A 72,089-nucleotide genomic window follows, 5' to 3' on the forward strand; every position below is an offset into this window, starting at 1 on the left:
AAGATCAATTGTGATATACGGTACTGTCGGTGTAAAAGGGGCCGGTGTTGGAGAGCAGTGAGCTATTACACAATGAATTCCATAGCCCGTTGAATCCGGGAGCGCGTGTCTTGTCATTTTCCGATTTCTTTGGCTATTTTTTGAAAAATCGTGAAAATGTGTGCAAATCTTTGAATATATATATATTTCTAAAGTGAACATTTGTAACACAAATCTTTGCTTCTGGGGGTCCCTGGAACAAAATATTTTGAGATGGGGGTCCGCGGCCAAATACACATAATTTTGGGGGAAAAAGAACATGACATGAAAAAGAACCACTGCTATAGAAACAAGTATTGTTTTAGAAAACTGTTAGGATTTAGAAGACATTTTGTAGAATCGGTCTGCAGGCCTTAATGGGTTAACAGAATGGCATAACATTACTGGAGTAGATTTAGTGTGGAATCATAATTTGGGGGGGGGGGGGGGGGGGTAATCAACACCTGTTCTATAAACACCCATACCACACATGCAAGACTGATAGATAACACATACAGGTACCTCACTCGACTCCTCACCTTTCCCCCACATAGGGCCTATTTTTACTCTGGAGCAGGTAACTCATAATCAACTAACAGCACAAGGTCAGTGGAGAGTGCACCGCTCAGACTAACGGCACAGAGACGTAATGAGTCCTTTACACAGATTCATCAGGAACACAGAGATGGCGGTGCCACTTCTTTATGAGCGCGACGCCACGCGAGCAGCTGCGCCTGAAGTACATCTGTGGCCCTGAAAGGTCGCCTGCACTTTAAGGAATATCTCCCCGTTGCTCGTAAATTCTGCTGGTAAGTAGGCTTTATAGCGTGCGCCCCTCAAAAGACGGTCGTGGGTGGGCGTGCGTACGGGGCAGGAACCTTTTCTCAAATCTATTATAGACAATGGGGCAGGGAGGAGAACACATTAAGAGTGAGAGCCAGCCAAGCAAAGCAGCAGCTAAAAGTTAAAACATGATTAGGTCTGGGGTGCAGAGAGGGAGGGGGAAGAAAGCGGTCCATGATATATCGTCAGGGGAGGGCGGAATTAGATTTTAATCAGACACGGATGGAGAAGTGAGCTAAGAATGGAGAGCGCGCGAGCGCCATCAGTCATTTCCAGAGGATAACTCTCTCAGTTGAATGAGTCATACGTTTAACAGGCACCGTGCTTGACATGGAGGAGGGTAAACAACTTCTTGAAGTTGTCATGGCTAAGGGTGGACTTTGACAAAGTGCATGCAGTTAGCTTGACTGATGGATGGGCAAACGGCTGCATGCAGTAATAGATTAGGCCCAACGGTTAGCTCGCTATAGCACTACACTAACAGTAAACGCCCCACGTTTTGCTATGCAGACGACGAGGGAATTTACAGGCAGGAGACGTGAGGAAGGCGGCGGCGAGACTGACGGAAACGAATAGAACAGCTGAAGGACAGCCTTCCCTTGAATGGTACGAGAATGCATATAGCAGGTGTTCATGTAGTACACATTATTTAATCCATTAAGACCGGGAAAATAGCAGATCTACAAGCTCATAGCGCGGCACCGAGTGCCGCGCTATGAGCTTGTAGATCTGCTATTTATGAAAAATCGTGAACATTTGTGCAGATCTATATATTTTTTAAAGCGAACATTTTGACTAAAGTCTTTGCTTCTGGTGATTCTACATAATCTTACATAGTCTTCTAAATCGTAACAGTTTAAAAAAAACAAAAACATATATTGCTATAATATCAGTGGTTCTCATACTATGTCAAGGACCCCCAAAAATGATATGTATTTGCCATCTCAAAATATGTTGTTCCAGGGACCCCCCGGAAACAATTTTCTTTGTTAAAAATGTTCGCTTAACTCATTTCCTGCCAGAATTATTTCAGATTTTTGGCTGTAGACTGCCAGAGATTTTCCATTGAAAAAAAAAATTCTCAGGAGCCGAGATACAGATTTTTTAAGTTTTAAGTTAACAATGAAGTGGATAGGAGTTTAAATCTTTGATATATCATATCTCCTTGGTCTTTGGGTCTAAAAATAAGAAAAAAATAGAACGCAGATCTGCGTCTTTGGCAGCCAGGCGAGAAATTAAATAGAACGCAGATATGCGTCTTTGGCAGCCAAAAAAAGATGTGCATACATTTTCACGATTTTTAAAAAATAGCTATTTTTGAATAGCCAAAAGAAATCTAAAAATGACACAGATGCGTTCCCGGTCTTAATGGGTTAAAGAATAACAATGTACTATGCCTTGGTTCCTTGAGAGGAAGTTGTTTATTTCCCATCCTCTTGTTTCCTCAGACTCATTATGGCAGGACGAAACAGCTGTGCCTGACCGGAAAGTGAATGTTCTCAATTGTGCAACTGAAGAGGCAGACAAAAAAAAAAACACATCATTTTTCCCTGACTGAATACCGTTTCTTTATGTTCACGCCTAACAAAATAAACAAGTAACAAAAGAAAGAAAGAAATGCAAACCCGGCTGGGTATTGGAGCCGAGCCTCCTGGATCCAGAGGCTGTATACACACGAGAACTAAAGGAGCACACACAAGGGAATGCAGAGGCGCGGTGATGGTTTCTGATGCTCCGCGGTAGTGGTGAAAAAATTACTCAATTATTTTACTTAAGTAAAAGTATCAATACTGCAATGTAGAAGTACTCCGTTACAAGTAAAAGTTTGGAATTCAAAATGTACTTGAGTAAAAGTACAAAAGTATCGGTATCAAAATGTACTCAAAGTACCAAAAGTGGAAAGTATACCCATTATGCAGGATGTCCCGTTTCACGAGTTTTCAAATGTCTAAAATGTCAAAAAATCTTTTGAAAATAGCTGATCTACAAGCTCACAATGCGTCGCATAGCGAGCTTGTAGATCAGCTATTTTCAAATGGCCGAAATGTATATAGGGCTGAAGTGGTTAATGTATGTTTAGTAATAATAATCAAAATCTACAAATTATCTAGTAACTAAAGTTTTCAAATAATTGTAGTGGAGTACAAATACAATATTTGCCTTTGAAATGTAGTGGAGTAGAAGTAAAAGTACTGAAAATTGGTACAATTGGTAAAAAAGTACAAATACCTCAAAATTGCACTTAAGTGCAGTACTTGAGTAAATGTACTTAGTCACTTTACACCACTGCTCCGCAGGCCTGCAGACAGCTTGGACATTTTGCCAAAAAGCGCTGCACCTTCCATCATCTGTCTCCGAGGCGGGGCTGACCGACACAGATGGCCAGGCCGCTGGTCCATATGTCCCGTCCCGACGACTCCTAGCACCCGGGGGCGCTTATGGATATAGCCGTAGTAATAGGCTTGTTTTTTTGTATTCTGTCGGGGGCACGCAGACACAAACTTGGACCAGACACCGCTACCTTTTCAGCATTATGAGCCGTAAAATCAATTACGTTTTATGCAATGAATCAACTGCACGCCAAGGACACGAGTCCTGTGGTGAAACAAAAAAAAGCTGGTCAGCCTTCCCACACGAGAGTGAAATCGATCAAAGTAACAAGGGAAGAGCGGCGCTCATAAAGTGTCTGTGTGCCGTGGGTGTATGTGTGTGCGTGTGTGTGTGTGTGTGTGTGTGTGGGTGTATGTGTACTGTATGTGTGGGTGAGTGTGTAATGAAACTTTTTTTGATCTAAACGCCCATCCACACTGATTGTCTTGGAATACCAGTGCATATGGCATTTCTCAATGGCCCACCGATGCTTCATCATCGGCCTTGCAAAAGAACTGCGATGTAGTGCTCCAAGTCGTATGTCTGCGTTCAGACCAGCTCATTTAATCTCCATAACACATCTGACATCCGTGAATTATATAACACTTGCGTTTCCGCCATATGTCTGTGCTGAAATACCAGAGCCTGCCAATGTTTGTTAGTAAATGACTGCTGCCTCCTGTTGTCTGAAACATGAGGGGTGACTTGTACCGGATTTCTGTTCTGTCGCACAACATTTGCCAAAAACAGCCGATTTACAGCTATTTTCGGCGTGGTGGGACATTGATCGCCGAACGACGATCGAAATCCGATTATAGTCACGCAATCCTTTCAGTGGTTCTGAATAGAGAAAGAGTCTTCTGGGTATAAAAGGTAGCTTTGTCATGCCCCGGATGATTTTCTTTTCCCAGTTCAGTGTATACTTTAAGCTTAGAAGTGATGCCTTTGACATGAAAATGATTTGACTGACAATGCTCCACAATTCAATTTAATTCAATAGACTTCTTGTTCAAAACTTGAATGGACCGTCCTCTGCCATTAAATTGCATGTGTGCATTTTGGAATTGAGTGCATTCCGGCTTTGGGTAAACGGATGGTTCTAGCCTTCTCCTAAGACCTGAATGAATTATTGCACACTGTTGGAAAAATCTCAGATGTGCACCGATATTATTTTCGCCCCTGTCGCCCCCGTCCTCTGCCCCAAATCTTTCACATTGGCCTGTTATAGTGCCTCCAGGAGGCATATTTTTGCAAAACTAATTTCTTTGATATTACTGCTACAGATGTTGTCCAAACATCACGCAAATCGGTACACATCATCTCTATAGTCATGTGATCAAGACAGATCTGTCCAATTTTTCATATTCCTTCCTGATTGGCAAAGATTGGCCTCCAAAGTTTACAGGAGTGGCCCGTTTTGAACAAAATGCCTCAAATCATGAACGCAGCGCCCGATTGTCGTGAAACTTTGCATGCACATTCCCACTAGGCCAAGGAAGAAATGGCACCTTATATGAACCTTATATCTGTCAGATTTCTCATATTCCATTCCAATTGGCTATGATTGCCTTCCAAACTTTGCAGGAGTCGCTCATTTCGCACAAAATGCCACACATTAAGATCTACCTCATGGTGGTGCGACAACAGCTCACTTAACGTCTTGGCCAATAACTCTTGCACCGTATCTCATACAATAAAAATATTTTTTCTCCAGGATTCCTTGGATTCTCACTCTCCATATAGCCCCCGGGCCCCGGCCACTTGTGCCAGATTATATTTTCTGCCATTTTGCGTTTTCTTCAAATCACACTTTTTGCTATACTACTCCTACAGATTTTGTCCAAAACTCACACAAACCAGTACACATCTCTGGGGTCATGTAATCAAGATGTATGAGATTTTTCAGATCCCATTCTGACTGCCTTCCAGAGTTTGCGGTCCCTCGGTAGGCAACCTGGCCGGGCGGAGAACCTGTGCTCCAAGGCAGTGGCGTAACGGAGGGGCAGCAAGTGATGCGGTGCGGGGGGGCCACCAGCAGGGGGGGCCCCGCCTGCGCTGATACAAATATTTTTACAGCAAAAAAAAAGAAAAAAGTTGATTTATATTGGTCAAATAGAACCGAATTAGACCGAATTACACCCAAATTAGACAAATTTGGGTGAATTTTTTTGTGCATGTGCGTGGGCCTCACGTGAAACTCCCGCGGGGAGGCCCCGCGATTCTGCGTTACGCCACTGCTCCAAGGAGCACACTTTTCTAGTTGTTTATTGTTCGTTACGGATATACAAAAGAACAAAGAGATGAATAGTAATAAAAGATCACAGTTAGTTACAATGCAACGAAAAGGAAAAACTTAATAATATATAAAGGGTAATTTAATGTTATACTAAATGTATTAGTATTACAGTAAGTAATACTAAACATTATTCAAATTCAGTTAATACAGATATTAGCATATATGAAAAGCCTTGTTATGTTTTTCAGCTCATGCTGTCAATGTACAACACTGTCATTGTTAAGATATTTGCACTCTCAGTGACATGCAGACGAGCGGCGCAACAGCGGGCTTAGATTTCATTATCTGTCTCGTGCAAATGGAGTGGTCATGTGGTCATCTCCTGGTAGAAGTGGTACTAAAATATCCATGAGATGAATAGGCATTGGTCAAGACCTGGCCTTTCAACATTAGGCCGGAATGGAGCATCAATAATGGATCATCAGCCATCAACAATGCATTTTAGATGAGGGGATCGGAGTCTGGCCATAGTGTATCAACTTTAACCCTCTCTACTCTCCAGCCGGACCTTGAATGGGAATACATAGGGCCGTGACCCTTTGGGTAGTGGACCACTTTATATATCCTGTTATATAGCCTATATACACAGGTCAGTGTTTTTGTTGAACATTTGCAGTGGTGGAAAGTAACTAAGTACATTTACTTAAGTACTGCACTTGAGTACAATTTTGAGGTATTTGTAGGCTACCTGAGTATTTCCAATTTCCAATACTTTTACTTCTACTCCACCACATCTCGGCAAATATTGTACTTTTACTCCACTACAATTATTTGACAACTTGCTTTTCAGATATAAATGATGATATTATGAAACATATTTTCAAATATTTTAGTACTTTTACTTTTGCAATTTAAGTACATTTTGATGCCAATACTTTTACTCAAGTAAATTCTGGACTTTTACTTAGAGTACAGAGTATTTCTATATTGCAGTATTGGTACTTTTACTTACGTAAAGCATTTGAGTACTTTTTCCACCACTGAACATTTGGTGAAAATAGCAGATCTACAAGCTCACAATGTGTTGTGATGCAATTCATTGTCAGCTTATATATCAGCTATTTTCGGCAAAGAGATTTGGAGAGGGGACAAAGGATGGGGCTAATAGACCCCTGGAGGACGCCTGTCAGTGAAGTATATAGGGTTAATAGGGTGGTTTAAAGCTACAATCCGCAAGTGTTACGCCCTCTCCCGACAGAGAGAGGTATTCACAACTGTAGCCAGGGGAGCTATTGGGCTTGTTAGATTCGGGCAGAGCTATACTTGTCAGCTTCAGGCAGAGCTACTTGTCAACCATTAAGTGTCCTACCTGACACCGGGGTCTCCATTTTTCAAGGGAGTACATGGAGACTACCTTTAAACACTGAAAATGTGCTAGTTCTGTATTGTAACTTACTGTACTCTACCACAAAGATAGGTTAAATTGACGTTTTATTGAGTATATATAAGTTCCAGATTGTCACAAGTCATCAAAAGTCTTTTTCACACCTGAATACAATCTTGGTGACAGTGCGTTGGTGGAGTAGACAGTTACAGACAAGTATAATTTAAGTAATCAAGCACACCCACACTCTGTCTGGACTGGATGTGCTGAATGAAACTTTTCAGTCAAGGACCTTCTTCAGGGATATCATGCCTGATATGATTAGTTTTAAGTCCTTTATTATACAATACAGATGTGCTCAAAACATTGTGAATCCTTTTACGTTAGTGAAGCGCGTGCTGCAGTGAGAGACAGTGATTGAAAAAGTGCTTTGCCAAAAATGATGTTTTGGCATACTGAACATACATACCGCAAATGTATGTGGAACTAGAAAAAGTGCTCCTCGGAGCACAGGTCTCCGCCAGGTCAGGTACGTTATTGTGGCCTCCTGGTGGCGCTATAATAGGCCAATGTGAAAAGGGTGCCATTTGTTCAAGGGCTTTTCACTGCAATCGGACACTGCATTAATGATTTGAGGCATTTTGTTCCAAAAATTTGTTTTGCAAAATTAGACTGCTGGTGGCACTATAACAGGCCAATGTGAAAAGGGTGGCATTTCTTTCTCGGCCTAATAGAAATGTGCGTGTGAAATTTCACGGAAATCGCAAGCTGCGTTCATGATTTGAGGCATTTTGTTCAAAACGGAGCAATCCTGCAAACTTTGGAAGCCAATCTTAGGCAATCAGGATGGAATATGGGAAATTGGATAAATCTGTGTTGATCACATGACTATAGAGATACTGTGTATCAATTTGTGTGATGTTTGGACAAAATCTGTAGGAGTAGTATCAATAAATGTGTTTTGCACATATCGGCCTCCTGGTGGCACTATAACAGGCCAATCTGAATTGGCATCCAGGGAATGTGCGTGCACAGTTTCGCAGCGGCCGGGCCAACGGTGCCAGAGATTAGCTGCTAACGGACGGACAGGACGGACGGACGGACGGACGGACGGACGGACGGACGGACGGACGGACAGAGGGTAAAACATACTCTCTCGCCATGCCTTTCGGCCTGGCGGAGACAAAAAGTCAAAGGGAAATCCCTAGCCTATAGAGCACCGAAGTCTGACGTCACTGCCACTAGAGGGCGCTGTTCCACTGGTTTGTGGCTTTATTTTTTCTGTTGAAATCCTCATTTGGGATCTTAGATCACGTCATATAAGAACTGTGTTCCAAACATAAACATACCACCCTGGCGTTTCTGTCAGGGGGGTGGCTCTGCATCGTTTCATTCATATTTGATACAGCCTGTTTCTGGCGAAAATTGAATTAATTTTGCCTTAAAAGTCTTAAGAACTACTACTTTCGGGGTCTGAAATCACTGTCCCTACAGCAGCCGCGTTCATGGGAAATGTAGTCTTTGGGTTGTTTGACTCGTTTCTAGTGTTTATATTGTGTTACTCTTTGGGTAAATGTGTACATTTACACCTTCAGTCGATGCTTCATATCCATATGAGTAAAATCGCCAGGGTGGTGTGTTTATTTTTGGAACACAGTTCCTATATGAAGCGATCTAAGATTCCCCAATGAGGATATCAACACAAAAAGTAAAGCCACGAACCAGCGGAACAGCGCCCTCTACTGGCAGTGACGTCAGGACTTTGGTGCTCTATTCAAAATAAATAAATACAGCCACAAAAAAAGAAAATCACTTTCATAATTGTGTTGATTTTGTCCAGAATTATTGGTTTGTTTGCCTCAGGAAGTTGACAGCAGCCATTATCATTGGGTAAGGTACCTTTCCCCCCAAATAAATGGGCTACTTGGAGGCAGCCATCGTGCTACAGTGTTGCAAACTACGAGATTGCTGCCTTTGTAGACGCAAATGTGGAAAATGTTGAACCTCATGCAACAGAGGTGTTTTTAAGTGTGACATCTAGTGCTTGAATGTTGTCTGTTGCACATTCAAACTTGACATTCTTTGCTCATCATGACACTATTGAATTCAAAAGGAAACCCAAGTACAGTATTGTAATGTACATATTTTGTTCTGAACAGAGATGTCTATGACCTGACATGAGGATAAGTGTCTTGTTCAGGGACATAGACCGGAGCTGAGAGGCAAACCTGGTGACATTCTAATTAACAGACGGCCTCGCCACCCACTAAGCTAGGGTCGCCCTGAAAGAAAGACGTAGGTAGCGTGGAAACCAGACGAGTCTGCCAGAGCAAGAAAAAAAAGAATAGCTCTAATATCTACTCGATGATATTAGTCTGGCCATGCCAGGCTATGACGTACGATAGAGTAGGAATCAAACTCGCAGCCTATTTGCTCCAGGCTGCAATGTGATAACCACACAAGGGCTGCTACTAAAGGATGCACACGATTCTACAAACGCCTTCTAAATCAGTAGTTCTCCAACTTTTTCGTGCCATGGACCCCCAAACACTTTCAAGATCTTTCAAAAATGTAAAAAAAAAATTATGTATATCTGCTATGTATATATATATATATATATATATATATATATATATATATATATATATAGATATAGATATATAGATATATTGTTTTTTTTTGGGGGGGCTTTTTATGCCTTTATTATTGATAGGACCGTAGGCTGACAGGAAATGGAGAGAGAGATGGGGAGTGACACTCAGCAAAGGCCGTCGGGATCGGAGACTCGAACTCGTGACGCGCTGTCAGGCGACATTGTAGCCTAGGTGCCCGGACGGACCGCTACGCCAGCGGCCCGGGCCTATATGCCAGCGGTCCGGGCCTATATTATATCTGCTATTTTTGAATAGCCAACGCCAAAAACAAAAAACTAAAATGACATGGTTTTAATGTGCTAAAGGACGGACTCATCTGTTCCAGCTTCCCTCCCTTCAAGGCAGTAATACACAATACATTTTGACAGGGTGTTCGTAGGGATAGCAACACACCAGAAACACATATTGCCATTACATCTCTACTTTATTAGCGTTCTTTACAGGGAGCTGGTGCAACTTCGTCTGAAACAAAGACTATGCCGAAAAGCATTTACGCCACGTTAACCCATTGAGACCTTAAGCCGATTCTACATGTCTCCTAAATCCCAACAGTATTCTGAAAAACCTATGTTTCTATATCAGTGGTTCTCAATCTTTTTCATGTCAAGGACCCCCAAAATTATATGTATTTGGCCGCGGACCCCCATCAAAATATCTTGTTCCAGGGACCCCCCAGAAGCAAAGATTTGAGTTAAAAATGTTCGCCTTAAAAATATATATATTCAAAGATTTGCACACATTTTCACGATTTTTCAAAAATAGCAGATCTACAAGCTCGTAGCGCGGCACTCGGTGCCGCGCTATGAGCTTGTAGATCTGCTATTTTTGAATAGCCTAAAGTGTAAAATAATGCTTTTTAGCTCAAATCTAAAAATGACACAGTTCCAGGTCTTAATTGGTTAAATCTCTACTTTATTAGCATTCTTTACTAGGGAGCTGGTGCAACTTCGGCTGAAACAAAGACTATGCCGAAAAGCATTTACGCCACGTTAACCACATTAGACTCACACGTCCCTCTGCTTCCGGGGACTAATATTGTCTTTCTAATGCATGAGGAGACGGGGAGTCATTTTTTGATTAGTTATTCCATTATGTTAATGTCGTATGTAATGTAATGTTGCGTCAAGGCCATGCATGAAATCCGTGAAATCAATGCATGGAATACTGTCTGTAACTAATTGAAAAATGACTGTTTCCTCGTGCATTAGACGGGCGATATCAGTCACCAAGAACCAGGGACGTGTTTTTTTTCTCAAAGAGGCTATCGTGGTTAACATGGAGTTTGAAGTTGAATGGGCTTGTGGGGGGGGGGCGTGTCTGATCAAATGAATATGAAATATCATAATATTGAATCAAGCAACCTTAAAAACTGTCTGGGGTGCACAGAAAAGGCAGAGTAAGATGTGAAAAATGACCCTAGAAATGTTTTAAAGTGAAATTCACTTTTAACGCGTCAAGACCGGGGACGCATCTGTGTCGTTCTAAGATTTCTTTGGCCATTCCAAAATAGCAGATCTACAAGCTCGTAGCGCGGCGCTCGGTGCCGCGCGATGAGCTTGTATATCTGCTATTTTATATTGCAAATCTTTGAATATATATATCTTTAAAACAAACATTTGTCACTCAAATCTTTGCCTATGGGGGGCCCTGGAACAAAATATTTTGAAATATTTATATATATATTTGTTATTATTATTATTTTTAAAGCAATTAGAAAACATTTTCGGCCTCAGGTCTTAATGGGTTAAGCCAAAGACGAATAACTTTGGACGATGATAATGAATGTCAGATTGACAACCCATCAAGGCAGACAGTGACATTTAAAATCAAACATACTTGGGAGTTCGGATCAAAGCTTTGAAATCAGACATCAAAGCGCCAAAGTTGATGTAAGGAGCATTGAAGTAGACCTTGTTTGATCTCATAACCCAGGCACACTTAATAATAATGTTCTTGCTTCAGATTTGTATATCACGAGGATAAAATAAATGCATATTGTTCATGCCGATGAGTCAGAATAACAAAACAGAATAAAATAATGAATTATTGGGTATATGTATATCCATAAAACATGTACCAAAGTCGCATTATATATCACAACTGGCACGTTGCATTGTGTCGCTGGAAAAGCGGATGTGCTACCGCTACATATGCAAACGTGCAGTGCCGACCCTTTGAACAATCATAAGGTAGTCTCTTTGAACTATAATCACATGAACCCTTGGGTCCATATTATGGGGGCGAATATTCTGCCAAAATGCAGATCTACAAGCTCACAGGCATCAACGGATTTTCTTGATGTTGTGTGGGGGGAGAAAGGATGGGGCCTACTACTAGTATGGATCCCTGGGGGACGCCGGTGAACGAAGTACTGTATATAGGGTTCAAGTGGTTAAAATGGGAAGTCAAACTTATTTTAAGAGGTCAGCCACTGCACTGAAAAATGTAGTGTACAGTATATATATATATACACATGTTTTCTCTAGCATCCCATCGCAGTTAAACAAGCAATAGACTAGATTGGGTGCAGAGGGTAGATTTAAGCACCGTGGCTCCTGGCCCTCACTAACACCTTAAACGCACCGCTGTCTTAAAAGCTACAGAGGGGGCCCACAGTGCTCCGGATTGTTCCCATTAAACAGAACCTCAATAAAAACAGGCCCTGCGTTTTAATCTTTATGCCAGCGGGGGGTGTGTCGAGAGGGGGGGCGGGCGAGAGGGCAAAGCGAGGTTTGTGCCCTCTCGGATGCCCTTAACGGGAAACCTGTTTGGCGAATTTCACGGATGGCTGCTTATCCATGTCCCAGTGAGGTGAGTGATGCGATTTCACCGTTGATTACCTCTGCCGATCAGCGCGATTGGTTTAGTGTTTGGATAAATACAGCCAACTGCTGAATGGAATGATAAGTGCTATACGGCTCGAACCCTGCCACCGTAGCAAAGGCAAACAATGCATGGATTATGACGGTGGAGAATAAACTCGGCTGGCTGGACTGAGGCTTATCACCTTTGCGGGTTTGATTTTGATAATCCTGACGAAATGCCAAACAACTTTGACAGTTGTGTGTCTTGCAAGGTCGGCACTACACACACGTTAAGTGAACCCCCCCCCCCCCCCCCCCCCCATATAGATATGCTGGTTCAGTGTAAGAAGTTTTGACCTCTAGCCGGCGAGGTTTTCGGAGCGCGTAATTGGCCAGGATTAATATAGCTAGATAGCGATCCGCTAGCCTTTAATTCCTGGGGAAATGTAAAACCCCAAATTGATCCGCATGCCTAAATGGATGTTGATTTTTTTTCTCCCCTCTATTTTTCCCTTCTACAATTTTTTTTTGTGTTGCAAAAATCTGTGCCGCATCGGATGCATTTCCTCCTCCGCGAGACGATTCATCTGAACGACTCTGTGTCAAAGTGACACACATTTTGCGGCAGCTGCTCGGCATGCAGCGCTCCTCCGGGGGGTCTCTCTGCACTAAAAGGCTCCGGGTTTCAGGGGGCCTCCTGACAGGGAGCAACTCCACTCCTATAGCGAAGCGGGGGCCGGTGCATGCATGGACACCCGGCACACTCCGGCAGCCTGCCTGCAGAACCCCCTGAAACATAAAGCATCAGATTGCACACGAGCACCAATCCAAACAACTTGTCACGGGGAAGATATTTACTCCTCACTTCAGACGTTATTCATTCACAACGATGCCCTTGGCGGAAAAGGAGCCGTCTTAAGCTGAAAGAGGAGTAGCCTCGTTCACCTCGTCTGTCCCGGCGAGAAGGAGAGAGGCCAGGAGGTCCTGAGAGAGAGAGAGAGAGAGAGAGAGAGATATGGTGGAAATATAGCAATGAAGGGAGAGAGAGATAGATAGATAGAAAAGAGGATAATGGAGAGGGAAAGAGGGATGATACGGCAATGAGGGTGTGGGTCGGTTGGGGTGACGGGAGGAGGCTGAGAAAAAAAAAGAAGAGAGGATAATGGAGAGAGACAGGGAGCAGAGTGGATGAAGGGATACAGGGCACCGGGCTGTTATACCCCGAGCAATCAGTGCAGCCAACTATGACGACTTCACGTTACATCAGTCCAAAAAAAACATATTCTCCCTTTTTTGTGTGACCTTGGCGTACTGCTGACTTATGAACTTCAGGGGGAAACCATCATGTTTGCATCATTTATCAAATCAGACTTAATGTGTGTGTGTGTGTGTGTGTGTGTGTGTGCGTGTGTGCGTGTGCGTGTGTGCGTGCGTGCGTGCGTGAGGAGTTCCCGAGGCTCATTGCAATTGAGACCATCATCGTACATTTTACACTTCTCGGGTTTGTGTGCTTTCAAACTCTCAACATGGATCATGTTAGCCTCGTTCTCAGCCTTGTGTCTCATATCCGAGGAGGAGAAAAGCCTGGTAACGAATGGCAGAGCGTGTCTTTTCTGACCAATCGCAACATAAACGGTAGGTTTCATCAAAGATGGGTCATTTAGGAAGATACGCCATCCCAATTGTAGCCACTAGAGGCGACATGGTACACAAATCATCTGGTGCTAGATCCCGCGAGAGTGTGTTGCATGGGACACAGAAAGGTCGATAGCAAAGTAGATTTTCTCCTGATTTGTCTCTCTGAAAAAGCCATTTTAGTATGAAAATATTGGGAATATTGTGTGGCTTGTGACGATCGGGTCCAACATTTAGCACAGTGACCATGGGGCTAGAGAAGGGTTCAGAAGCTGTGTTCAAGTTCACTCTTCTATTGGAAATAATAGACTCCCAACCTGCTTCCGGTCTCCTAAAAAGTCGGCCACATACTTCACACAGATACGGGAAGTAAACCGGAGATGGTGAGTCTTGTTATTTTGGTCTTAGGTTTCATGCACGGGGAATGTAAAGGGTCATTTCTATGGTTTAAGAAAATACTTCTAGAGTTAGGGTTACCATAGGAAAACATTTAGGTTAAGATTAGGCATTGAAAAGTTAGGTTAAGGGCTAGGATGAGAGGTTAAGGATTACTTTAAGGTGAGGCCTTCCGATTCAGAGTTTAGTTGGTTTCGGTTAGGGTTAGTGTTGGGGAGCGTCTGTAGGTTTACGTAAAAATAGCATTTTTTAATGAAAAATAAATGGTTTTGACGTCTAAGTGTGTTATGGGGAGGTTATACGCCGGCTGTGTGTATGTGACAGCGGCTCAGCGGCGCGGCGGATGCTCGCCTCGTGCGTCCCAGTCGACCATCCGTCCTGCTTGGAGTAAATCATCTCTGTCACTCTTGAAACAGCCGTCCCTTATGCAGAGCCTCATTAGTCCAAGCACACGAGGGCTCCCCGATTCCCATCAAGCTCCATCTCTCTCTCCGTGGGAAGAGATGCTGCCGGCGATAATATGCCCTCACGTGGGAAAGATGCACATGCTCTGATAGACAGACAGGCATGGCACGACAAAGACAATTTACTGTACAACGTGCCATGGTACGATGCGGAATACGCAGCCTCACGTTGAGCGAACGAACAGGGGAAAAGAAACACGTGCGCACACACATCGACATAAGAACGCGAGGTCGCTGAGGTGTAGCCGCAAACTCAACTTCGCTTCTGGGTTTTTTTTTCCACTAGCTGGTGACCTGCCGGGAAAAAGAGGCTCTCAAAAGCAAAATCCAATACAGGATGCCCTCAACTAATGTACAAGTAATGGGCCACCATTAAAAGGGCCATAAACACAGGCTGGCACAGAGAGTGAGAGTTTAGTGGTTTAGAGGGTCCTATTGTTCAGTGGGATTTTAAAGGGAGATGCAGCATTTTATAGCCTCTATAGGCAGCCTGACTTCCAGATAATGTTATACTGTGGGAAGTCAAAGTTATGCAGTATTTTCTTTTTTACAGTGCGGTGCCGAAGGGGCCTCCTAGCTGTCTAGAACAGGGGGTTGTCTGCATCTCTGTGTCTACAGATAGAGAAATACAGTACATACTGTACCAGTACATATGTATCTCTGTATCTCTGTCCCCATAAAGGTACAGTAGGCCAATGATAGCTCAGGTCACGCTGTATAGGTGTAGGCTACATGCGTACACCGAATCGCAAGGCCAAGCTCTGTAGGCCAGCGGTTCTCAAAATTAGGTAATAGAGCACCGAAGTCCTGACGTCACTCGTTCATCCCCAGGTTTGCGGAAGTAATTTCTCTATGGAGAATAACATTGGGTCATCTTAGAATCGTCTCATATAAGAATTGTGGTCCAAAAATAAACACTGCGTGTCGGCGTTATTGTCAGGGAGGAGGTTCTGTATCGTTTATGATAGTCAGTCACTTATATTTGATACAGTCTGTTTCTGGCGAAAATGTAACTAATTCGGCGGAAGTAACATTAGCGTTTTCTCACCGTCAGTTGATGCTTCATATCCATAAGAGTCAACACGCCGGGGTCATGTGTTTATTTTTGGAACACAGTTCTTATTTGACGCGATATTAAATACGTCTATGGGATTCAGAACGGGGGTGGAAAACTGCAAACCAGGTAGACAAACAAAGGATGTGTAAATGACGTCAGACTTCGGCGGTCTATATAGCATCAAAATAAGAATCAGAATTAGAATAACCGCTTTAACCATACATTGGCTATTTTCAAAACATCTTGAAAAATGTATGTGAGAAATGTGGAAAATGTTTGAAACAACACATATCTTGTATGGAGGTCCCTGGTACAAAATATTGTCAATTGGGGGTCCACAGCCAAATGCATAGGCGGTCCTTAACATGAAGAAGTTTGAGAACCAACGGTCGTAGGCAACGCTATCAAAGTCGGCACGCAAAGCTCACATTAGCACGTTAGCACATCATTGTTGAATATTATGTATATCAATTTAGCCACATATGAAAGGCTAAAGAAAGCAATTAAGAATTAAGTAAGAATGAAAATAATAATAATAATAATAATAATACAAATAATAATGTTTTTAATTGACATTTTAAAATGTAGGTTATTATATGTAGGGCCAGATAATTGCTTATTAATTTAGCTACTGTAATGTCTGAAAGACTTTTATTTTTTCTCCTTTTTCCTACGTTTTTATCCCACAAACAACAGCGCACCTGTGGGCCACACGTGGTCCCTGGTGGGGCTATTCTGATGTAGCCTGGAAAAAAAAGACGAATCTACAAGTGCGAGGAAAAAAAAGATGGCATAGTATTTCCTTTCTTACGGCAATGAAAGTATTCCATAAGTGTTGCGCCGGGCGGACGCGGTCGCCTCGGAAAACAAGGAAGTGTTGATCAAATAGAATACATGTTTGGCAGTGGTGGAAAAAGTACTCAAATTCTTTACTTAAGTAAAAGTACCAATACTGCAATATAAAAATACTCTGTTACAAGTAAAAGTCCAGAATTAAAAATTTACTTGAGTAAAAGTACAAAAGTATTGGCATCAAAATGTACTTAAAGTACCAAAAGTAAAAGTACTAAATATTTGAAAATAGCCGATCTACAAGCTCACAACGCGTCGCGATGCGACGCGTTGTGAGCTTGTAGATCTGCTATTTTCAAATAGCCTAGGTACAAAATAGGTTTAAAGTGGTTAATGTAGGTTTCATTATATCATAGTTTATATCTGAAAAGTAACTAGTAACTAAAGTTTTCAAGTAAATGTAGTGGAGTAAAAGTACAATGTTTGCCTCTGAGATGTAGTGGAGTAGAAGTAAAAGTATTGGAAATTGGAAATACTCAAGTAAAGTACAAATACCTCAAAATTGTACTTAAGTACAGTACTTGAGTAAATGTACTTAGTTACTTTCCACCACTGATGTTTGGTTACTGCATTGTTTATTTCTCGCTTCAAATGTTTTCAGAAACATTCTTGAGAGCAATGTTTAGTTGTAAATGACATGGTGTGTTTGTTTACATGGCTGTCATGTTGGATACAGCATAAAATCAAGCAGTGCAGGCTGATATGAGCAGGTGCTCTGAGCATTTGATTAGACAGCGGTCTGTTATTGAGCTCATCGTCGTTATCCAGAAATAACACACAGCTGAATTCAGCGATTGACCAATCAGAATCAAGCATTCAAGCCGCCTAATAAACAGGGATATTGTTTGGCCACGCCAGGCAACATCTGATGGCAGTCCCATTAACAATGTCTGTGCCAAGTTTGGTGTGGATCGGAGCAACGGTGCACCCCCCATGTCCGGATGTTACGTTTGTCGACACACCATCTAAGAGAGAGAGAGACCCTGAACTTATTAGCACAGAGATGGCTGCAGCTGCTGTCCATGGTTCTGAAGTAACTGTAGAGCTGTCCATGGTTCTGAAGTAACTTTAGAGCTGTCCATGGTTCTGAAGTAACTGTCACTGTAGCTGCTGTCCAGGCCAGGGGGGCTACGGCCCCTGGGGGCCGCACGTGCCCCCTGGTGTGATTATTGTCATGCAGACCCCTGAACAGTGTCTGTGCCAAGGTTTGTGCGGATCGGAGCAATACTGAAACTCGCGAGTAGAGGTGTTACGTTTGTGGCGTCAGCAGTCGAACCACCCTTTTGTCAATTTTAAAATAGGATTATTACAAAACATGCATTCACCAGTTAAATCCTATTCTCGGTCTATTTGAAAATAGCAGATCTACAAGTTTACAATGTGTGGCACCGCAATTTGTAGTGAGCTTGTTGACTGCTATTTTCGAAAAGAAATTGACAAATTTGGAAGAACTCGAGGACTTTTACTTTGGTACTGTAATGCATATAGTGATGGCAATACTGTTGTACTTTTACTTAAGTATGTTTTTCAATACAGGGTATTTCTATAATATGGTATTGCTTCTTTTACTTTAGTAAACAATCAGTACATTTCTTCCACCACTGCATGGTTATAATGAGGAGCAGCAGTGTAGCCTATGGTAAGAAAATTATTATTCTACTGTATATGACTGTCAGAGCTATTGAATGATGATTCTTTTTTGTGTTATGTGAAGAGAAGAGTTGGTTTCACCCCTAGGAAAATAATTTGGTAGAAAACTGAGACAATAATGTGACAGCAGATCATTTTCAGCGGTTTGAAATGACAAATACATTCATGAAGGTCATTTGTATGTACAGGATAACTCAGACTATTAATCCACCAAGTCATATCAGCTAAAAATAAAATGTGAAATACACACAAGCTGCTGGACTAAAAATAAATTGGAAAACTGACAGCGGAATGTCATTTGTTATTGGACAAATGGGCCTCTGTCACAATTTATCAAGTACTTTTTCCTCAACAAAAAAGAAAACCGGCCCGGATCACGTACAGTATGCTGATGAAATGCAAGTAATATTTAGAGTTTCAGTTCAGCTTTTCTATAATTCACATAAAATAGTTGGAAGGATACATGGCTAATAATACCTACGTTATGTACACTATAAAATACCTTGTAGTGTACAAAGGAGTGAAAATAAATTGGCAGAACACAAAAATTCCATATTCTATGCTCCCAGCCGACTGAGGAGAGATTATGACCCAGGGGGTATTGCCGGGAGACTTTTATAGTCCAGTTGTACAATATAAGTTTGCTATAAATATGAAAAGCCATAGTGTGGCATCATAACTGTGATTTAATGATGACATATGGCGGTCAAAGGAGAATTAACCTAAAGGCATGGTTGTAAAATCATGTTGGCACTTTTGCAGCTTCGTAATACATCGTCGCTGTAGGGTGGAAACCTTGTATGTTATGTATGTTACCGTTTTTTTTCTCTCCAGGAAATGGAAAAAAGCCTGGATCCAATTAACTTATTTAGTCACAAGCTCCTGTTAATGCTGTTAATTGGTTCAATATTTATAAAACTCATAGACAGACTTACCCACTTTCAACTGTCATATTGTTGTAGGCGAAAGTTCACAAAGCAATTTAAACGTCGCGGAAATTGGAGATTTACAAGCTCACGACACCCTGCATCGCAACACGCTGTGAGCTTGTTGATAGGCTGTTTGCGCTACCGTTGCGTGGCTGGCACTGTCGTACGACAAAGTATAACGTAGGCAGGGCATTCATTTATAAAATGAAAACATAAAAAAGATGAAATATTGAGATACAAGGTTTCTGCCTGACAGCGACGAGGGGGTGGGGGGGGGGCCGCGTGGACACGTACAGTATCCCTAGAGATCTGTCTAGCATGCTGTTTATCTCCTGAAGACACGGCCGCTGAAAGACAGCGCTGTAAATAAATCATGCGGGCCGTTCTGAACATACAGTAATACTGTATACAGCACAGTGGAATGCTGGGACAGTTTGGGCAGCAGTGCTGTTGGCAGGCTATCCATAGAGTACAATACAGCCTTGAAGGAAGTGGTGGGGGAAGTATAGTCAGATGTTTTACTTAGGTAGCAATACCACAATGTGTCAATACTCTGTTACGAGTAAAAGGCCTGCATACAGTACATCATTTTACTTGAGGGAAAATTAAATATTGGCATGAAAAAAACCCAAAGATAAAGTACATGAATGTTCCCACATTGGTCAAAACATTTTGAATATAGCCATATCTACAAGTTTGTTGCTTGTACAAGCGAGCTTGTAGATCGTCTATTTTTGAATATCTGAAGTATAAAATGGAGCTTGGTTAATGCATGTTTTGTTCAAACAATCTAAATCTGCGAAGTAACTAGTAACTGAAGATGTCAAATCATTGTAGTGGTGTAAAAAGTACACACTTTGCCTTTTAGATGTAATGGCGTAGAGGTATAAAGGTATGCCCACATAAAGTAAGAGTACCTCGAAATTGTACTAAAGTACTGCACTTGAGTAAATGCAAGTACTTGAGTAAATGTCACTTTCCACCACTGGTTTTGGACACATACAGCGGAAGTGGAACGCTGGGACAGCTTGGGCAGCAGTACTGGCAGGCTATCAATAGAGTACAAGTACAGGGTTTGAAGGATACCTTAGATTCCAAGTTGTACACACTGTACCTACCGGCTCTGTGGCGAGAGGAGAAAAGAGCATCGCCCTGTCACCCCCTTTCTCTCTCTTACACAACGGGAAGTTCCAGCCGAGCAAAAACCCAGCCTGGAAGCAATGTGACACATGATGTTATCTGTGACGACGCTCTCGAGTTTCCACAGCTGTGTGTGTGTGTGTGTGTGTGTGTGTGTGTGTGTGTGTGTGTGTGTGTGTGTGTGTGTGTGTGTGTGTGTGTGTGTGTGTGTGTGTGTGTGTGTGTGTGTGTGTGTGTGTGTGTGTGTGTGTGTGTGTGTGAGCCGCGAGACGACAAGGTGAAACGCCAATTACATTACACAATGTTCCTGCGAGCCTTATGTTCGGACCAGTGTTGGACAAAGTACTCAACCCCAGTACAGTACGTGAGTTGCTCTGACAAATTTGTACTCGAGTTAGCCCATTAAAGGGATAGTTCACCCCCAAAATGACCGTTTTTTTCTATCGATTTCTCACCCCATGGATGGAGACTTGAATTCATGGATATTTTTTTTGTTTTTGTTGCATTCCTATTCCTGTTATTTTTGTTGGTGAATTAGAGTACAGGAGTACTTGCTTATAAAGTATTCAAAATCACAAAGTACGTTTTCTTTTTTTAATATCAATGCATTGCTCTATTAAAAGAACATTATGCGTTTGTACACTCTCTCAGAGTCACTGTCACGTACCAGGGGAGATCAAAACCTTAAACACCATAAGGGTCCTTTTGGAACCCCCTCAAGGAACCCTGAGGGTCCCTGGACCCAGTGGTGGAAAAAGGTACTCAAATGTTTTACTTAAGTAAAAGTATCAATACTGCAATGTAGAAATACTCTGTTACAAGTAAAAGTCCAGAATTCAAAATGTACTTGAGTGAAAGGTACAAAAGTATTGGCATCGAAATGTTCTTAAAATACCAAAAGTAAAAGTACTCATTATGCAGAATGTCCAAGTTTTCAAATGTATAAAACATATTTTGAAAATAGCCGATCTACAAGCTCACAATGCGTCGCATCGCGACGCATTGTGAGCTTGTAGATCGGCTATTTTCAAATGGCCCAAATGTATGAAGTATGATGTACTGAAGTGGTTAATGCATGTTTTGTAATAATAATCTAAATCTACAAAGTAACTAGTAATGTAGTAAAGTTTTCAAATGAGTAAAAGTACAATATTTGCCTCTGAGATGTAGTGGAGTAGAAGTGAAAGTATTGGGAATTGGAAATACTCAAGTAAAGTACAAATACATCAAGATTGTACTTAAGTACAGTACTTGAGTAAATATACTTAGTTACTTTACACCACTGCCTGGACCCAGCTTTACCAACCACTGAGCTGTAGGGAAACCTTGGTGATCACTGGCAAATAAAGAGTGTGGACAGTCCAGCCCTAAAATATCATGTTTGAGAAACAAACCGGAGTTGCCTGCAGTCTGTACACACAGCCTCAAATTTCCCAATCATAGCCTGTAGGCCTAAATGTTTTGATAGCATGAAACAACCGGCACTAATAGTGTGCCGTGCTCATTCACTGCGATGAACTGTTTACGTTATGCAATTCCATTTTGTTTTTCACAGAGCAAGTCATGCACAGCTTCTCGGCCCGGCCTCTCTCTCTCACTAAGCGGGGACTCATTGCTTTGTTTCTAATGGCTGTGTTGCGTTTTGCAGCCCCGCCGCTGCTGTCTGCACGGCATTAGGAGTCTTGGGACGAAGCGCCGATGGACAGCTCTCGCTGGTTTCTCTGTGTGTGTGTGTGTGTGTGTGTGTGTGTGTGTGTGTGTGTGTGTGTGTGTGTGTGTGTGTGTGTGTGTGTGTGTGTGTGTGTGTGTGTGTGTGTGTGTGTGTGTGCATCTTGAATAATTGATGCCTTGATTGCCCGGGTATTCATGGACACAAAAAGGCTTTTCCTATTCGCTGTCTAACACACTGCTGGAATCTTAAATAGTCTCCCCTGGCGGCGTGGATGCGCGCGGAGGAGGGGCCGAGTTTATGTGTCTCTCAGAGCAACACATTCTCATTCCCAACTAGTCACTTATTGAAGGTCTGTCAGTAAAAAGTCCGATTATGACAGTCCTGATTCCCCTAAAAGTCCGATTATGACAGTCCTTGTTATTTCTCCCTAACGCCCTAAAAAGTCCAAACGGGACTATGTTGTTTGCGCATGCGCAAAGGAACTAGACCAAATAATATCGCGTAATACAACAATTATATAAAATCGGGGTTGTCTCAATCCAATTTAAAAATATAACTTCTGTTAAATGTAGGTCACAGTTAAGAAATTATAGGGGATAACAGAGCAAAAAGCTATTATTTATCTGATTCTGACCGAAAAATCGTGATGCATGCTGGGTAATGTTTTTGTTTTTATAATGTTGATAATAATAAAATGTCCTACAGTTGTGTTTCATACAACCCTCATCTCTTGGCTATGTGTAAAAAATAACATGATTTTACACTTTCAAATGGTGTGTAATGCAAGCGCCAAAGTTATATTTTGAGTGGATAAAGTAAGAAAAACTGCAATATTTTATTTCCTATTCTGAGGACTGACGTCACATGAAGTCATGGTTCAATCTTCAACATGGGTGGGTGTGGTGGATTGCTATATTTACAACGCTAACGTCCAGGTCATAAACAATCAGATTTCAAATATGAAGTGCTTAACTAAAGGCCACGGATGTTACATTTGTGTACGTTCCAGCTTGAGAACCCATATCTTCCGTATTGTTCTGCGTTAATGAAAGAATGAAAGAAATACCCTCTGAGTAGAAATCCCTGCCGTATGTCGCATCTCTGACTTAATAACTGCAATTGAAAATTCCGCTTTGATAACCATTAATCCTACTGGATTGTATTTAAGTACTGTATAAATGTTACGTCCCTAATAGGTGGTCTAGGGGATAAGGGACAATAACAAATACCCAATGACAGATTTGAACAGAAACAGATGGATGAGTGAATTCAGTGTTTTACATTGAAGTGCATAGAGCTGACAAATAATGCCAGATAAAGCCAACTTAACAAACACAGGGAAAAAGAACGACCTAAATAAAGTAAAGAGTTAACCTCCTCAAAGATAAACAAAAACCTCCCTACAACAAACAGAAATTACAATGGGTGGCACACCTTTATTTGAGCTAAAGCTACCCTTCCCTGTACCAACAGAAGGCTTAAATGACACAATTTAAAAGGATTAACTTGAACCAAGAGTGCAACAGGTCTGTCTCAGAGACTCAGAGGAGGTACGGCAAGGGAGAAACATGGCTAGAAGTGATTGGTGGAACGGTGACTGGAGGACCAACCGGCGTTGAGAGGCGGAGTTGAATGTTGATTGAATGATGAATGACGAGTGCATGGACTGGACCTGGGAATGAATGATAGACAAGAGGACAAAAACAGGGAGAAGAAAACAGAAAACGGCAGTACACGTAACAATAAACCTGGTGTTAATTTAAAATTAGACATTCCTCCATATCTGGCTAGGAATGTCAAAAGAATTTTGCCGGTGACCTAAGTCGCCACACTGATGTGCCCTTTTGGACATTTCAGCCCCTGCCCCTCTAATTATCTCTGCACGTCCCTGAATCTGAGGGCGGAACACACACACATATTACATTACGTATACACCACTGTATTGTTAGAAGATCCCTAGGTATGTGCAGAAGCCGGTTTATTAATTTGATGGGAGGGTATCTGTGAGCTAGCTGTCACAAGCATCCAGCCAAACACTATATAAATGGTGAACACAATATGAGCCGCGTCGGAAAAGCAGAATTATTCAACTCTAATAATTTAGTAAGTAATTCACTCTTAGACTATCTCTAATAGGACTTCTCAAGACTATTCGCCCTCAAACTTTGACTATAGATCCAGGATGGTCATGGCTCGAACTTGCTGGTTCCAGCCACCAGACAAAAGAGGGGCCTTTTGTCTAATAGTCACGGGAATATTGGCCGCCACGGTTATCCTAATCCACCTGTCTTCGAATTGGAAGAATGAGGACCCGCCTCCGGCTCCGACAGTCCCGTTGGCCCGGCCGTGTCCGAGAGGAGCGATTGCACCGGAATTCGCTACGACAAATCTTCGCTACGACAAACCCAGCGCCCTGACTGGCCGCACCGACGTTGTCGCGATGACGCCCTGGTTAGCTCCCATAGTATGGCAATCCACATTCGAACCCGCGCTGTTGGACGCCATCTACAAACCCTGCAACATCACCGTAGCCGTCACCGTTTTTGCCGTTGGCGAATACATCCAATTCCTCAAGGATTTCCTGGAAACCGCAGAGAGCCACTTCTTCGTGGGATTTAGAGTCCATTATTACGTCTTTACGGATAGGCCAGAGCAAGTCCCCTCCGTTAAGATGGCTGCAGGACGGGAGTTGTTTGTCAGGCCGGCGGCAAACTCAAAACACTGGCAGCTCATCACAGCCGGCAGGTTCAAAATCATTGCCAATTTTATCGAAACGGATCTGCGCGATGGCGCCGACTACATCTACTGTTTTGACGTTGATTCAAAGTTCCATGACCGCTGGGGAACTGAAGCTCTAGGTAAGCTGGTCGCCGTGTTGCACCATATATACTTCGACCAAGAGCGCCGCAGCCAGTTCATCTACGAACGCAGGCCGGAGTCTAAAGCGTTCATGTCCGCCGACGAGGGCGACTTTTACTACCCCGCGGGCGCGTACGGAGGGGAGCCGGAGTCCGTCCGTCACATGCTGTCGACTTGCAGCGAAAACTTTGAGCTGGACGCCCAGCGGGCCATCGAGGCATTGTGGCAGGAAGAGAGTCATCTGAACGTCTACCTTTGGCTCCACAAACCCACCAAGATTCTGTCTCCAGAGTATCAGTGGCATGACTTCCACGCCAAAAAGCCACAGATCAAAATAATCAGGTTCTCTGGAGTCATCAAGGACTACCGTAAGGTACGGCCAGGATGGAGCGGCGGCGCGGATTGGTAGGAAGAGAGTCATCACTGATGAAAAAATCCCCGGCTATTCAACGCCATTTGAACGGCTAGATATAAATATATAGCCTTTCAAATGACGTTGAAACCACGTCTAAGCTTAGCCTAGAGACGTTGAAAAAACTCATTTTTAGACCTGTCATGAACCAGTTTTAGCCTAGACATTCTTTAGACGTCTAATAACCTGAAAAATGCTCAGTGTGTTAAACCCAGTTATAGACTATAGACGTTGTTCAGACGTCATGTAAACGCCTATTTAATTATAAGGATATTAATATACTTAAAATATACTTAAAATACTATAAAATGAAATCCAGATGTTTAAATAACATCTAAACTTGTAGGCATTATATACCTTTAAGATCTATCAAATTATTCACAAGAAACCTATTAATGCATTTAAATGCCTCAAGTTTAATGCAGGTCCAAGTTCTCTACAATAACTACTAAATGGACCAAATTTAACCGGTTATGCTTACCTTGATAAATGTGTTACATTACATTACATTACATTACAGTCATTTAGCAGACGCTTTTATCCAAAGCGACTTACAATAATGTAGTCCCATGATGTTCTGATATTTTATTTACATGATGTTTGTTATCTTTCTGGATCTTTTAAATAGTTTGCAGTGTAACACTAATGTCATGCTACTCTTTATTGTACCACTGGATAAAAAAATGTGTCTTAATCCTTGATCTACTATGAACATAACTATCCTTCAACTGTAATTTCAATCACAAATATAGCTGCAAGCAGCGATAATACGGGGCCAGTGAATGCAGAAAGAACAAAGAAAGAAGCAATGATAAGTAATATGCACAATAAGCCATAGAAACATAGAAGACTGAACTTGAGAGAAAGAAGACCATGCAATTAACAAATGAACATTTTAAACCCTCACTAACCCTAACCTCAGTAAAACAACGCCTAAGCCTATCCTCAAGAAACACTATGTGTAAACCCAAGAATGCCAAATCATGATCACCTCAATACATTGTCAGGGACAGGGATCGTACCAGCGACCCACGGACTCACAGGCTGCCTCTCTTCTCATTGAGCTAGATATATGGCCTCCCTGAGGCCATTATGAACCAAGCCTCTGTGTCCCGAACTACTCTAGATAACTGGTTCACAAACCATTTAGCAATAAAGATTTTTTTGTCTCCTCAGAACGAACTAGTGAAAGTAGCCGATCTACAAGCTGTTGTTTGATTGTAGATCGGCTATTTTCACAATGAAGTATGTCACACATTGTAAAAACATACTCTCAAATGAGCATTTCATGTTATCTTTAAAAATTGCACATGCATTATTTGATGCAGTCATGTTTTGTGCGATGCAATTGAGAAGTGGAATGACCCACCTACAGACAGAGCGATAGAGAGAGACAGATAGACAGACAGAATGAGAGAAACAGACAGCTCAACCTATTGCCATTGACAGGAATCAAACTCTCAACCTTCGGACTCACAGGCTGAGACACTACCTGTAGTGCTATAGCTTCATCCAGGCTAAAGTTGTCTGTTGAAGATCATAAACTTTTGCCTTCTGTCACGAACCAAGTCCCTGTTTCACTAACACTAAGATCACTCGTTCACAAACCATTTACCAATAGAGAAATTGTATGTCTCCCCGAAACCGAAACCAGTGAAAGCAGCCGATCTACAAGCTCACAAAACGTTGCTATCTGAAAAGTTGTGAGATTGTAGATCGGCTATTTTCACAATGAAGTACGTCATACATTGAAAAAACATACTCTCAAATAAGCATTTCATGTTATTTTTACCGTTTACACATGTATTCATTGATACAGTCATGTTTTTTGCAATTCAACTTAAATGAGTCTGCATCAAGTGAGGCTTGAACCAGCAACCTTGCGGTTGTGAAGCACTCACTTAAGGGAGAAGCGATTGGACCAACAGACAAACCCTGTGAAAAAGGAGATCACACAAATGATACAGTTTCACGCGAATAGCTGAAATATCCTGGGTTTAAGTGTTTTTCAAAGTGCTCAAAATTGTGGACAATCTAAGGGCGGAACTTACTGGTCAAAGTGATACATGTGTTCCTCAAGAGTCAAGGCACATGTGTAAGCAGGTTTAATGGCTGTCGGCCAAACGAGGCATGACTTTTGCCTGTTTAAAGTTTGCATTTAAAAAACATTGCTATAGCGCCCCCGTTTGACCAATTGGAGTAAGATTGGTTTCAGTGATATTTGGAATGACCCTCTACATTACTGCAAATTTTCAAACAAATGTGAGTCTGCATGTATGTGTTAGGGGCAGATGAATAATTGTCATAAAACTGCAATATTCATTGGCTCATTAAAGCTTCATTTTTTTCACTTCCGCTCCCTACGATCTGTCGGCATAGGTCCAAAGTTCATGTGTAAAACGTTTCGTGCAGATAACTCAAAAATACCAGGAGTCCATAGGTCAAAATGGTGGGAGATCTAAAGGTCAGAGGTCAAAAGTCAGAGTGTGAAAGTTGTTCAGCATGAGGAGACGCATATGTGTATTGAAGTTTCATGGCTGTAGGTCAAACAGGGCATGAGTTGTACCTGTTCAAAGTTGGCATTTTCAATTGAATGCTATAGCGCCACCTTTTGACGAAAGATTGTGAGATTTATTTCTTGATAGTTTTTCATTCGTAAAAAGCGTATGCACGGTTCGGCCAGAACTGCGAAAAGTGGCAGAAGAAGAAGAAGAATTGGAAGAATAATGCCAATATCAAAACGGAGCCATGCTGCCCCGTAATAAATATTTAAACAAAAATAAATATCAAACCTTGTACAATCGTTTTTTAATTACTGCACCTCTTAATTGCTTTAAGCCATTACAACCCGTCATGTTAGATTTTAAGTGTTGGAAAAGTTACTCAAAACCAGTCATTACTTACTACATATTACTTGTTTAAAAAGTAATATCTTTACATATTACTCCCTGCCAAAAGTAACCAGTTACTTATTACTTTACTTCTTTTTTTCCTCGACCCCAGTAATTGCATCCTTTCTCCCCTGTAAAATCCTCATTGTTGATTTAGCTCTGAAAAGTGTTCTGTACACATGACATGATGGGTCCATTTGAATTAAATTAACACTAAGACTTTTACTGTGTATGAATTCATAACTTACAGACTAAATGAAAACCATTTGACTATGAATTGAATACTAAGGGCCTCAATGGAAACAATGACTTTTTTGGAAGGACCTTTTAGACAAAGTAATTTAAATGTATTTAATGTCTTTTTTGCCTAATAAAATATTCCAATTCAAACACCTGGGGCCCAAACTGATAATGACTCATGATGAGACACAATCTTTGAACAACTTCTGTTGTTTATTAAAGCTCCAAACAGTGCTAGGCCAATAAGGCTACATGTCCCAGTGCATTTCAATGCAATCAAAAAATATAGAAAAACTTAACATTTCTATATGACTGACTGGCCATCAAAACTGAAAGCATTATTTGTAAACAAAATGTATTCTAATAAAATACAAAAATAAAACGGCTCCCATAGCAACACATATCATCGTGGGTTTCTGACAGAATGTAGGAGCAAATGCAAGTTAAAAAAAATCAATCATTCTGTATGATTGCAGAACATTTCAAAGAAAGTCAAAAGTGTGCTAACAGCTTACAGCTAGGCCTATGTACTAGGCCTAGAGTTAAGTGGGCATTGGACAATATGTACACACACACACACACACACACACACACACACACACACACACACACACACACACACACACACACACACACACACACACACACACACAGCCTAATATTTCCACAATTGCTAGTAATTGCTACAAAACCTCATTGTGGGCATAATAAATAAGACCGTTTAATTTAGGTCTGATAATAATGATGTACCAATGTATACTTTTACATTACTTAAGACCATTCTCCATATTCCTTAAAATTGTACATTTAATATAATTTAATTTAATATAATTTTAATAATATAATTTTAATAATATGATTTTAATAATATAATTTTAATATAATTTGCCAATTTCACATTAAATGGGATAGTTCACCCCCAATATGACTTTTTTCCTATCAATTAGTCACCCCATGGAGACTTGAATTTGTGGATATTTTTCACTTTTTGTCGCATTCCTAAACCAATAATTTGATGAGCTGCAGCGGTTCCGGTAGGAGATACAAAGAGTCTCCTTCGTGTCTCCTACCGGAACCGCTGCCTACCGGTCTGTTGGTCATCAAATTATTGGTTTAGGAATGCACCAAAAACAAAAAAAAAATCCATGAACTCAAGTCTCCATGGGGTGACTAATCGATGGAAAAAAAGTATTTTGTTGGGGTGAACTATCCCTTTAAAAGGTGCCCAGCCCACACTGTTTTAAGGTGCCCACTCTTCCAGTATTGTATCTGGTACCACCCAAATTTAGAACAAACGTGGGGAAATTCTCATTCTACGACTCTGCCACCAAAATGTGGAATATGCCCTGACACTATCCATTAAAACACTATCCATTAAAGGATGTGAATCACTGGGCTCTTTCAAAATTGGCTTGAAAAAACATTATACATCACGAGACCACAAGGAGAGGTAAATGTAAATTCCCATCGAAAGGAGGTGTCATTCACTGCGGCCGTTTTCCCTTTTTCTCCTTTGTACATATAGTTTTATGCTATGTTGATGAATTGAATACATAGGACTACAATGGAAACGAAGTACCCAGGACTTTTTTTGTGTTATCCTTTTAGCCTTAGTTGTCTTACTGTACCACATGCTGTTTTACATTTCTGACTAATAAAGTATGAAATCAATCAATCAAAATCCCTTTCTGCTCACAATCACTTTCTGTACACAGACAAACACTGTACCGTTAATACACAGACCTACACAATATGTACACACAACACTGTCTGTACTAGTCAGTATGTATGTACAAATAAACACTTTTTTTTAACACTCTACGGTCTCTATATCTGTATAAAAGCACTGTGTGTGTACTGTGTCCTGTACAATCAGACAGACACACTGCTTATTATTATTTCCACTTACAGACAGTACAGTGTGGTCATCTTATTTCCACTGCTAATGGAATTTATTACAAGTGTCCAGCTGGATGAATGCAGCCCTGAAGGGAGGGACGCATGCTACTGTAATAGTATGGCCACAGTGAACCTGAATAGCTGTGTTTGTGTCAGTTTTTTTTGGATTGATTGATTGATTGATTGAATACTTTATTAGCAGTTTGCAACAAAAACAAAGGACAGGAAAGTACAGTTCAATACAAGGTCTGCTAAGAGGATTTTAAACACAAGAAAGGCTCGTTTCCATTGGGGTCCTTTGTCACAGTTCATTATTCATTATTTTAACTAGTTATGTAGACAAAAACATTGATAAATGACACAGGGGGGCGGTGGTGGTCAGTTCAGTTTGGCCTTTTTTCCCCCCTGTACATTTGTGGATCTACTAATTTATGACGGGGCATAAATCAACCCAACAAATCTACGCCGTTTATTATCATCGACTTTATTTTTGATATAAAATAAACATTCATAGTAATAAAATGTAATAGAAGCATAGTACAATAAAAAAAATGTAAAACGTTGACACATGGTGGATTGGTGGTGATAAGGGAAGACAAGAAGAACATACACTATTAATTAACACATAAATAGGCCTAATTAAAGAAAAGAAAAAAGGAAAGAAATAATAAATGATTATACCACATGTCCTCTTCATAATAATTGGTTGATCGGTTTTCTAATTATTTATCCTACCATTGGAATCTTTTCATATAAAGATGGAACCATCTTTACAAAATATATATGCATGTATTTTGTTACGGTTGCTTGACAACCAACTAGCAAATCATAGCGCGAGCGTCCCACCAGCCTATGGGATCTAGAGAGAGCTTACCAAAGCGCAGCTCCACCCTGGGCCGGTGGTAAACATCTGTCCGTAATTTGCAGTGGTGTAAAGTAACTAAGTACATTTACTCAGTACTGTACTTAAATACAATTTTGAGGTATTTTTTTTACTTTACTAGAGTATTTACAGTTCTGTACTTTCACTTCTACTCCACAACATATCAGAGACAAATATTGTACTTTTACTCCACTATTAAAAACTAGTTACTTTGTGGCTTTTCATTATTATTACAAAACATACATTACCCAATTCAGCCCTGTATACATTTCGGCCATTTGAAAATAGCCGATCTACAATTGCTCACAATGCCTTGCCTCATGATGAACTATAAGGGTTGCCAAGTTTCATTTCCGGTTTTTATTACTTTAATTCGGTTAATTAAGTACAAAAAAATGTAGGCCTACTCCATGAAGTGTAGATGTGTGGATAAAAGGAAACGTCGCAGCAGGGCGACGCAGAGCGCATGGATGCATATTTATAGCAAAGAGCTTCACATTTAACTATAGCCCTACTCATTCAATTCTGAACCGATTCTTAAAATTAAAAAATTCTCTATTATCTGTGAAGGGTCTTCTTTCATGTGTATCAGTCATGATGATTGTTTCACCATCAAACAATATCAAGCAAAAAGGAAACGATGGCGGATCCTTCTTATCTCCAGTCCATCCGAGCCCTGAAACATGACAGTCATGGAACCGAAATATCCAGTTTTTTGATTTTCTTTACATTTTCAACTCTCACATGTACATTAACGTTCAGATTTCAAATATAAAGTGTTAACCCACGAGCCACGGATGTTAAAAGTTTATCCGACCCGTGATAAGTACCCGTATTTCCCGTATTGTTCAATAAAAAGCATAATTTAATCCGATCTCCAGCCATTTTCTATAATTTTTTTGTAATGTATCACAGTGCAATACACCTCCCAACCAATTAGTGTCGCATAGTTGAAAGCATCGGAGAAAATTCGAAGAAAATGGCTGGCGATCGGATTAAAATGCTTTTTATTGAACAATACTGGAGATACGGGTACTTATCACTGGTCGGATCAACTTGTAACATCCGTGGCTTGTGGATAAGCACTTTATATTTGAAATCTGAACGTTTATGTACATGTGAGAATTGTAAGTGTAAAAAAAAATAAAAAACCAGGAACTTTCGGTTCCATGATGCTTGTGACAGACGAGCGTCATGTGAACCATGGCTACAGTCCTAAAACACCCTCGCCCAGGGTTTAATCCGGCGGACCACAGTCCGCGAAAAAGTGTGGCAGTGTGTTTTAGGACGAGTGTTCCGTTTGCCACCCGGTTGCTGTTTTTTTTTTTTTTTTTGCTTGCTCTAAATGTAATAGATAGATAGATAGATAGCTAGATAGATAGATAGCATGTTATTTAGACAGATACTGTACCAGGTCAACAACTGTACCTGGCATGGTTCGTGCTGAGAAGCACTCGCCCCTGCGGGATAAAATGAATGATTCTATTCTATAGCGTAATTTAATAAGCCTGTAATGGTTAAGCCCATGACTCACAGGCTCCGGGATCTGAGCCTGTGATGGAGGAACAAACTTTACCTGTCCTTGACATGAAACGGGAACTCATAATCAAAAGAATCTATTCAGTCAGATGAAATGTTTTTTTGTTTAAATAAAATTAAGGTAGCCTACATGAGAAATGTGACAAGTTGTATAGGCTAGCCTAAGTTTTACTGTGTCTGGTACCAATACAAAAAAATAAACTGGTCTGAACTTGTAGATCTGCTACTTTCGCATTAAAACGGCGATAACAAAGGAACGCAGGCTTGCACCGCATACAATGCTGCCGGAGTTGGTGCATTGCTTCCCGGCCTGCCTACGACCAGCAGACCTCCGCCGCGGAGGCACAAGGGGGCTATTGCATCCTCCCATGCACCAGGGGAAGCTCCACCCCGGGTAGTGGAGCCGGGCGGCCCCTGGTCCATGCCCGGGCGTAGGCGGGAACCACATGTCAAAAGTTATATTCCGAATGAATGCTTTGGGTCATAAACGAGGAATACTTTTATTCAGGTTCCATGTAAACAGGTGAGTGGAACAGATTATGAATCTCTATTCGGAATGAGTTCATTCTGAATGAATACATGATATCCATGTAACCGCAGCCATCGTAGATCAGTGCAAGTGCGTCCCTCACACGATTAAACATTTATAAAGTAAATAGCCAACTCTCACGTGTAATGAAGAGAATAAGAAGTGTGTTTACAGTTTAACCTCACCTCGTTTAACCTCACCTCGTTTAACAATTGGAATGGATATTATATTGTTACGTCCCCGTCTAGGGCCTCCATGAAATGAATCTGAGGGCGGAACACGCTTTGTATGATGAACAATATGTAAAAACGCCAGAGGCTTGACACCACTGTATATTTAGAAGATAAGTGCTGCAGTGCATTCATCCCTAGGTATGTGCAGAAACCGGGTTTATTAATTTCATGGCAGGGCATCAGTGAGCTGTCACAAGCATCCAGCCAAGCACAAGCTTTGACTAGAGATCCAGGATGGTCATGGCTCGAACTAGCTGGTTCCAGCCACCAGACAAAAGAGGGGCCTTTTGTCTAATGGTCACGGGAATATTGGCCGCCACGGTTATCCTAATCCACCTGTCTTCGAATTGGAAGAATGAGTACCCGCCTCCGGCTCCGACAGTCCCGTTGGCCCGGCCGTGTCCGAGAGGAGCGATTGCACCGGAATTCGCTACGACAAATCTTCGCTACGACAAACCCAGCGCCCTGACTGGACGCACCGACGTTGTCGCGATGACGCCCTGGTTAGCTCCCATAGTATGGCAATCCACATTCCAACCCGCGCTGTTGGACGCCATCTACAAACCCTGCAACATCACCGTAGCCGTCACCGTTTTTGCCGTTGGCGAATACATCCAATTCCTCAAGGATTTCCTGGAAACCGCAGAGAGCCACTTCTTCGTGGGATTTAGAGTCCATTATTACGTCTTTACGGATAGGCCAGAGCAAGTCCCCTCCGTTAAGATGGCTGCAGGACGGGAGTTGTTTGTCAGGCCGGCGGCAAACTCAAAACACTGGCAGCTCATCACAGCCGGCAGGTTCAAAATCATTGCCAATTTTATCGAAACGGATCTGCGCGATGGCGCCGACTACATCTACTGTTTTGACGTTGATTCAAAGTTCCATGACCGCTGGGGAACTGAAGCTCTAGGTAAGCTGGTCGCCGTGTTGCACCATAATTACTTCGACCAAGAGCGCCGCAGCCAGTTCATCTACGAACGCAGGCCGGAGTCTAAAGCGTTCATGTCCGCCGACGAGGGCGACTTTTACTACCCCGCGGGCGCGTACGGAGGGGAGCCGGAGTCCGTCCGTCACATGCTGTCGACTTGCAGCGACAACTTTGAGCTGGACGCCCAGCGGGCCATCGAGGCATTGTGGCAGGAAGAGAGTCATTTCAACGTCTACCTTTGGCTCCACAAACCCACCAAGATTCTGTCTCCAGAGTATCAGTGGCATGACTTCCACGCCAAAAAGCCACAGATCAAAATAATCAGGTTCTCTGGAGTCATCAAGGACTACCGTAAGGTACGGCCAGGATGGAGCGGCGGCGCGGATTGGTAGGAAGAGAGTCATCACTGATGAAGAAAAAATAAAAAAATCCCGGCTATTCACAGTCATTTGAACGGCTAGATATAAACATATAGCCTTTCAAATGACGTTGAAACCATGTCTAAGCTTAGCCTAGAGACGTTGAAAAAACTCATTTTTAGACCTGTCATGAACCAGTTTTAGCCTAGACGTTCTTTAGACGTCTAATAACCTGAAAAATGCTCAGTGGGTTAAACCCAGATATAGACTATAGACGTTGTTCAGACGTCATGTAAACGCCTATTTAATTATAAGGATATTAATATACTTAAAATATACTTAAAATACTATAAAATGAAATCCAGATGTTTAAATAACATCTAAACTTGTAGGCATTATATACCTTTAAGATCTATCAAATTATTCACAAGAAACCTATTAATGCATTTAAATGCCTCAAGTTTAATGCAGGTCCAAGTTCTCTACAAAAACCACTAAATGGACCAAATTTAACCGGTTATGCTTACCTTGATAAATGTGTTAATGTAGTCCCATGATGTTCTGATATTTTATTTACATGATGTTTGTTATCTTCTGGATCTTTTAAATAGGTTGCAGTGTAACACTAATGTCATGCTACTCTTTATTGTACCACTGGATAAAAACATTTGTCTTAATCATTGATCTACTATGAACATAACTATCCTTCAACTGTAATTTCAATCACAAATATAGCTGCAAGCAGCGATAATACGGGACCAGTGAATGCAGAAAGAACAAAGAAAGAAGCAATGATAAGTAATATGCACAATAAGCCATAGAAACATAGAAGACTGAACTTGAGAGAAAGAAGACCATGCAATTAACAAATGAGCATTTTAAACCCTCACTAACCCTAACCTCAGTAAAACAACGCCTAAGCCTATCCTCAAGAAACACTATGTGTATACCCAAGAATGCCAAATCATGATCACCTCAATACATTGTCAGGGACAGGGATCATACCAGCGACCCACGGACTCACAGGCTGCCTCTCTTCTCATTGAGCTAGATATGGCCTCCCTGACAGTGTCTGTTGACATGTATAATTATTTTCGTCCATTATGAACCAAGCCTCTGTGTCCCGAACTACTCTAGATAACTGGTTCACAAACCATTTAGAAATAAAGATTGTTTTTGTCTCCTCAGAACAAACTAGTGTAAGTAGCCGATCTACAAGCTGTTGTTTGATTGTAGATCGGCTATTTTCACGATGAAGTATGTCACACATTGTAAAAACATACTCTCAAATAAGCATTTCATGTTATCTTTAAAAAATTGCACATGCATTATTTGATGCAGTCATGTTTTCAGACAGGCAAAAGTGTCACTTTTCAGCTACAGTCTCCTTTTTGAACCCAAATAGGGCAATTGTGTGACACCTGACCCGAAAGAAAACAACATGTTGTCACCTTTTTCACCTCGGGGCTGTTTGCATGCCTGTGTGGAATGACCCACCTACAGACAGAGCGATAGAGAGAGACAGATAGACAGACAGAGTGAGAGAAACAGACAGCTCGACCTATTGCCATTGACAGGAATCAAACTCTCAACCTTCGGACTCACAGGCTGAGACACTACCTGTAGTGCTATAGCTTCATCCAGGCTAAAGTTGTCTGTTGAAGATCATAAACTTTTGCCTTCTGTCACAAACCAAGCCCCTGTTTCACTAACACTAAGATCACTCGTTCACAAACCATTTACCAATAGAGAAATTGTATGTCTCCCCGAAACCGAAACCAGTGAAAGCAGCCGATCTACAAGCTCACAAAACGTTGCTATCTGAAAAGTTGTGAGATTGTAGATCGGCTATTTTCACAATGAAGTACGTCATACATTGAAAAAACATACTCTCAAACTAGAAAAAGTGCTCCTCGGAGCACAGGTCTCCGCCAGGTCAGGTAGGTTATTGTGGCCTCCTGGTGGCGCTATAACAGGGCAATGTGAAAAGGGTGGCATTTCTTCTGCGGCCTAGTGGGAATGTGCGTGGAAATTTGGACGGAAATCGCACGCCGCGTTCATGATTTGAGACATTTTGTTCAAAACGGACCTATCCTGCAAACTTTGGAAGCCAACCTTAGCCAATCAGGATGGAATATGAAATATTGGACAGATGCGTCTTGATCACATGACTATAGAGATACTGTGGACCGATTTGCGTGATGTTTGGATAAAATCTGAAGGATTAATATCCAAAAATGTATTTGACATAAGTCGGCCTCCTGGTGGCGCAGTAAAAAGCAGATGTGAAAAATGCAGTGCAGATGTTTTTCCTTGGCCTCTAGGGAGTGTGCGTGCAAAGTTTCACGCAGATCGGTGCAGTTATAGTTAAAAATGCAAATCGGCCTGTTATAGCGCCACCATGAGGCTGATTTGAAAAGTTTTAAGTGGCATTTCTTCCTCGGCTTGGTGGGAATGTGCGTGTGCAATTTTATGGAAATGGCAAGCTGCGTTCATGATTTGAGGCAGTTTGTTTAAAACTGACCAATCCTGCAAACTTTGGAAGCCAACCTTAGCCAATCAGGATGGAATATGGGAAATTGAACAGATCCGGGTTGATCACATGACTATAGAGATACTGTGTACCGATTTGCATGACGTTTGGATAAAAGCTGTAGGAGTAATGGGAAAAAAAGTGTTTTGCACATATCGGCCTCCTGGTGGCGCTATAACAGGCCCATGTGAAAAATGTGGGGCAGAGGTTCTGAATTGGCATCCAGGGAGTGGGTGTGCACAGTTTCGCAGCGACCGGGCCAACGGTGCCGGAGATTAGATGCTAACACACAGACAGGACGGACGGACACACACACACACACACACACACACACGGACGGACGGACGGACGGACGGACGGACAGGGGGCAAAACATACTCTCTCGCCATTACTTTCGGCCTGGCGGAGAAAATAAGCATTTCATGTTATCTTTACCGTTTGCACATGTATTCATTGATACAGTCATGTTTTTTGCAATTCAACTTAAATGAGTCTGCATCAAGTGAGGCTTCAACCAGCAACCTTGCGGTTGCGAAGCACTCACTTAAGGGAGAAGCCATTGGACCAACAGACAAACCCTGTGAAAAGGAGATTACACTCACACAGATGATACAGTTTCACGCGAATAGCTGAAATATCCTGGGTTTAAGTGTTTTTCAAAGTGCTCAAAATTGTGGACAATCTTAGGGCGGAGCTTACTGGTCAAAGTGATACATGTGTTCCTCATGAGTCAAGGCACATGTGTAAGCAGGTTTAATAGCTGTCGGCCAAACGAGGCATGACTTTTGCCTGTTTAAAGTTAGCATTTTCTAAAAATTGCTATAGCGCCTCCGTTTGACCAATTGGAGTAAGATTGGTTTCAGTGATATTTGGAATGACCCTCTACATTACTGCAAATTTTCAAACAAATGTGAGTCTGCATGTATGTATTAGGGGCAGATAAATAATTGTCATAAAACTGCAATATTTTTTTCACTTAAAACAAATCCGCTCCCTACGTTTTGTTGGCATAGGTCCAAAGTTCATGTGTAAAACGTTTCGTGCAGATAAAAATCCCAGGAGTCCATAGGTTTTAACTGTTTTTCATATAATTCAAAATGGTGGGAGATCTAAAGGTCAGAGGTCAAAAGTCAGTTGTTCAGCATGAGGAGACGCATATGTGTATTGAAGTTTCATGGCTGTAGGTCAAACAGGGCATGAGTTGTACCTGTTCAAAGTTGGCATTTTCAATTGAATGCTATAGCGCCACCTTTTGACGAAAGATTGTGAGATTTATTTCTTGATAGTTTTTCATGACCATCTATCATATGGCCGAGTTTCGTAAAAAGCGTATGCACGGTTCAGCCAGAACTGCGAAAAGTGGCAGAAGAAGAAGAAGAAGAAGAATTGGAAGAATAATGCCAATATCAAAACGGATAATTAAATATTTAAACAAAAAAAAATATCAAACCTTGTACAATCGTTTTTTAATTACTGCACCTCTTAATTGCTTTAAGCCATTACAACCCGTCATGTTAGATTTTAAGTGTTGGAAAAGTTACTCAAAACCAGTCTGTTACGTGTACTGCCATCAGGCATACACTTGTGTCTGTGTTTGCTGTTTTCTTCCCCCTGCCTTTGCCCTCTTGTCTATCATTCATTCCCAGGTCCCATCCTTCAGCATTCAACTCCGCCTCTCACCACTGGTTGGTCATCCACTCATTCGGTCCACCAATCACCTCCAGCCAATCACCCTATATAAATCACCTGTGTGGCAGCCATCTTGACTTTTTCCTCCTGCCATGCTGCCAGTCAATTGTTTGTTCTCCTCGTAACCAGTTCAGTTTTGTAACATGCCAACATTTCAGGGAAGGGTAGTTTAGTTCTGGGGTACCCTGTACATTTCTGCACGTAGGTAACCTTCTGTTATTCACACTAGTGTAGAGGTGAGTGCCACCCATTGTAATTTGTTTGTTGTTAGAGTAGGAAGTAATATCTTTGTCTCTTTGAATAGGTAAGATTTGACATTATTTAGATAGTGAGTTTTATTGCTTTCTTTCCTTTGGCACCATCAGACCTTCCCTGTATTGTTACTTGGCTTATTTCATTTTTGTTAACCTTTTAGTTTGTTAATAAACAACCTTTCAGTTCACCTCAATCTCTGTCCGTCTCAAGTTATGTAATTTGGGTATATGTTATAGTCCCTTAATCCTAGACCACCAACTGGGACGTAACACAGTCATATATTACTTACTACTATTACTTGTTTAAAAAACTTTACTTTAAACATTACTCCCTGCCAAAAGTAACCAGTTACTTATTACTTTTTTTTTCCTCGACCCCAGTAATTGCATCCTTTCTCCCCAAAAGTCTGACTTTGCATTTTCAACATTAGCAGTTGTTTTTTCCTCTTTTCTGCAGCCTACATTGTAAAATCCTCATTGTTGATTTAACTTTGAAAAGTGTTCTGTACACATGACATGATGGGTCCATTTGAATTAAATTAACACTAAGACTTTTACTGTGTATGAATTCATAACTTACAGACTAAATGAAAACCATTTGACTATGAATTGAATACTAAGGGCCTCAATGGAAACAATGACTTTTTGGAAGGACCTTTTAGACAAAGTAATTTAAATGTATTTAATGTATTTTTTGCCTAATAAAATATTCAAATTCAAACACCTGGGCCCAAACTGATAATGACTCATCATGAGACACAATCTTTGAACAACTTATGTTGTTTATTAAAGCTCCAAACAGTGCTAGGCCAATAAGGCTACATATGCCAGTGCATTTCAATGCAATCAAAAAATATAGAAAAAAATAACATTTCTATATGACTGACTGGCCATCAAAACTGAAAGCATTATTTGTAAACAAAATGTATTCTAATAAAATACAAAAATAAAACGGCTCCCATAGCAACACATATCATCGTGGGTTTCTGACAGAATGTAGGAGCAAATGCAAGTAAAACAAAATTAATCATTCTGTATGATTGCTGAAAATTTCAAAGAAAGTAAAACAATTACTTTAAGTTAATTATCACTTTAGTTACTTTCCAACACTGGATTTTAACACATCTTATACTTGTGCTATTCAAAAATAGCAGATCTACAAGCTCATAGTAGACAAATGTAATGTGCCGCGCTACGAGCTTGTCGATCTGCTATATTTTTGTTTGAAAAATCTTGAAAATGTGTGCAAATCTTTGAATGCATGTTTTTTTTTAATTAACATTTTTAACTCAAATCTTTGCTTCTGGGGTATTCTACTAATGTCTAAATCCTAACAGTAAAAAAAAATTTAATATAATAATATTAATATATAATATATATAATATCAGTGGTTCTCAAACTTTGTTCATGTCAAGGACCACCCAAAATGATATGCATTTGTCTCCCCCCCCCCCCCCCCCCATATCTCAAAATATTTAGTTCCAGGGACCCCCAGACACATTTCCATTTTTTTCCTTCCAAAAATAGCAGATCTACAAGCTCTTAGCACGGCACCGAGTTCCGCGCTATGAGCTTGTATATCTGCTATTTGTTGAATAGCCAAAGAAATCTTGAGTGACACAGATGCGTTCCCTGTCTTAATGGGTTAACAATAAAAGACAAGTCTTAACAAAATGTTTTGACCAAATAATAACATTGGATTTGCTTCAAGGCGTTGCTCTCTTCTTCTTGTAACCCCCTCCACCACTTCTACCAGGCGCCCGCTTGAAGTGGTCAGAGATGGCAGCGCCGACCAGGTCCTCCATTGTCTCTAAATGTCTTCTGAACGGCTTCTGCAGTCAAAACAATGACAAATAACTCTCAGACTGACAGTAGACATTACAGAGGTTATCTAGTCAGTCACACATGTACAATGTGAATAAGCAATCAACAAATAACTAGCACTGACAAAGTTATTTTTAACATTGATGACCGATAGAAGGCAGTGCTTTTGATAGCTCTCTCCTGCTGTGCCTAATATTTCTTTTTTTATCCCATGATTTTGTAACCCTTTTTTTCACCAAGTGATCAAGTGATCATGGGCACTAAGGCCTAATATTTCCACAATTGCTAGTAATTGCTACAAAACCTCATTGTGGGCATAATAAATAAGACAGTTTAATTTAGGTCTGATAATAATGATGTACCGCTGTATACTTTTACATTACTTAAGACCATTCTCCAAATTCCTTAAAATTTTACATTTATATAATTTAATTTAATATATTTTTAATATAATTTTAATAATGTAATTTTAATATAATTTTAAAAAATGTCATTATTAACAACTCTTTGACTGCCAGAGTATTTTCATAAAGTACTCCCCCAGTGCCAGCAATTTTCGTGTTTTTTTATTTTTTGAATTTTTCTCATGAAAATAATTTAAGGACACATAATTTAAAGACCCAGCACAAATCCGCCACTAGAGAGCAGCACATGACAGTGTGATCAGGTCGTTGGGTCTCTCTCAACCTTCTTGATAGATTAGACAGGGAAAAACATGAAAACGGATGTGACGTCGTCCCAGATTGTTTTGATCGGCCAAAATTACGATGTGATACACGACGGCGATGACTGATCGTCACCCAGACCATAGATTATAGAAGAGAACCTGTCCGTTTGTCCGTTATACCGTGTGAAAACCCGTTTATTTACCTATTTTGGACGAAAATGACTGGGGAAAAAAATCAAAAACCAGAAACGGAATCCAGGTCATGAAACCGGATAGGCCTACTTTACATGGGTTATACAGTTTTTTGGGGAGAGCCCTCTTGTCTTGTTTTTTTTGGGAGAGCCCTCTTGTCTTGGGCCTTAGTGAGTCAGAGCAGGAAGTAAGTTAAAACGATAACCGCCCTTAGGTCGGCACAAAAACATGACATTTTGTCCTTTTTAAAGCACGCAAAAACTATACGTATCGATTAAAAAGCTTAGAGCTTCTTTCCGAACCAGTCCGTTGTGTTGTTGTCTTGTATGGAAGGTTTTGTAAGAAGAAAAAGTACATAAAACCACACAGAGAGACACAGTGTTGTGTAGGTGCTGCCCTGTCTGAGTCGGTGACAGTGTTTCCAGGTTGTGTGAGAGAAGGAAGTACGAAAGCAGGTCTAGGAAAACAAGTCCAAAAGAAGCCACATCATTGAATACTTTATTAACCGATATGCATTGGCTATTTGAAAATAAATAGCCGATCTACAAGCTCAAACGCGTCGTGATGCAACGCGTTGTGAGCTTGTAGATCTGCTATTTAAAAAATAATTCTGGTAAGGGGTCCCAGCTATTTTCAAAAGAATCTTGAAGAAATTATTTTTTTTACAAATTTTGAATATTTTTTGAAACACTTTAACGCAAATATTGTATGGCACAAAAACATTTTCAGATGTGGGGATCTGTGGACAAATACAAATTAATTTGAGGGTCCTTGACAAGAAAATGTTTGAGAACCACTGGTTTAAACAGCAATAGGAAAGAATCCCAAATAACTAAGCAACTGCACTTTAGAAAGAAGCGCGTCACAACTACTACCAATATTGACAAGCAACTTTACAGAAAAACAAGCCCAAAGTTGCTTATAATAAGCGGACATGGCAATGCTGCTCTCTACTGTGTCGAGCACACGGAGAGAGAAGTCATGGATTTGTGAACTTGTGATTGGCCAAGCCGCTGGCGGTCTCCGTGTCTATTGGTTCTCCTGGACTGTCAATCTGATCCTTGTTAGAAAGAATATGGGAAATGTTAACGTTAAAAAAACGCAACGCCCCTGTCCCATAGCCTGGGGGGGTGGTCAGTTCAGTTTGGCCTTTTTCTTCCCCTGTACATTTGTGGATCTACTAATCTATGACGGGGCATTAATCAACCCAACAAATCTACGCCGTTTATTATCATCGACTTTATTTTTGTTATAAAATAAACATTCATAGTAATAAAATGTAATAGAAGCATAGTACAATAAATAAATAAAAACATTGACACATGGTGGATTGGTGGTGATAAGGGAAGACAAGAAGAACATACACTATTAATTAACACATAAATAGGCCTAATTTAAAGAAAATAAAAAAGGAAAGAAATAACTAAATAATAAATGATTATACCACATGTCCTCTTCATAATAATTGGTTAATTGGTTTTCTAATTATTTATCCTACTATTGGAATCTTTTCATATAAAGATGGAACCATCTTTACAAAATATGCATGTATTTTGTTACGGTTGCTTGACAACCAACTAGCAAATCATAGCGCGAGCGTCCCACCAGCCTATGGGATCTTACGGAGCCCCTGAAGGGACATTACTAGGCAGATTGTTTTAAGGGTAGGTAAAACATTTTAAAGGGTCACTTTATTTTTAAAAGCTGCCGGTTTATGTTTTGTGGTATGGGGGAAAAAATCATATGTTGGCAGAAAAAAAGGAGGAGGCTATAAAAACAAAAAAAAATTAAAGGGGAGGATTTTTTTGGTGGGGTTAACATTTTTTTTTATAGTTGCTTTATTATTAAAGGGTGTATAGAATAATCTTTTTAGAGAATGACATTTTGTGAAGAGAGATGTTTTTTTTTATTTAGGAGAAAACCTTTTTTTTTTTTCAAAGTGTGTTTTTTTTTAAAGTCGTGCACACGACTTTGAAAAGGAGGAAATTACAGAGGTTATCTAGTCAGTCACACATGTACAATGTGAATAAGCAATCAACAAATAACTAGCACTGACAAAGTTATTTTTAACATTGATGACCGATAGAAGGCAGTGCTTTTGATAGCTCTCTCCTGCTGTGCCTAATATTTCTTTTTTTATCCCATGATTTTGTAACCCTTTTTTTCACCAAGTGATCAAGTGATCATGGGCACTAAGGCCTAATATTTCCACAATTGCTAGTAATTGCTACAAAACCTCATTGTGGGCATAATAAATAAGACAGTTTAATTTAGGTCTGATAATAATGATGTACCGCTGTATACTTTTATTATAATAATATAATTTTAATATAATTTTAAAAAATGTCATTATTAACAACTCTTTGACTGCCAGAGTATTTTCATAAAGTACTCCCCCAGTGCCAGCAATTTTCGTGTTTTTTTATTTTTTGAATTTTTCTCATGAAAATAATTTAAGGACACATAATTTAAAGACCCAGCACAAATCCGCCACTAGAGAGCAGCACATGACAGTGTGATCAGGTCGTTGGGTCTCTCTCAACCTTCTTGATAGATTAGACAGGGAAAAACATGAAAACGGATGTGACGTCGTCCCAGATTGTTTTGATCGGCCAAAATTACGATGTGATACACGACGGCGATGACTGATCGTCACCCAGACCATAGATTATAGAAGAGAACCTGTCCGTTTGTCCGTTATACCGTGTGAAAACCCGTTTATTTACCTATTTTGGACGAAAATGACTGGGGAAAAAAAGGATGTTGAAAGTTTATCAGACCCGTGATAAGTACCCGTATAAGTACCCGTATTTCCCGTATTGTTCAATAAAAAGCATAATTTAATCCAATCTCCAGCCATTTTCTATTATTTTTTTGTAATGAATCACAGTGCAATACACCTCCCAACCATTAGTGTCGCATAGTTGAAAGCATCGGAGAAAATTCGAAGAAAATGGCTGGCGATCGGATTAAAATGCTTTTTATTGAACAATACGGGAGATACGGGTACTTATCGCTGGTCGGATCAACTTGTAACATCCGTGACTCGTGGATAAGCACTTTATATTTGAAATCTGAACCTTTTGTACATGTGAGAATTGTAAATGTAAAAAAAAAAAAAAAAAAAGGAACTTTCGGTTCCATGATGCTTGTGACAGACGAGCGTCATGTGAACCATGGCTACAGTCCTAAAACACCCTCGCCCAGGGTCTAATCCAGCGGCCACAGTCCGCGAAAAAGTGTGGCATTGTGTTTTAGGACGAGTGTTCCGTTTGCCACCCGGTTGCTGTTTTTTATTTTTTTTGCTTGCTCTAAATGTAATAGATAGCATGTTATTCAGACAGATACTGTACCAGGTCATTCCTAGGAGAGCGGGGAATATAGGACCTAACCTAAACCTAACCCTAACCATAACCTTAGTGGGGAACATAGAACCCGGGGAACATACAGTAGGTATGACCCCCTGAGAAGCACTCGCCCCTGCGGGATAAAATGAATGATTCTATTCTATAGCGTAATTTAATAAGCCTGTAATGGTTAAGCCCATGACTCACAGGCTCCGGGATCTGAGCCTCTGATGGAGGAACAATCTTTACCTGTCCTTGACATGAAACGGGAACTCATAATCAAAAGAATCTATTCAGTCAGATGAAACGTTTTTTTGTTTAAATAAAATTAAGGTAGCCTACATGAGAAATGTGACAAGTTGTATAGGCTAGCCTAAGTTTTATTGTGTCTGGTACCAATACAAAAAAAGAAACTGGTCTGAACTTGTAGATCTGCTACTTTCGCATTAAAACGGCGATAACAAAGGAACGCAGGCTTGCACCGCATACAATGCTGCCTGGCCAGGAGTCGGTGCATTGCTTCCCGGCCTGCCTACGACCAACAGACCTCCGCCGCGGAGGCACAAGGGGGCTATTGCCCCTGGTCCATGCCCGGGCATAGCCGGGAACCACATGTCAAAAGTTATATTCCGAATGAATGCTTTGGGTCATGTAAACGAGGAATACTTTTATTCAGGTTCCATGTAAACAGGTGAGTAGAACAGATTATGAATCTCTATTCGGAATGAGTTCATTCTGAATGAATACATGATGTCCATGTAACCGCAGCCATTGTAGATCAGCGCAACTGCGTCCCTCACACGATTAAACATTTATAAAGTAAATAGCCAACTCTCACGTGTAATGAAGAGAATAAGAAGTGTGTTTACAGTTTAACCTCACGACCAAAGGCTAATAACACTTGGAATGGATATTATATTGTTACGTCCCCGTCTAGGGCCTCCATGAAATGAATCTGAGGGCGGATCACACACGCTTTGTATGATGAACAATATTTAAAAAGCCAGAGGCTTGACACCACTGTATATTTAGAAGATAAGCGCTGCAGTGCATTCATTTCATGGCAGGGCATCAGTGAGCTGTCACAAGCATCCAGCCAAGCACAAGCTTTGACTAGAGATCCAGGATGGTCATGGCTCGAACTAGCTGGTTCCAGCCACCAGACAAAAGAGGGGCCTTTTGTCTAATAGTCACGGGAATATTGGCCGCCACGGTTATCCTAATCCACCTGTCTTCGAATTGGAAGAATGAGGACCTAATCCACCTGTCTTCGAATTGGAAGAATGAGGACCCGCCTCCGACAGTCCCGTTGGCCCGGCCGTGTCCGAGAGGAGCGATTGCACCGGAATTCGCTACGACAAACCTTCACTACGACAAACCCAGCGCCCTGACTGGACGCACTGACGTTGTCGCGATGACGCCCTGGTTAGCTCCCATAGTATGGCAATCCACATTCGAACCCGCGCTGTTGGACGCCATCTACAAACCCTGCAACATCACCGTAGCAGTCACCGTTTTTGCCGTTGGTGAATACATGCAATTCCTCAAGGATTTCCTGGAAACCGCAGAGAGCCACTTCTTCGTGGGATTTAAAGTCCATTATTACGTCTTTACGGATAGAGCAGAGAAAGTCCCCTCCGTTAAGATGGCTGCAGGACGGGAGTTGTTTGTCAGGCCGGCGGCAAACTCAAAACACTGGCAGATCATCGGAGCCGGCAGGTTCAAAATCATTGCCAATTTTATCGAAACGGATCTGCGCGATGGCGCCGACTACATCTACTGTTTTGACGTCGATTCGAAGTTCCATGACCGCTGGGGAACTGAAACTCTAGGTACGCTGGTCGTCGTCTTGCACTTTAATCACTTCGACCAAGAGCGCCGCAGCCAGTTCATCTACGAACGCAGGCCGGAGTCTAAAGCGTTCATGTCCGCCGACGAGGGCGACTTCTACTACCCTGCGGGCGCGTACGGAGGGGAGCCGGAGTCCGTCCGTCACATGCTGTCGACTTGCAGCGACAACTTTGAGCTGGACGCCCAGCGGGGCATCGAGGCAGCGTGGCAGGAAGAGAGTCATATGAACGTCTACCTTTGGCTCCACAAACCCACCAAGATTCTCTCTCCAGAGTATCAGTGGCATGACTTCTACGCCAAAAAGCCACAGATAAAAATAATCAGATTCTCTGCAATCATTAAGGACTACCGTAAGGTACGGCCAGGATGGAGCGGCGGCGCGAATCACTGATGAAGAAAAAAAAAAAAAAACGCAGGCTATTCAACGTCATTTGAACGGCTAGATATAAATATATAGCCTTTCAAATGACGTTGAAACCACGTCTAAGCTTAGCCTAGAGACGTTTTTAGACCTGTCATGAACCAGTTTTAGCCTAGACGTTCTTTAGACGTCTAATAACCTGAAAAATGCTCAGTGGGTTAAACCCAGTTATAGACTATAGACGTTGTTCAGACGTCATGTAAACGCCTATTTAATTATAAGGATATTAATATACTTAAAATATACTTAAAATACTATAAAATTAAATCCAGATGTTTAAATAACATCTAAACTTGTAGGCATTATATACCTTTAAGATCTATCAAATTATTCACAAGAAACCTATTAATGCATTTAAATGCCTCAAGTTTAATGCAGGTCCAAGTTCTCTACAAAAACTACTAAATGGACCAAATTTAACCGGTTATGCTTACCTTGATAAATGTGTTAATGTAGTCCCAAGATGTTCTGATATTTTATTTACATGATGTTGGTTATCTTTCTGGATCTTTTAAATGGGTTGCAGTGTAACACTAATGTCATGCTACTCTTTATTGTACCACTGGATAAAAAATTGTTTCTTAATCATTGATCTACTATGAACATAACTATCCTTCAACTGTAATTTCAATCACAATACATATTTAAACAAAAAACATACCAAACCTTGTACAATTGTTTTTTAATTACTGTACCTCTTAATTGCTTTAAGCCATTACAACCCGTCATGTTAGATTTTAACAGTGTTGGAAAAGTTACTCAAAAGCAGTCATATATTACTACCAGTTACTTATTACTTTACTTTTTTTTCTCGCCCCCAGTAATTGTATCCTTTCTCCCCAAAAGTCTGACATTGCATTTTCAACATTAGCAGTTGTTTTTTCCTCTTTTCTGCAGCCTACATTGTAAAATCCTCATTGTTGATTTAACTCTGAAAAGTGTTCTGTACACATGTCATGATGGGTCCATTTGTACACTCATTTGAATTAAATGAACACTAAGACTTTTACTGTGTATGAATGCATAACTTACAGACTAAATGAAAACCATTTGACTATGAATTGAATACTAAGGACCAGGGTTTCTGCTAGGCATTTTTTGGGCCGACCACCATGGCCGGCAGGATTACATTTTACCGGCCAAAGAATACATTTACCGGCCATATTATAATTAACGTCACATGCGTGTTTGCACTGCATAGGCTACATGCACCCAACTGATCATTACACCTCGTTACGTTAGAGCTGCGCTTCTTTCCACTTTATCACAGATGCAATCTGTTCCTGTTTTTATAGATAACTAAATTATATGATCTACTATAGTCTATATCATGCAGAGATGTCGCTTGCCAAAAATGAAATGAATAGTGGGCATGAGTAAACTGCTGCGTGACGAATACCAAAACGCCCGCTCGCCCCAAAACACAGTCGCCCCGGAAAAAATCCGCCGGTATTCGCCTGGTATTCCTAAACATATCAGTAAACTATGCCTAAACCTAACCTTATTCCTAATCTTAACCTCAGTGAAACTATACCTAATCCTACACCTATTTCTACCCTTATCCTCAGTAAAACAAATACAAGAACCGCTGGTCCGCCTGAAAAATGGGGACGAGGGTGTTTTGGGGCGAGTCCTAATTACCCTGCGCCACAGCCTTTCCCTGCGCAACACCGTCGCACAGTATAAACAAATTAATATATATTTTGGGCTTTACATCGATTCTCATTCAACCTTGATATGCAAAAGTAGGTTTTGTTTTGTTTTGTTAACGTTAATTGTATATGTCATGATATATGTGGCCTTGCGCGAGGTTGCTTTCACCAACTTTCACCACGTTATCCATTGCAGACAGACAGTCACTGTGCTTGCATAATATCCACGACCCACACGTGTTCGGGACGGGTCCCTTTATCGACAATTGGGTCCGGTTTGGTTCAGATTCTTTCACCTCGGAAAATCCCGGTTCTGTTTATCAACACCCGAGCAAACCACCCTACTCAGCGCTGATTAGGAGGAGACACAGCTGTGTCTCTCAGCTGTGTTGTGGCGTATCAAAAATAGCAGACATACAAGCTCACAACGCGGCGCGTTGCAACGTGCTGTGAGCTCGTAGCTCTGATATTTTCAGCGCGCGACACCATCGTACAACGAATAGGCTATTCTATAACTGCAGCGCAGAGCAGCAGCAGAGCAGGCTGTCGGAAGACTTTAAATGATTATGAGTGTAATGGTTGTAGCCAACTACTTTATGCAAATAATAATATCAATAGTAGGCTTAAATGATAAAATAGCCTAATAACAGCATTATCCGTTATGGTGGCCGGTTGTGTTTATTATTACAAACATTTTACCGGTCAATGGCCGGTAAATACCGGCTAACGGAATCCCTGCTAAGAACCTCAATGGAAACAAGACCGCAAGGACTTTTTTGGAAGGACCTTTTAGACAAAGTATTTCAAATGTATTTAATGTATTTTTTGCCTAATAAAATATTAAAATTCAAACACCTGGGCCCAAACTGATAATGACTCATCATGAGACACAATCTTTGAACAACTTCTGTTGTTTATTAAAGCTCCAAACAGTGCTAGGCCAATAAGGCTACATGTGCCAGTGCATTTCAATGCAATCCAAAAATATAGAAAAACAAACATTGCTATATGACTGACTGGCCATCAAAACTGAAAGCATCAGGAGGACTCAGTCAGGACACAAAACACATTCAAACTGAAAATAATAAAGAAATCAAAAGTGTGTGCATACAGCAGCAACCAGTTAAACAACAAAACCTCTTCATAAACGGGTATATTTATTTGTAAACAAAATGTATTCTAATGAAATACAAAAATAAAAAGGCTCCCATAGCAACACATATCATCATGGGTTTCTGACAGAATGTAGGAGCAAATGCAAGTAATAAAAAATCAATCATTCTGTATGACTGCTGAAAATTTCAAAGAAAGTCAAAAGTGTGCTAACAGCTTACAGCTAGGCATATGTACTAGGCCTACAGTTAAGTGGGCATTGGACAATATGTCCACACACATATATATATATTATATATACACACACACACACACACACACACACACACACACACACACACACACCGATAGCCGACCTACAAGCTTACAGCGCGTCTTCATCGGTTAACAAGTCGCTTATAAGCAGACATGGCAACCAGCCAACCAGTCTACCATTATATCAATGGACCAAAAACAACACAGGATCAAATAAACACACTCAAGCCCAGAGTACCACCAAGGCTCGTGAAAAAAAGTAAAAAATAACTTTTGGAAAAAAATAAAAGTAATATTATTACTCAAAACGTGAAAGTAATTAGTTACTGTACTAGTTACTGGAAAAAAAGTAATAATATTACTTTAACTTTAAATTTGAACACATCTTATACTTGTGCTATTCAAAAATAGCAGATTTTCGGCCTGGCGGAGACAATAACTCTCAGACTGTAAGTAGACATTACAGAGGTTATCTAGTATATGTCAGTCACACATGTACAATGTGAATAAGCAATCAACAAATAACTAGCACTGACAAAGTTATTTTTAACATTGATGACAGATAGAAGGCAGTGCTTTTGATAGCTCTCTCCTGCTGTCCATGCAAGTAGAAAGGACTCATCAGGCCATTGGTGAAAAGTCTGAAACAAAAAGAAAACGTGAAGCTAAATTGCAAAAAAACTGCACACTCTGCCAACCTGCAATGAAGACAATTATGTTGATATGAAACAGAACACATTACTTGTTTTACAAGTTCAACATCAATATCTCTCCCCAATTACATCTTTGCCAGAGTAAGATGGGTCCCAGCTATTTTCAAAAGAATCTTGGGGGAAAAAAAAGTTACAAATATTGAATATTTTTTGAAACATTTTTAACACAAATATTGTATGGCTGATCTCGGGAGAGGACAAGTTGCAAGTTGAGGAGGCGCTCAGCTCCGAACTCTCAAAAATCCGTACTTGGCTTACCGATAACAAACTGTCACTACACCTTGGGAAAACTGAATCCATTCTCTTTGGGACCAAACATTCCCTCAGACAGATGGATGTAAATGATTTCAAGGTCAAAGTCGATGACACAATTATCTCTAGCAAAGAAGAGATTACCTATTTGGGTTGTGTACTTGACAAATACCTGACAGGTGATAGCATGGCTACAAAGGTGGTCAAAAGAGTAAACCAGAGAACCAAATTTATGGGCAGAGTTTCCTCTTTTGTCAACCCTCAGGCCCTCAGGACCCTCTCTGGGGCCCTGATTCAACCACTTTTTGACTATGCTTGCACCTCCTGGTACTCCAACACCTCAGTGTCACTGAAGACTAAGCTTCAAACCTCCCAAAACAAACTGATTCGGCTACTCCTCGGATTGGGGCCCATGACCCACCTTTCTCCCACCCATTTTGCCAGCCTAGGCTGGCTCAGGGTGGAAGACAGGGTTAAACAACTAAAAATGGGACTGGCCTTCAAAATTGTAAATGCAAATTTGCCCGATATGCCCCCAATTCCCGCATATCTGAGTAAATACCTCCAAAAGGTTAGCGACACCCACAGTCACAATACCAGAGGGAGCGTTAACAACAATTTGGTACCACCCACCCATAAAACATCAAACATGGGCAAATTCTCCTTCTACAGCACTGCCACCCAGGATTGGAATAGTCTAACTCCATCCCTCAAAAAATGCAGTTCGCTGGGCTCATTTAAAAGAGCCTTAAAAAATCACCTTTCAGGAGGCCAAAGGTGGAGGTAGTACCATTTTCCCGTTAGACAGCAGACCCCCCCCCCCCTGTTCTTGTACATATTTTTTTCCCCTCTTTTTTTTTTTTTTTGTTGTACATAGTGTTATATATTGTTTTTGGCTGTTTATTTTGTAATGATATTTGAACTGTGGTGCCACTATATATGCCTATGAATTAAATACCAAGGCCCTCATTGGAAACAAGTCCGCAAGGACTTTTATGAACGGACCTGTTAGACAAAGTATTTTAAATGTAACTGTGCTGTTTTACATTTTTTGCCTAATAAAATATTCAATCAATCAATCAATCAATGGCACAAAAACATTTTCAGATGTGGGGGTCTGTGGACAGATACAAATTCATTTGAGGGTCCTTGACACGAAAATGTTTGAGAACCACTGGTTTAAACAGCAATAGGAAAGAATCCCAAATAAGCAACTGCACTTTAGAAAGAATCGCGTCACAACTACAACTTTACAGAAAAACAAGCCCAAAGTCGCTTGTAATAAGCGGACATGGCAACGCTGCTCTCTACTGTATCGAGCACACGGAGAGAGAAGTCACGGATTTGTGAACTTGTGATTGGCCAAGCCTCTGGCGGTCTCTGCGTCTATTGGTTCTCCTGGACTGTCAATCTGATCCTTCTTAGACATCCTTCTGTTGTTTAAGCGCTAACAAACGTATTATGTCGGACGCAACATGCTTTTCCTTTCTTTTTATCACCGCTCTGAAATGCCTCAACCTTGGACGAAAAACAATATCAAAAATATTGTTCACTACAAAAACAATCCGATTATTCATTTTCTTTCCGCTGGCTCCTCGGTAGCCAGACAGCATTTTATTTTTAGGAGAGCTGTTTTCTACTTCTACTTGAGATGCATGCCGTGAGTCGGACACCTCGTCTGCGTTGACCTTGCAAAGGATCTCACGCTTCACAGAAGCTTAAGCCAGATTTATACTCGGCCTGCACGCCGGTGTCACTCGCCGGAAAAAAACAGCCGATCTACAAGCTCACAGCGGTGCGACGCGCTGTGAGCTTGTAGATCAGCTGTTTTATCCACCACCGCCCCTGTCGGGGGTTTCCATATATATTTATTTATTCACGTTCGCACGGTGGCAGCTTATGGATTCCATAATTAAAAGAGGCGTCTCGTGAATGAGGAGCGAGACGGCTGTTATTGGAAAACACCCGTGACACAGCGGGAGGAACGTTAGCCCCCCCCCCCCCCCCCCTTGGGAGGCTGATAGCAATCTCGACGGTCGTGTCATGGTTTGCGTGTCACGCCAAATTGTCCCGGTGACATACAACGGCGCGTTAGAGAGGGCCCCATTGACCGGCCATTAAACAATTAAACTGTCAAGCCCTCCTCCCCACGAAAGGTCAATTACCTAGCAAACATTACGTTGTCGCGTTCGAGCATGTAATGGCTTCCTCTCCAAGTCCCCTCCCAGGGTTCAAAAGATTTAAGAGCGACGCCGCTACGAAGTGCACTGATAACGTGTCAGCCCCTGGGCCCCTCTGGTGACTTGATGTATTTAGTGATGCTGTGAGATTAAGAAGAGGAGTTGTGTGCGTGTCATGTGTGTTTTTTGAATCTCGTAACAGTGGTTCTCAAACTTTTTAATTTCAAGGACCCTCAGTTTGGTAAATTATGCATAAAACCACGGACCCCCATAACTCAGAGATTATACAAACAGAGACAAAATGGAGCCGGTTCATTTTCTACACTCTCAGAGTTACAGACCTGTTAGGGTCCATTTTGGTTCCTAACTATCAATCATTTAGCTGGGGACCCCCTGGAACCACCTCAAGGGTCCTCCCTGGACCCCACTTTGAGAAGCACTCTTGGGGAGGTGCTGGAGGCAAATGTTCAGCCTGATCTCACTGCATATTTGTAGATATAGTTACGGGAAGTAACACACCCTATTTGTATTTTGACATCAACTGTGGACCATGTGTAGTTAAACTAATCTTAACCCTAACCTAATCCCTCAAACCTTAATCCTTACCAAACCTTAATCAAACTACTGTACATAACAGTGCCTATCCTTATAACTAAAATGATTTATTTATTTTATTTTAACATCATTTTTATTGAAGGATCGTCACAGCTTACAGAATAGGATAAACAGTGAAGGAAAAAAAAAGAAACCCTTCTAGTTTTCCGGAAAAAACAAACACACAAGACGAACACAATCCCTCCCACCCAACCCCCCTCACAAAAAGAGTGCATTTGACAGTAATTAAAACCAAAATGATTTCAAAACAGTAAAACTGAGTGACTGCAAATCACAAAGTAATGAAACACTGGAAACACTTTTTTTTTCTCTCCGCTATTTAGTCTCCCCGGTACATGCCTGTAACTCTGAGAGTGTACAAATGCAAAGGTCTGAGAGTTTTATGGGGGTCTTTGAAATTAAAAAAGTTTGAGAACCACTGCCTTAGCTGGATTATGATTATAACAAGCACTGGAGGAATCTACTTATAGGTGCCCTCATTATAAGTGACCCTGAAAAGCCTACTCAGAGCTTCGTAATGGCTCCACACACTCAGCATGCGCGAGTAAACATCCCAGAGTTACAGTGCTTCCCAATATTGAATGAATTAAAGGTCCGACTTTAAAGGAAGAGGCACTTTACTTCGTATGGTGACCTTGCATTCCAGTGCATTAACCCATGGTTTAACCTTTGTTCATGGGAAAGTATTGCAAGTGCTTAAGTGAACCATGGAAATGTCTGTAGTATGGCTTCCTTTTATGTCTTAGAGTACGCTGACCAGGCGTCCCCGTTTGACCGGGAATGTCCCTGTTTCAAAGCTGGATGTACCCAAGTCCCCACAAATACCTGTAAAACAGTTAAATGGCCCCGGTTTTCAACATTCACTTCCAAATTGGCCCGATTTTCACCACAATTCAAATAACAACACTTGTTTTGAGTGCCCAAGTAGATGAGTACCATGTTCGGTTCTGTTGAAAGGTGCATGTCGCTACACATGCTAAGTGCTAAAATACAGTAGCCTAATTGTCCTCCATCCTGATGAAAACAGTAGGTGATAATCATTTTTATATTCAAAGAGATTGTCAAAAGTAACACGAATTGCAGATCTACAAGCTCACAACGCATCACGACGCGATTTGTATCTCTGCTAGTTTTTCTTTCTTTTTTTAAACCGGATTTAAGCAGTGGTGGAAAAAGTACTCAAAAGTCTTGCTTAAGTAAAAGTATCAATACTGCAATGTAGTAAGTACTCCAATGTAGTAAGTACTCCGTTACAAGTAAAAGTCCGGAATTCAAAATGTACTTGAGTGAAAGTACAAAAGTATTGGTATCAAAATATACTTAAAGTACCAAAAGTAAAAGTACTAAAATTTTTGAAAATAGCAGATCTACAAGCTCACAACGCGTCGCATTGCGACGCGTTGTGAGCTTGTAGATCGGCTATTTTCAAATAGCCTAGGTATAAAATAGGGCTAAAGTGGATAATGTATTGTATGTACAATTGGAAATACTCCAGAAAAGTATCTCAAAATTGTACTTAAGTACAGTACCTGAGTAAATGTACTTAGTTACTTTACACCACTGGATTTAAGTGATTACGGGTACCGGTTATAGCATTGTTTTGGTCACCCTATCTCACCCTAGTTTATATACAACAATGTAGAATGTACCTTTGTTATTGTTTGAAGCGTTTGATGTCTACCTGTTTCCCTAGTTACCGTGTAGCTCATATACTTATTTTCTTAGCGCTCTAATTGCCTGTCTGTTTACTGTGCTGTTTGGTTGACATGGGGATCATGGCGTTTCATGACTTTTTAATTTGTTGTGCATAAGAGCATCTGCAAAAATTGTAAACAAAATCACAATAGCACCAAATTCCCCAAATACAACTGATGTTACTTTCTTGCTTGGAGATGTGCTGCACACACACACACACGTGCACGCACGCACGCACACACTTGTGTTTTTCCGCTTAAGGCCTGTATACTTCTCGCACGACGAAGAGCAGAAAACTACAAGAAAAACAAGTCTACAAGCTCACGCCACGTCGCAATGCAGACAGTTTTTTGGACCCCTGGTTGGGAGCCTACTGTATTAAGTAGAGGTGTAAACGATATAGTAACTGCATCGAAAAATCTTTTTACATTTTCAACGATCTACTATATTGTTATGCAAAAATATCGTATCGTTTGACTTTGAATCGTATCGAATCGTTTTGCAATGCAAATAATACATTGTATCAATACTAAGTACTTGTGCGTTGTATTTAGCAATTTTAAGAAGAAAAAAGAGAAAGTGGGGTTTATATCCACTATCTCCAGGTATTTATCTTTCACACAGAATTTTTGGGTAAATAAATAGTTACTATATCGATTTTAAATCATTGAATCGAATCGTATCGTTCTAAATTAACCTGTCCTGTATCGTTCATGTATCGTATCGACTAAATCCTTGAATCAAAGCGTATCGTATCGTTCTAAATGAACCTGTATCGTTCATGTATCGCATCGACAACCAAGTATGGTGATGCGTAACGAATCGTTGTTAAAACGTATCGTTACACCCCTAGTATTAAGCCATCGTAAGGCAGTAAACACTGATACTAGACCTAAGTGGTGCTTCCAGCATTCAAGGCAAACACAGTGGAAGGTTTGCACGACTTGACGTACAGTAAACATGATGAGATGGGATCATCATACCTTACAAACAATACCCCAGAGCAGATTAGAACCGACCCAACATGTCCATTACGGCTATAGAGACAGAAACGTGAACCCACACACACACACACACACATACAGTACACACACACACACACACACACACACACACACACACACACACACACACACACACACACACACACACACACACACACACACACACACACACACACACACACACACACACACACACACACACAATCTCACACACACACACACACACACACACACACACACACACACACACACACACACACACACACAGAGAAAGAGAGAAACAGAGCCTGTCTGGGAGGGGAGAGAGAGAGAGGGAGGAGAGATCGTCTTTCAAGCCTTGTTTTGGCCTGGGGCTACGGTGCCCTTATGTGGCTCTCAAGTCAACCCGTGTAGGCAAGACACCTGGCACACAGGCAGATAACTGGTAGAGAGAGATACAGACAGAGAGAGAGAGAGAGAGAGAGAGGGAGAGAGAGAGAGAGAGGGAGAGAGAGAGGCCTCTATTCTCCGGATGAGTCACATCTCTCCTCCTCGCATTGTGTGCTGCGCCGAGCGAGCGAACGAGCTATAGGCTGCGGGGGTTGACCGAGCCGGGGAGATGGGAGTTTCCCCAAGCCTGGTGGAAGGCTGGGGGCCGATGTCGGGGGGGAAATGAGCAAGCACGCACAGTCACGCACACACACACACACACAGTCACGCATACACGCAACACACACTTTTGTTTGTGTGTGAACACACACACAAACACACACACACACACACACACACACACACACACACACACACACACACACACACACACACACACACAAAAGCACAAAAAACAAGCTGATTATTGTGAAAGTGCTCAGTTTAGTTTGAGTGCAGAGGAAAAAAAAGAATCTCAATAAACAAACGCACCAATATTGCACCATTCCTGTTATTTTCTGGTTATTGTTTTGGGCATTCAGTTCTTCTCCCACAATATGTGTCAGTACAACCCACAAGTTAACAAATACACAGTCTAATAACAACATGGCTCTCCTGTGCCCCACCTCCACACATGAGGCCTCTCTGTGTGGAGTTTGCATGTTCTCCCCGTGTCTTCTAGGGTAGGTACCCTCACAAAAACATGCAGTAATTCTGGTCTCTATACTGCCTCCCCTTGGTCAGCCGGGACGCCTGATGGGAGGGGAAAGGAACTGGTTGGAATAACGTGTTCCTTTCCACGCTCGGCTCTAGGCTCTCCCTAGGCTGGCAGGGGGAGTGTAGCGCCCAGGATTACTTAGACAATTGGCACTGGGTGAAAAAAATGGGTTTTGTTCAAATCCGCATCTAATGTAGGCACAAACACTGTTCAGGGGTCTGCCATGACAATAGTCACAATAGGGGCCGCGTGTGGCGCCCATGGGGGCCACGTCTCCCAGGTGCTATGTCAGGGGTCACACCGGGGGCCCCGGGAGCCACTGGCACAGTGTTGCTCCAATCCACACCAAACGTAGCACAAACACTGTTCAGGGGTCGGCCATGAAAATAGTCAGATCAAAAAACCAAATTGAACACACATGGGGCTACAGCACTGTTTAACACTTCCAATGGCCATAACTCGGTGACTATCGCTCTGATCAGCACGATAGAGGACTGGAATTGAAGGCCTGACAATCTAGTAATCTACATCTACAAAGTAACATGTAACTGAAGTTTTCAAATAACTGTAGAGGAGCAAAAGTACAATATTTGCCTTTGAGATGAATAGTAGAGGTATAAAAAAATAGATAAATGGAAAGACTCAAGTAAAAGTATCTCAAAATTGTAATGAAGTACAGCACTTAGTTACTTTCCACCTCTGATAATAACACAATTCAAGGCATTCATGGTAGCATTACCCATTTAAAGCGTGCTATTGCATGTGCTTGCAGACACCCAAGGAAGTGCAGTGTGACGCCTGTATATCCAGCGGTTCGGTTTCAAACTTTGAAGACTTATTTGATATTCTCTCTCATTTCACGCCATTGTGCAGTGATGAACTTTTTCCCAGGTGTATTAATCTGTCTTGATTAAAAGTGCCGTGCTGTGATTGGGTGATAGAGCAGCACGTATAGCGCTCAACACATTGACTTGCCGCACCGCTGCACTCTGATGAGCGAGATGGAGTCGGGAGAAAAAAAAAAGAAAAAGCAATATTGGTTTCAAAATCAAATTTTTTAAGCCATTGAGACCGGGAGAGCAGCAAAAATGACATTTTAAGATTTATTTTCTATTAAAAAATAGCAGATATACTAGCTTGTAGATCTGCTATATCTTGAAAAATATATTTGAATATATATAATTAATATATATATATATATATATATATATATATATATATATTTTTTTTTTTTAAGCAAACATTTGTATCTCAAATCTTTGCTTCTGGGGGTCCCTGGAACAAAATATTTTGAGATTGGGGTCCAAATACATATCATTTTGGGGGTCCTTGACATGAAAAAGTTTGAGAACCACTGATATTATAGCAACATAATTTTTTTTTTTTAACCGTTAGGATTTAGAAGACATTTTGTAGAATCGGCCTGCAGGTCTGAAGGGGTTAAACTGACACACTCTCCATATGCCCGGCAAATATCATTGAACCAATTAAAATGTGCATCTGTTTCATTAGCAGTCCTCATATCCATCCATCTTATCTGTCAATCTCATCTCATCTCACCTACAGGCTTCTCCTCTGAACACTGTCTGATCATGGGGACTGATTGAGGCAATTTCACTTCACGGGGAAGCTAACTTCATGCATCTCATTATCGAATTGGTGTGCACCTTTAACCCATTAAGACCGGGAAAGAATCTGTGTCATTTTTTGATTTCTTTGGGCCATTAAAAAACCGAGTGCCGCGCTATGAGCTTGTAGATCAGCAATTTTTCTTTTATTGTGAAAATGTGTGCAAATGTTTGAATAAATATATTTTTAAAGCGAACATTTTCTGTTACAACTTCTGGGTGTCCCTGGAACAAAATATTTTGAGATGGGGGTCCACGGCCAAATATATATATTATTTAAACGATTTAGAAGACATTTGCAGAATCCCCAGAACCAAAGATTTGAGTTACAAACGTTCATAAAATATGAACGTTATGAAATATATAAGATAAATATATTTATTCAAAGATTTGCACACATTTTCACGATTTTTTTTCAAAAAATAGCAGATCTACAAGCTCATAGCGCGGCTATGAGCTTGTAGATCTGCTATTTTTTGAATAGCCAAAGAAATCTAAAAAAATGACACACAGATGTGTCCCCCGGTCTTAAAGGGTTAATACGTTATGAGTGATAATTTGCTCATTTGATTATGAGATGGGGCTGGGGAAAAAAACACAAATGAGAAAGAATATGGACATACTGTAAGAGGTTTCTGCAATGATATGGGAAAGGAAGAGAATATAGCCCAAAGGGGCTCATCAGGTGGCCTTCCTATAGGAACCCTGTTCTGGGCATTACCTCGGGCGCCGAGCGACGAAACAAGGTCAAACTTGACACCAGTGGTGGAAAGTAACTAAGTACATTTACTCAAGTACTGTACTTAAGTACAATTTTGAGGTATTTGTACTTTACTTGAGTATTTCCAATTTCCAATACTTTTACTTCTACTCCACTACATCTCAAACATTGTACTTTTACTCCACTACATTTACTTGAAAACTTTAGTTACTAGTTACTTTTCAGATATAAACTATGATATAATGAAACCTACATTAACCACTTTAAACCTATTTTGTACCTAGGCTATTTGAAAATAGCAGATCTACAAGCTCACAACGCGTCGCATCGCGACGCGTTGTGAGCTTGTAGATCGGCTATTTTCAAATATTTAGTACTTTTACTTTTGGTACTTTAAGTACATTTTGATGCCAATACTTTTGTACTTTTACTCAAGTAAATTTTTAATTCTGGACTTTTACTTGTAACAGAGTATTTTTATATTGCAGTATTGGTACTTTTACTTAAGTAAAGAATTTGAGTACTTTTTCCACCACTGCTTGACACGTGGTGCGCGCCGAGTGGAACAATGATTTCCGAGGAACTGATTGGCTTCACGGATTTGGCAGAACTTTGCATCACGTTTGTGACGTTACGTCAATATAAGTGTTATGGCGTGTACAGCGCAGTGGTGTAAAGCAAGTACAAAGTAAGTACATTTACTCAAGTACTGTACTTAAGTACAATTTTGAGTTATTTTTTACTTTACTGGAGTATTTCCCATTTTCAGCACTTCTACTCCACGTGCAATTATTGTACTTTTACTCCACTACAATTATTTTAAAACTTTAGTTACTTTGTAGAAATAAATGTATATATTATAAAACATACATTAACCACTTTAGCCCTATTTTATTCATAGGCTATTTGAAAGTATCCGATCTACAAGCTCATCGCGACGCGTTGTGAGCTTGTAGATCTGCTATTTTAAAACATTTTAGTACTTTTACTTTTGGTACTTTAAGTACATTTTGATACCAATACTTTTGTACTTTTACTCAAGTAAACGTTGAATTCCGGACTTTTACCTGTAACCTGAGTATTTCTACAATGCAGTATTGATACTTTTACTTAAGTAAGAAATGTGAGTACTTTTTCCACCACTGACTGGTACAGCGGCACTCCATTCACGTATGCTCATCACGTACCTGCACATCGACACAAGGTCAGCCATTTTTGGGGTACAACAGGTACTCTGACAAGTACAAACAACAAGTACGGATATTGCCTAAAATATTGGGAACATTTCTCATACTGCAGGCTAAAGGGTCAGCCCCGCATGAGACGATAAGACGAGTTTGGAAGGAAATAAATGAACAAAGCAAATCAACAGAACAGATGAGGAAGTGCGTATAGTGAATACATAGTCTCAAAAACATTGTGTTCTTTCCACAATCCTCTTGAGAATACTGATTGCATTTGAGCACAAACACTGATATTACACTGTTGGCAGACTCTCATATTAGGCTCTTTTGGTGCAGATGCTTGTGGACACAAACCCACTTTATTTGTCTTTCATTGTTTGATGTAAACAGTATTTTGTCCAGGGGTGAGTGAATGAGAGATACAGACACTATTACCCACAAATGGTCCCGTTGTCTTTTAAAGCCTTATCACAGTGATGTGAGGCGATCGTCTGCTGTCTGTTAAGCCTGATTCAAGGTCTTTTCACACAGGGAATAACCAGTGGTGTGGACAAAGTACTCAACCCCCTGTACTGTCGTATATTTTGGACCCCAATTTACTTTTATTTAATTTCATGAACATTACTACAAATTTTAACCATATATGAAGATGTATTTACCCAGTCTCCATCTCTGAGCTAATCAAGGATCTTGCTGTGAGATGTTTATCCTGACCCATTGTCTAAAGAGGAGAGGTGGCTGCTAGCTGTGAATTGTAATTAACATCTCCATTGTTTTACCTGGAAGACACAAAGCCGCAGACCCCTGTCTCCACTCCACCTGCCACACGGTTGCACATCAGGTCAACAGATGTTCAAGGGCTTGATCTATTTGTTTCGACAGGGTGACCCCCACCCACAAATGTACCCGCCTACTTTCATGTGAGCTACTACAGTATATAGGCTGAACTGAGCAGCGCGCTGTACTAAGATTTTGACATTTCCCCTCCAAAAATCTAAGATCTTCCAGAAACGTTCAAAGAAATATCATTAATAGTGAAAATAGCAGATCTACAAGCTCACTACATGTCACAACACGATGCGTTGTGAGCCTTGTGTCACTTTTTTTAGTGGTTAATACATTTTTCAGTAGTACAATATTTGTCTTTGCAATGTAGTAGAGAGTGAGAGTGAAAGCATTCAAAAATTCAAATACACAAGTAAAGTGCAGATACTAAAAAGATATACTTACGTACTGTACGAAATATACTTTGATACATGTCCAAGTGAGTATCCGCAGGCATGGTGTCGCTCCCAGTGGTGGAAAGTAACTAAGTACATTTACTTAAGTACTGTACTTAAGTAAAATGTTGAGGTATTTTTACTTTACTTGAGTATTTCCAATTTCCAATACTTTTACTTCAACTCCACTACATCTCAGAGACAAATACTTTTACTCCACTACAATTATTTGAAAACTTTACTTACTTTTCAGATATGAATTATGATATTCTAAAACATACATTAAGCACTTTAGCCCTATTTTATACCAAGGCTATTTGAAAATGGCAGATCTACAAGCTCACGACTCGTCGCATCGCGAAGCGTTGTGAGCTTGTAGATCGGCTATTTTCAAACATTTTAGTACTTTTACTTTTGGTCCTTTAAGTACATTTTGATGCCAATAATTTTGTACTTTCACTCAAGTACATTTTGAATTCTGGACTTTTACTTGTAACGGAGTATTTCTATATTGCAGTATTGGTACTTTTAATTGAGTAAAGAATTTGAGTACTTTTCCACCACTGGGAGCGACACCATGCCTGCGGATACTCACTTGGATCTGCGGGGTTGCACTGCTCTCCTCATGTGAATAGATGTGTATCATACCCGCTTGACGCTATACGCCTGTCAGATTTCCTCCCTATGTACCTGCATGCTCGTCTCTCATCGAAAATGAATTACTAGGCGCGTCAGTCGCTTCTCGCAAGGTCGCAAGGATCTGTTCCGTTCGTTGCCCTGCAAGAATGAGCGGTTTAAGAACACTTTTGTCCCAACAGCAATTAGGCTCTTTAACTAACTCCATGACCAGCCACTAGGCCTATGAACTGGACTATTGGTCTTAGTTTTAGTTATTTATGGGTCTATGTGCAATGACAAAGGATTATTATTATTCCCAGTGACACCTTTTTAATGCTTTTTATGCTTATTCATAACATATTTTTTGTATATGTCTTCTCTCAGTTTTAACCTGTGCCCCCACTCTTTTTGTGATGTGTTTTTAAAGACGGGGTGCCGTGATTTTCAGTGATCCCCCCCCTAAAACATAATCATCAGGTATTATGGTTATGAAGATTTTTTGTTAAAATTATGTTTTTATGTGGACATGCCTCCAGTTCATTAAGTATACCTGGTTCTCACCTTAGCACCTCCTCCACCACCTTAGCACCACCCACCTGTCCTAGTCCCTCCTCCTCCTCATGCCCACACCTGTTGCTTTATGATAATGAGGGGGAGGGTATAATTTTACTGTGTCATTAAAGCGCTGTTTTTCTATTGGTACGTTTGACCCTCAAGGTTTCAGCCTCCAGGAAGAAACTCAAACTAGTCAGAGAAGACATAAAACACCATAAAACACCACCAGGGGGCTTAATGAAGTCCTATCAACCTCATAGACACATGAAAAACAGAAAAAGTGCAAAACCATGGCACCACCTCTTTAACTAACCTTGCTGTATGCCTGTATGAGCTATGGGATATCTGGATTTCCCCTCGGGGACTAATATAATATCTATCTATCCTATCTATCTCTCTATCTCTCTATCTCTCTGCCGTACGATGGTGTGCATGAGCAGTGGTGTAAAAAGTACTCAAATTATTTACTTAAGTAAAAGTACCAATACTGCAATATAGAAATACTCTGTTAGGGCGCGCTCCCACCAAGAGTTGGCTGGCCGCAGTTAAACGCAGGTTGTGCGCGGCCACAGTTTTTTGCAGCCAGCGGATTCTAAAAAAACGCTGTGACGCACTTGTCACTCACTTTCAGGACCGTCCCCGTAGCCCGCACCGCTTGCTGCCTTGTGCTTCCTGAGTCTTGGGACGGTCCGCCTTCGACTCACCCGATTGGACAGAGGGAGAAAATCAGCGCCTGCCTCCAGCAGTTTTATGCTTAGTCGCGGAGAGCAGATAAACGCAAGGTCTGCGCGACAAGCGGAAAAATCTGCTCTTGCGTGAATCAACGCATTTGCATTGACAATGCATTGGCAGATTCTGCAAACAGCGGCCAGCCAACTCTTGGTGGGAGCGCGCCCTTATAAGTGAAAGTACGGAATTCAACATTTACTTGAGTAAAAGTACAAAAGTATTGGCATCAAAATGTACCAAAGTAAAAGTACTAAAATGTTTGAAAATAGCAACGTGTCGCGATGCGACGCGTTGTGAGCTTGTAGATCGGCTATTTTCAAATAGTCTATAGAATAGGGCTAAAGTGGTTAATACATGTTTCATTATATCAATTTATATCTGAAAAGTTTAACTAAAGTTTTCAAATAATTGTAGTGGAGTAAAAGTACACTATTTGCCTCTGAGATGTAGTGGAGTAGAAGTAAAAGTATTGAGTAAATTGGAAATACTCAAGTAAACTACAAACACCTCAAAATTGTACTTAAGTACAGCACTTAAGTAAAGGTACTCAGTTACTTTCCACCACTGTGTGAGACACAAGCACGAACATGAGCGTTGCACAGGATCGTGCACCTGCTTGTCGACAACACCTGTCAGATTGCCCCGAAATGCCCGCGCCGAGAGACACATCGCTGCAGGGTGCAGATGTTTCAAACGGGGCATCGGGCGAAACTGTTTGGTGCGTCTGTGGAGCAGGTCGTACGTGCGTAACGGGATGATGAAATAATGAATCATGTGGGGGAAATGGATTCGAGCAGATGTTTGAGCCTTGAGTTTCAAACTATCCCAACTGTCCTATCCCTCAACCCGTCTAGACGGGCTCGGAAATAGCAGATCTACAAGCTTTAATAGATCTGCTGTTTCCGGTGCGCGACGCTGTTTCCGGTTCACAACACTCGCACGGAACTAAGCATAAAATCAGGCATACATTTCTAACCTTAAACTCTAAACCTATAACCTCTAAATCATTGGTTCTCAAAGTGGCCCCAGGTGTCCTTGAGGGAGTTCCAGGGGGTCCCCAGCTAACGGGTCCATTTGGTTCCATTTGTACACTCTCAGAGTTAAATTAACATTGATTTTACAATACAAATTGGGGTCCCAGAGATAGAAATGTCATTAAATGGGGGTCCTCAGCCTAATGCATGTCAAACTGGCGGTCCTTGAAATTAAAATGGTTGAAAAATCACTGCTAGAGTCGTAAAGATCTTCTCTTATATGGGGGTCCCTGGCATATCTTTTCAAATGGGGGTCCGTGGGCTAAATACGTGTCAATCTGGGGGTCCTTGACATGAAAAAGTTTGAGAACCACTGCTCTAAATGTCTCACCCTAACATTAACCCAAACCTAACTCTAAAAATATATACTTATTTTTGTTAACCATAAAACGATAATTTATCTTGTAAAGGACCAGGAAAATGCCAGTGGTATCACAATGTCTATTTATCACATTCTGCTATGAGGACACACACAGGTGCACACGCACACATAAATTATGAAAGTGTGTCAAATCAACTCTGAGGACTTTGAGACACTTGTCTTTGGATAATGTTCTGTTCTACGCTGCAATCTGTCTCCATCCACTTTCACCTCCGGTCTGTCAATCATGGTGAGTGTGAGGTTTAAGTGAGATGGTATATTATGTGATATATAGGGAAGGGGACTGAGGCAGTGTTATTCCATCCACTGGCATGCATCTGACAAATAAATAGAATCTGTTTCCCTGTAGATGCTACCAAATAAATATATATGGGCTGTGACTATGTTTTTTTTTTACATGCCCACTCGAAATCCATGTAGATATGACACACACACACACACACGCACACGCACACGCACACGCACACGCACACACACACACACACACACACACACACACACACACACACACACACACACACACACACACACACACACACACACACACAGTGTCTGCTGGCCCTGTGCTTAACCCAATAAATCCTAACAGTTTTATGAAAAGTTTATGTTGCTATATCAGTGGTTATCAATCACATCAAGGACCCCCAAAATTATGTGTTTGGCCGCCGACCCCCCATCTCAAAATATTTTGTTCCAGGGACCCCCCAGAAGCAAAGAGTTAAACATGTTCACTTTAAAAATTATATATTATATTATATTATATATTCAAACAAAGATTTGCACACATTTTCAAAATGTTTCCAAAAAAGCTCATATTAGCACAATAGCTAAATAGCTAAATAGCTAAATAGCTATTTAGCTATTCACTATTTTCGAATAGCCAAAGTATAAACTAATGGTTAAAGTGGTTAAAATTATAGTTAAAATCTAAAATGACACCGATGCTTTCCCGGTCTTGATGGGTTAAAGGGCTGGCTGGATGCCACTGGCAGATTGCCACATGCCGTTTCGAGATGGTTTGAAAGCCAGTGGTTGAGACAGTGAAAATGTGTGGGGAGAAAATAGATAGGGAAGGTATACGCGGGGAGAATTCCATGTGCCAAAATTACAAAGGCCTCTGCCACTTTCTCTCACTTGCATTTTTTTGTGTGTGACAGAAAAGTGCTGGCATATTATAAAACTCTACAGTATGTCACCGTCATACACATTTCTTAAGTCTTGCCATTTTTATTATTATTTTTTTCAAGCTGGCATCAGGCGGCGTTGCGGCGTTCCTGGGGATAATATTTTGGATGACTGTACGCAAGATTTGATTTTTATGTGAGCAGAATTGCTTATATACCTTATTGTTTGACTGCGCTTCACAGCCACATCCTTAAGAGCCATGTAATAACCTCTTATTTCTAAGCACTGCTTTGGGTTCACTGTGCAAGAAGGACTTGTACAGGTCGCAGGAACTTGGAGCCTTGAATACATGAGATGTTTTTGTTTTTGTCGCATTCCTTAAGCCAATAATTTGATGACCGGCAGAGACTCAATGGAGACTCTGCCGGTCATCCAATTATTGGCTTAGGAATGCAACAAAACAAAAAAATCTCCATGAATTCAAGGCTTCATGGGGTGTGTAATTGATAGAAAATAAGATTTTTTGGGGGTGAAATACTCCTTTAAGTAACAGTAGCCAATACCACAGTGTAGAAATACTTTTTTACAAGTAAAAGTACAGAATTCAAAACATTACTTAAGTCAGAGAACAAAAGTATTACATTCAAATATAATTAAAGCAGCGAAAGTAAAAGTACTCATTATGCATAATCATGTTATCATGTGTTACTGGACTATAATTATTGATCATTGCCCACTTAAGCCCTATTTTATATTTTGGCTATTTCAAAGTAGCCAATCTGCAAGCTCATAAGGTGTCGCAATGCGACTTTTGAGCTTGTAGACCTGCTAATATCCAAACATTTTGAAAATGTTTGATTCATAATTAGATTAATTATTAATCATTAAGAATTCTAATTCAAAAAAGTTACGAGTAACTAAAACTGTCTGATGAATGTAATGGAGTAAAAAAAGTACAGCATTTGCCTTTGAGATGAAAATAAAAGTACCTTGAAAGTGCAACACGCGTCATATTCTGTATGTTTATCGATCAGTATTTGCTCCCATTAACCATCATTCTTGTCTTCATGACAGAAATAGCATTGATTATAGGTCAGATGAAATGAATTTTCAGGGAAACGGAGACTGATATGGTCTTCTCCCAGAATAAAAGGCCAATACCTTATAACAGGCCATGCTACCAATTATGGAGCAAATCGTCTCTGTCGGGTGGAAACCTCATTATGTCCAAAACTGTTACTTTTCATGATTCAAATTCAAAAGCATCAAAAGTAGCAGATCTACAAGCTCGAAACGTGTCGCTTCGCACCGTGTTTCGAGCTTTTGGATCTGCTACTTTTGATGCTTTTGTGCGATGCTGTAGTACAGTAACCTGACGCTTCGAGATCCAAGAAGCTTACGTCACACATTTGTTTCTCAGCGTATGCTGTCTTTAGAAACGTAGTTACTCAATACCGCCCCCATCTGGCAGAGTCAGGTTAGTAGTACAGTGGTTTTCAACCCTTTTCATATCGAGGGTCCATTATTTATTCGCCATTTGCGACACGGACCACCATTGGATGAGACTCTCAGACCCAAAACTTAGAATGTTTTGTTATCGTTGGCAATTTTTTCCTCAATTCCATGCTGTATTGATGTTGGTACCATAGGAGAGACAATAACAGGCAAACGTTGATCAAAATAACAATTATTTTATTAAGTAATGCAGATGTTTAACAACAATTTAACTCTTGAGAGCGTAAAATGAAACCAAATGGACCCGTAAGGGTCCATTTGGTTTCATTTTACGATCTCAAGAGTTAAAAGATCTATAAGGGTCCATTTGGTTACCAACTCTCCATCATTTATCTGGGGACCACCTGGAACCCCCTCAAGGACCACTGGTGGTCCCCGGACCACTGGTTGAGAGTCTAGTCTACCCAACTACATGCGGTTCCAAATTCTATAGCACATATCCAAGATCTTCTCAGTCATTATTCTCAAATGCTTTCAATTAATCCAAAACTGTTTTATAATTACAATGAATGTATCAGCGAATCAATACAGAACATTTCTAATCATTATAAATTGTATTAGTGCGATTAACCACTTAAGGAAGCACTTCACCTAATTTCAACCCATATCTTCATATAATAGGCCCCCACTAATTCTCATTATGAGATAGACTATGGCACCATTTCTGTCTTCTTGATCTTGCATCTCAGAGGTGGGCTGTGGACAGTTCAGAAGCCTGCCTATATACCAAAGACATAATCGGAGGGGATTCCAAGGTAATAGAAACATGCAGACATTCTCTTACGGGAAAGACAGCACACTGAAATATAAGCCATCGTTCTTGCATCAATAAAAACAAGTGAAAATCTTACTGCTTACCAATGATGTCACTGGTATATGCAGATTTCTGAACTGTCCGCACGCAGCCCTCCTCTGAGATCCTGAGTGAGTAGGCAGAAATGGCACCATCATATAATAAACATTAGTGCCGACCAATTATACAAAGACATGGTTGAAAATGGGTGGAGTGCACCTTTAAGCCTCACAAAATAATAATATTATTAGTTAAGGCTTAAATAAGTTTAAGCCTTAACTAATAATAATAGTTGTGAGATTCTAGAAAATCGATCACTTAATTAAAATCATTTATTTCTTATAATCAATGAAATCGGTTAGTTTCATTAATTGTTGCATCCCTATTGGTTGCTATTGGCAGGGACGTCACGGGCTCTCAGAAGGTGGGGGGGTGGACTTTCGGTGGACTATGCCCCTGACTTTACACTTTGGCTATTCAAAAATAGCAGATCTACAAGCTCATAGCGCGGCACCGAGTGCCGCGCTATGAGCTTGTAGATCTGCTATTTTTGAAAAAGCGCGAAAAACCTTTGTAACTGTCAAATGTAAACAAATTCTGTATTTTCAAAATGTTGCGTTTTTTGGGCGGATTTTGTTAGTTTTTTTCGTGTTTTGGTTACTTTATTTCGGTTTTAGGGTTAGGGTTAGGTTATTTAATTCTTATTTTTGCCTGATTTTACCGATTTATTATCAAAAAATATATATATATTTTTTATTTTTTCAAAAAGTGGGGGGTATGAAATCACGGATCTGTGAGAGTGAGGGTGTCGCGTCGTACGCACAGTGAATGGCCGTGACGCCCCTGGCTATTGGTGCCTCTTTGATGTGTCATGTTGGAAATATTGTGCTAGCATGAAATATGCAGTACAGTATTATCACACACAGACTGAGGGGCATGACAGAACGACAAGAGAGGGTGATGAGCTTGATTGACCAGCTGTTTTATCTTCCCTATAGGGGTTGTATGGCAGCTGGCCAATCAGCACAGCTAAAAAACAAAAACAAAATAATACAGAGTGGAAAACTGCAAAAATCAAGGATGGATTATGAACTGGGCTAGTGGGGCCAGTGCCCATGGGTAGGCCTGTCACAATTATTACATAATTGCCTAATCGCAATTATTTGAGATAACCGCAATTGTTTTTTGCATAATCGTCATAATCGTTTCCATGTTGAAACATTTTCACACATTTTCAAATATGAAAAAAACTGAAATTGCAGTTCTACAAGCTTACTACGCGTCACTTTGTGACACGTTGTAAGCTTGTAGATCAGCTACTTCTTTACATGTAAAAAAAATGTTAAATATGTCGATAATGTCTTTGTATATTTAGGTTATTTGTCATATATGCCCCTTGCCATTTGTGATTATTAAGCGTAAAAACCAAACAAAAAATGTAAGTTTTATTCATATTATGTTCCAATGTTCGATTGCCAAACACACAATTAAATCGCTAATCGCAATTATCTGTGTGACAATTAATCGTCAACATAAATCTGTCATCGTGACAGCCCTTCCCATGGTCTTGACTACCATGGGCCCTTGAATACCAGGGGCCCTTGAATACCAGGGGCCCTTGAATACCAGGGGCCCTTTGGCAGCCTTGGGCCTTGAGGCTCAATGACGATTTACTAAAATATATCGCTGCTGTCGGGTGAAAACCTTGTAAGTCCAAAACCGTTCCTTTTTTATGTATTTTTTTAACGATTTAAAATAGCGTAAGCTTGAAGATAATTGGCCCAGGGGCCTCTTAATCCGTCCCTGGAATGGCTGCGCACCACAAAGCACTCCAGCAACATCTGCACCACAAAGCACTCCATCATCAACACAACTCCCTGAGCCTCTCCGCACTCTGTGGGATTATACCATCATACCATTCTGTTCCCCCCGGGAAGTTCCTCACTGAATTTTAATTAAAGATGATGAGAAAATAGCATTTGATCACCCGACATTCATCAATGCCCAGGTGATGATGATTTGTAATTATACTATAGTGTACTGTAGGGAGAATGGAGATGACTCTATACTCAAGAGACAGACAGATAGACAGACAAACAGACAAAAAACAAGGCTTTACTAAAAACGATGACAAACTGAAATAGTAGTGTGTGTTTAAAAAACAAACTAAAACAAACTAAAACCATTGAGAAAATGCCTTTGGTTTCAGTCTTTTGTCCTCAATTCCATGCTGTATTGATGTGGTACCATAGGAGAGATAATAAGCAAACGTTGGCCAAAATAACAATTATTTAATTAAGTAATGCAGATGTTTAACAATAATTTT

At 40.8% G+C, this 72,089-nt stretch overlaps 3 protein-coding genes across 3 annotated transcripts; all 3 read left to right on the forward strand.

Annotated features, from left to right (window-relative positions):
- The first annotated feature begins 24,184 nt into the window (after nt 1-24,184).
- On the forward strand, nt 24,185-25,761 carry LOC308088794 (globoside alpha-1,3-N-acetylgalactosaminyltransferase 1-like). The gene has a single exon (XM_080433376.1). The coding sequence runs from the start codon at nt 24,287-24,289 to the stop codon at nt 25,370-25,372; it is 1,086 nt and encodes a 361-aa protein (XP_080289502.1). The 5' UTR covers nt 24,185-24,286; the 3' UTR covers nt 25,373-25,761.
- An 8,045-nt stretch (nt 25,762-33,806) lies between these two features.
- Nucleotides 33,807-35,430, forward strand: LOC308088666 (globoside alpha-1,3-N-acetylgalactosaminyltransferase 1-like). Its single transcript, XM_080433216.1, has one exon. It carries the CDS (start codon nt 33,824-33,826, stop codon nt 34,907-34,909), a length of 1,086 nt encoding a protein of 361 aa, XP_080289342.1. The 5' UTR covers nt 33,807-33,823; the 3' UTR covers nt 34,910-35,430.
- An 11,061-nt stretch (nt 35,431-46,491) lies between these two features.
- On the forward strand, nt 46,492-47,624 carry LOC308088232 (histo-blood group ABO system transferase 2-like; the record flags this gene model as incomplete). Its single annotated transcript, XM_080432638.1, has 1 exon — nt 46,492-47,624. The coding sequence occupies exon 1, from the start codon at nt 46,509-46,511 to the stop codon at nt 47,622-47,624; it is 1,116 nt and encodes a 371-aa protein (XP_080288764.1). The 5' UTR covers nt 46,492-46,508.
- Nucleotides 47,625-72,089: the final 24,465 nt, after the last annotated feature.

The sequence above is a fragment of the Gymnoscopelus braueri genome (assembly GCF_963280865.1).
Source record: "Gymnoscopelus braueri genome assembly, chromosome: 7".
In the NCBI taxonomy this organism is placed as follows: Eukaryota; Metazoa; Chordata; class Actinopteri; order Myctophiformes; family Myctophidae; genus Gymnoscopelus; species Gymnoscopelus braueri.

Bases quoted from the DNA above. Each gene is read 5' to 3' on its own strand.
- LOC308088794 (XM_080433376.1), top strand. From the start codon at position 24,287: ATGGTCATGGCTCGAACTTGCTGGTTCCAGCCACCAGACAAAAGAGGG.
- LOC308088666 (XM_080433216.1), top strand. From the start codon at position 33,824: ATGGTCATGGCTCGAACTAGCTGGTTCCAGCCACCAGACAAAAGAGGG.